Below are 72,089 nucleotides of genomic sequence, written 5' to 3' on the forward strand. Positions count from 1 at the left end.
TATTACTCATCCCACAAGTCTCGTTTTAAATATGGCTTTTTCCAAATAATCTTTTTTGGACTTGCAAGTCTAGGTTAAGAACTTCTCTTATGTGCTCCCAGGACACATTTTACTAATTATACTATATGGTAAATGTCTGCTTGTTTCTGTAACGGTATGTTAGAGTGGGAACTAAATACTAGGTGGTAAAAACTCCCATATTTCAAAGCAAGATGCTTGCAGAGAAGGGTTCTGGAAATCAGGTTAGGGATATAAGTGATTGAGGTTGAAGTAACCAAGAAATAGTTTGTTTAGAGAATTTATAAGAGAGTCTTTGAGATAACCAGTTGGAGAGGTTGATATTTTTTCTGCAAAGTTTGGGGTGACAAAGAGACTGGGATTTGTCCCATGTCTAAAAAGACTAAATGGATGTGGCTGAAGCTGCCTGTCTAGTGGCAAAGTTAAGATGAAGCTGCACACAGTGAAAACAAACTATGTTTTCACTGACAACAGGGCAGAATTATGTACCAGGGACGTGATGTGGGCAACCGGGGAGGAGACAGTCTGAGGATAATTTTTAAAGAGATTACATCCAAGAAGGCTTCCAGCCAGAGGTAGGCTATAGCCAAAAGGCAAAGAGTGGGATGTACTATTAGTTGCAGAAATTGAAAGGGAATTGTCAGCAGGCAGCACGGAGAGAGCTTCAGTCAGATGTGGGAAGATCTTCAAGGGACCATGAAAGTACCCTGTGAAAGAAAGAATTAGTGCTGAGTATTTCACCAAACCCAGAGAGCATCATCCCAGTTTATAACGTTACCAGTCGAATAGGCCCCTTGTATCCTTCGCCACTCTGTACCCTGACTCGCCCACAGCACCATGGTCAATTTTCTCACTATGGTCCATTTTCCAGACTGATAGTTCCGAACAGTGGAGAGAAGAATCAAAGTTTTTATTATTAAGCTGGATTTCTTTTAATTATTAAACCCAAGTGTGTTCTTAGGACTAAAAGTGACCAGAAAGCTTTTTATTCTTTAAGTGAGAACAAAGAAATTATAAGATCTTCCTGAGTTTTCCAGCTAATGGGAAAAGAAAAATAAGGATTGCTCAGTGGTTTTAAGGTTTTTTTTTTCTTTATCTTTGGATTTCAGCAGTTTGATTATGGTGTGCCCAGATGTGAATTTCTTTGTATATACCCTGTTTGGGATTTTCTGATATTTTGAATTTGAGTCCATGGGTTGATGTCTTTAATCAGTTTTTAAAACTCTCTTCATAATCTTATCATATGTTGCTTCTTACTCATTCTTTTCTTTCTGGAACTCCAGTTATGCATATGCTATACCATCTGATAATGTCTCACACATTTCTTACGTTCTATTCTGTTTTATTTTCTAATTATTTTTCTTCTATGTGCCTTAGTTTGGAAGTTTTCTATTGAACTGCCTTTGAATTCACTCATCATTTTTTTTGTGTATGTGTCCAGTCTGCAATTAAGCTTATCCAATGAATTCTTAATTTTAGAGATTTTTCTGTTTTAAAATATCCATGTGATTATTTCTTTAAAGCATTCCATTTCTTTGTTGAAATTCTCTATGTTTTCATACTATTTGTTTAACTTTTCCTCTATTTTCTTTACCATACTTACTTATAATAGTTATTATAAAATAATTGTCTACTATTTCCAATATTTGGGTCATCTGTTGGTCTGTTTGTATTGGATGATCTTTTTTATTATGAACCACACATTTCAGCTTCCTATCATGTCATGTAATTTTTAAAGTTGTATAACAGATGAGCGTGAAAGAACTAAGGTAGATGTTACTTTGCAGCTAATGTGAGGAGGACTTCAATCGAATCAGGAATTGAACTAGATTGTAGCTTTAATTAATTTCAGTACAACTCTTGCTTCAAATATCTTAAAAAATATACTGTTTTGTGCTTATTTCAGATCTCTCTCTTTCTCCAGCAAGATTCTCTCACATACACCTGGAGGTCTCTTTCTACCTTCCCAAACCAGTCCCCCAGCCTCTTAGCTGCCCAGTACTCAGCAAAAAATCTTCTGGAAGAAGAAAACCAATAGTTGGAGAAAACTAGCAGGGCATTTGTAGTTTCTCCAAATTTCAATCTGTCGTATTTTCTCCATTAATATCTCTTTGCCTATAGCAAACTCAACACTACACCTGCCTGTGTTTGTGCTTGACAAATGTTCCCGGGGGGAAAGGGGCTGTTGGTCTTTCCTCACCTAGGAAAGATTTTTCATATGGAATTTAGTCCCTTTAGATTTTTTTGCACTATCAGCTCATTGATGTCTTTTTAAAAATATACTTCTTTTGCTTTCTTCTTCTTCTTTTTTTTTTTTACTTTGGTTGGTGGCTTTGTCTAGTTGTTATGGTTATGATAATAGCAAATGGTCTGCTGAAATCTTCAACATAATAAAGCAGTTTACTGAATGGTTTTAAAGTCTCATTGCAGGGAGGAAATAATATGCATCCTTTTCTCTTCGCATTTATTAGGTTCTGTTCTTTCAATGTAACTGCAACATTTGTCTTACAGTGTAAGACACTTGCGGGGACAACAACTATGTATCCTATTCCGCATTATAACTCCTATGCTTACCACAGTACCAGGCTCATAATTGATGCTCAGTCAATATCTGTTGAATGAATAAATTATCAGCATGAGCAAAGACATAGAGGCTTGAAATAAATAGTATAACATATAAGGAAATTATATAAGTTATTCTTTATGTTTTAAACTAGAACTTTAAGAGCAAGGCAGGGCATGGTGAAAGATGAGGCTAAGGATACAGATGGGGAAAAATTAAGGTAGAGTTTGTAAAGAGCTTGGATTTTATCTTAAGTATTTGTAGGCTGCTGAATGGCTTCAAGTAGAGAAATTATTCACCCAGTTGAACATGGTAACTAGATCAACTTTGAAGATGGGTTGAAGTGGAAGAAGGTTGGTGGCAAGCAGGATAATAAGGAAGCCATTTTAGTACTAAAGACAGGAAAGGATGAGAGGCTGATTTAGAGACAGAGAGGGGGAACAAGCATTCTGGGAATATGCAAGTTTCTCTGACACCCTGGGAATATGCAAGTTTCTCTGACACCCTCCCACTCTCAACTCAAATAATAACCCAGATCGCATATTGGGATGGGGAGCTTACCAGAGGAGTCAGGTCCCAAGGAGACAATATAGGAATAGAGCAGCATAGACCAATTCCTGGACACAATTACTTATAGCAATGAGTGGACCTAACCATTAGTAGATTCTGGTAAGTCTGAAAAGAGAATCAATCCCATAGTTACTGAGAGACTCTGGCCAGGTGATCCCCATGCATCCTGAGAGACATATGGAACCTACTTGAAATTTCCAGCCCTGGGAAAATCCCTCTGGCCCTCCTTCAGCTACCCTCCTGGTGAGGAAGCACCTCTGTACCTCTCACTTCATGAGTGTCCACCATTGTCCAAGATACTTCCAGGGACCTGACATAGGTGCTATGGGGACTCACACTAGTGGACACTGGTAGGAAAAGAAAGGTCAAATGTCATGTAAAGGGTCTCAGGAGCTTGAAAGAGGAACCCATGCCAAATAAACAGAGCAGCTTGTTTACAAAGGAGATTTAATAAAAAAGCAGAGGTGAATTTAACAATGATTTTTAGGAGAATTCTCAAGCAGATACAAGAAGGTACTGCAAAAGACCAACTGGAGAGAAAAAAAAAATTAATTCTGTACTTTAAAATCCAACAGGTGACCTGAATTATAGAATAGAAACTGCTGGAAAGTTAAATAATGATCTAGAAGATCAAGTGAAGGGACATACTCATGATGAAAAGCATAAATAAAGGTAAAAGAAAAATTGCAAGTTAAACAAAAAGGGTTATCAGAGACCTAAATGGTAAAAATAGGAGTTTCAAAGAAGATAAAAGAAGAAATGATAAAAATTATTTCCTTAGCAAAACTAAAGTGGGGACAAATTCAGGAAACATTCAGGAGATGAATACAATAATGTCCTTTAATATCATTTGATTATGTTTTCAGAGACAACTACAATCTCTCTGATTAATTTTTGTATTTCGCAACAGTTTATTTAAAAGATCTAACACTTCAAATAATTTTATTTTAGGAACAAGTCTGAGATAATACTAATTAATTAAAAACTTGTCGAACAGAGTTGCTTCCTAGACAATATTACAACTACTGTAAATATTTCCAGCATTGTGCACAGGAGAGATAAGCAGCTATGAACAAGTGTACTTCCTTCATACACAACCAAGACATTTTTTTTTCTCCTCTACCTCTCATCCAGTTTTCCCTGATGTCTGATAATTTACTGTTAGAAATGCACTCCTTTCTGGGTAAGGCAGTATATTTTCAGAAAACTGCCAACATAAAACTTTAATTCACTTGTCCATTGACATGAGTCAATGTTAATTTGTTATAGTTTGTTAGTTAATTTGTTAGCTCGAGAGAATGTGATGAGAACAGGTTGCTTGCAAAGAGTAGTGGGAATGCTGGGCCATATTTTTAGGGAGACCAGACTTAGGTGAGAGATTTCATTGGGTCTTCAATGAACAGAAACAGCCTGGACCTAGATCAGAAACAGCAGGAACACTCAGAGGAGGAGGAGGGGTGATAAAAGGAGAACTGGTAAATACAAAAGACCAAGTACACCAGCTTCATAAAGTTGCTCGAGCTGACCCATCTCAAGGGTAAGATATTTTTATATACTTATTACTTATCACAGTAATACTCATTTTAAAAATTACTGTTAGCATGAAGGGATGCATATATATTTTATAATACTCATTCTTATAAGTTAGCTGGTTTAAGATTTAACAAGTATATCACACAGGGTCCTGGCAGGAAATGGGTGCCAAACCCAAGGGATTTGATTGAAGAGACTTAATTTGAAGAGTCGTGGTTAGGGTTAAAAGCCCAGGAACCAGCAAAAGTAGGATACCTTTCCTTCTCTGTAATAGGCTGATTAATGACATCCCTTAAATGTCCACATCCTAAACCCTGGAACCTGTAAATATGTTACCTTATTTGGCAAAAGGGACTTTATGCATGTGATAAAACTCAGGATTTTGAGATGCGGAGATGATTCTGGATTGTCTGTGTGGGCCCAATGCACTCATAAGGGTCCTTATAGGAGGCAGACAATAGAGTTGGAATCAGAGAGAAGAGGTAAGGACAGAAACAGAGGTAGAGATTGGAGTGATGAGTTTTAAAGATGGAGGAAGCAGCCACAAAGCCTATTTTATCAGTGGAGTATTAAATATCTCATGTAATTTATTAAATACTGTACTGAAAGTGGAAAACAGAATGGTTGTACGGGTACTCGAAGTAGGTTTCCACTGAATGTGTATTGCTTTCACCCCATCCTAAAGTTGAAAAATTGTAAATCAAACCATCATAAGTTGGGGACCATCTGTACTTGAGAAAGTCATGTCACTAGCCTCTGTATCATCTGGCCAGGTGAGAAGCCATCCTGGAGGCTTAAGGGGGGTAACAGACAGAAATGGTTGCTAAAGAGAGGGATCCCCAGCAATGGCCCATTGCTCGGTGTTTCTTGACTCTAACATCTCTTCTTTCCCCTTGGCCTATTTGCTTTTTCCTGACGATGGAGCTTTCTTCCTTGCTTCATGATCCCCAGATTTTCATGGCTCCAAGACTCTATTTGACTGAATAATTATCATATCCACTAGAACTGTGCTGCACTGTGCACAGCTTTGCCAAAAGATGTCTCCATCTAATAGATTAGAGGTTGTCCAAGTGTGGTCCTTAAATCCTTGGGGTCCTGGAGACCCATTCAGTGGATCCTCAAGACTGAAGTTATCTTTATAGTAATACTAAGGTCATAATTTGCTTTTTCTACAGTGTAGACATTTGCACTAATGGGTAAAATGCCAGAACCATGGCACAAATCAAGTATAGTTGACCCCCTAACTTATTTATGCTCATTGTGTTCTTCACTGCCACACACTTCATAGTTTTAAAAAAGTAAGCCAGTTTCACTTAAGAATGTCTTTGATGGAGCAGTAAAAATTGTTTTTACTAAATCTCGACACAAATACACATTTAAAAAATATTATGTGAGGCAAAATAGAAAGTATGCTAGTTCTTATACATCTCTGCTACATAGCTAAGTGTGGTGGTTGTCATGAGAAAAACACTCGTGCAATTGAGTTGTAAGCTGAAAGACAGATAAATTAAGCTTTTCAGACTTGAGTATTTGGTAGATATTCTCCAGAAAGTGAACAGAGTGAGCCTGTCAATTTAAGCAAAACAACTGACTGTGTTTGTTGCCAATGATACAACTCAAGCTTTCAAAGAAAAACTAGAATTTTGGAAAACTTCTGCCACTCTGAACTTAGCTTCCCAATATTAAAGACATTTCTGAAGAAATCAGTGGTGATATTTAGTGAGTGCAGGTTTTTTGACACTGTGTAATGAAATGTGTTAACATTTGGAAGCTCCGTGGAACTAAGTGAAGGAATACTTTCCAAATGACTGATGCTTGATGTTACAATATCATCCCTGGGTAGGAGATCCATTCACATAGCATGATAGAGCAAGGATATTATTGTAACAGAGTAGGAAAACAAAGAAAAACAAAACAAAACAAAACAAAAAACCAAAAAACTTCACTAATAATTTTACATTCTATAGTGCAACTAATTTATTAAGAAATAACCACTTCTGAGTTTGGGTGTATAGAAAAGAAGAATTCCACAATTATCTGAAAAGGCAATTAAAATATTCCTCTCTTTTCTAACTACATGTTTGTGTGAGGCTACATTGTCATTAGTATACTTCAGGAAAAGTAACATGGCACAACATATTGAGTACAGAAGCAGATAGGAGAATATAATTATCTTCTATTAAAGGGATTTGCAAAACATAAACAATGCAACCTTTGTCACTCATATTTTTAGTTTTCAAAATATAGTTTTTTAAAAATAAAAAATGTTACACATTACCTCAAATGAGTAAACAATTTCTGTTTGAATTTCTAATATGGTAAATACTGATGGATGTAACCCACAAAGCTTTTTGGGGTCTCCAATTTTTTAAGAGAGTAAAGAGGTTCTAAGAATAAAAAGTTTGAGAACTGCTACTGTAGAAAATTACATAAAATCTGAAAGTCACTCAAGTAAAGTGTTCTTAAGTTCTCTAGCTTGTGTTAAAATCCCACAAAATTAGCATTAAAAATACATATAATATTCCTCCTTATTATCTAGTCATATTATACCCTTAAGTTTGCTGTAATTGGATACTTCAAAAAGTTTATGGAAAAATGGAATTAAAAGATAATACAAATCTTTCCACAAACTTTTTGAAGACCCTCATATGTTTTCCTAATTAAGTTAGGCTACAAAAATATTCAGAGAGTTACATTATTTAAGGACCATGGCACTCTCCTCTTTAACACTTTGTCTTCTCTTCAATTCAGCCCAATGTTACAGGAATGCCAAAAATATTTCTATATTTTATTCTTTAACTTGGTCATTCATGTTACAAACATCCATGAAGCAGTGTGTTAAGGCAGGAGGAATACAAAGCCTTCAAAGATCTTACAGTTTAGTGGATAAGATAGAGAAAAGAATTAGAGATTATAAAATGAAGCCTCAGACCTATGGTAAACATACACACATAGTGTAATGAATCATAGAGAAGTAGCGCCCAACCTAGGAAGGGGTATCAAAAAAAGCTTCATATGGATTTCAAACTGCATATTTGAAGATAAGCCAGTAATCAGGAGAAAAATTCAGGGAAGAACCACCCTGGCAGAAGAGACTGAACGACCAAACGTATAGAGGTAAGAAAGGAAAGGATGCAAATAGTTCTGTGTTGCTGGGTCAAAAAGTGTGTGGCTGGAGAGGAAAAAGGGGCAATAAAGGAAGTAGGAGCTAGAAAATGACATAAGCCATGTTAAGGAGCTTGAGAGTAAATCAGTGAGCCAGTGGTGTTTAAGGGTGTCCATGACGCCCTAGTAAGTTCTGCAAGCTGCAGGTCTATAGAAATGCTTTGTAGGGCCAGTGTGATGTCCCAAAATGGAATTTGAATGCTTTTGTCCACTTTGTGACAGTCTTCAACATTTTCCATGGTCTGTCCCTTGTCTCTCCTCTTCCTGCTTTTTCATTCCTGGCTTTTATTTTATTGACACTTCAGCCACTTTGTGGTATTGTCCATTTGTGTCCTACAGGTCTTTCTCATTTAGTTTTTACCAAATCTTGTTTCTTGAATGCTTGACTTGTTGTATTAGTCTGTTTCTGTTGCTTATAGAATACCTGAAACTGGGTGATTTATAAGGAAATGGAATGTATTTCTTACAGTTTTGGAGGATGAGAAGTCCAATGTCCAGGGAACACATCTGGTGAGAGCCTTCTTCTTTGGGGACTCTGTACAGGAACTTAGAGCTATGGTAAACATATGCACATAGTGTAATAAAGAATCACATGGCCAGAATGGGCTGAGCAAGAGAGCTAACCTTCTCACTCACTCTACTTAGAAAGCCATCAGAACCATGCCCATGATAATTCATTACTTCATAAGTGGATTAATCCATTTGCAAGGGAACAGTCCTCAGGATCCAATTACCTCTCAAGGCCCCACCTTTCAAATACCACAATCGGATTTCCCACCCACTTAACACTGTTACAGTGGAGATCATGTTCCTAATACATGGACTTCTGGGGGACACATTTGATGCATAACATATGTGAAGAAGAAAAAAAATTAAAAATGTTTGGAAAACTGAATAACAAATCACTTTTCTAGAGATTTACAATATATATTCGTACATTAATGCCACTGATAAAAACTGCATTAAATAAAAAACAACCAGTTTTGTTTAACATAGTATTTTCCAAGCTCTTCTGACCATAGGACCATCCCCCTTTATAATGAATGTCCAGTAAGAGTGGAAATCCTGATTTGTGTGTACAGAACTGTCTAGGGGGCAAGCAAAACGATTCCAGACATTTTCAAAGTGTGTTTTAGGAATCTCTAAGAGTCTCTGAGATCTTTTCAGGAGTTCTGCAAACTCAAAAGTATTTCATAATAATACTAAGGCATTATTTCCTTTTTCATTCTCATTCTCTCAAGAGTATACAGTGAAGTTTTCTAGAGGCTGCATGATGTGCAACATTGTAACAGAGTAAATACAGAAGCAGATATGAGGATCTATTAAGCCAGATAGTACAGAGATTTGAAAAAATATAAGAGTGCAAATCTTCTTACTTTTTTTTCCTGGAAATCTGGTTACTTTTTAATGAAATTATATTAACGTGATAGAGTATGGAAGTGTTGTCCCTCCAAAACTCATGTGGAAATTTGATCCCCAATGTGGCAGTGTTGGGAGTTGTTTGGGTCATGAGGGAGGATCCCATATGAATGGATTCATGCTCTTCCTGGGGGAGGGGGCCTGAGTGAGATCTTGCTCTATTAGTTCCCCTGAGAACTGGTTGTTTAAAAGACCCTGACACCTGTCTCCCTGCCCACCCCCTGCTCTCTCTGCTTCTACCATCTTGCAGTGGGAAACCCCTGAGTCACTGTCACCACCACCAGCTGAACTTTGGACTTCCCAGCCTCAGAAAATGTAAGCTATAAATTTAATTTTCTTTATAAATCCCCCAGTTTTAGGTATTCTGTTACAACAACATAAAAAGGACTAATACAACATGCTGATATGCCAAATTTTCTTTAGTTCAGATTTCTAATATGGCAAATATTTATAACTACAAGTCACATAAACAAAAGCTCTTTGGGGCCCTCAATAACTTTTAAGAATTTAAAGGGGTTCTGAGACCAAAACGTTTGAAAATTGCTGATCTAGCAGAATTACTGATAGTGAACAACTATTATTTTAGCGTGCCTAGTTGTGTAGCATCAATTTCTTATCTGTCTCATGCCAATGTTCCTTTGAGGACTATTTTTCCTCTCCTTTCAGCCAGCCCATGAATTAATTCACACTGGGCTGAATTAATTCCCTGGCTCATGAGAAAGGCCTTTGATTCAGGCGTGTGTATGCAGCCATGTCTGAATCTAGACCTAACCCTGCATTTTTCAACTACATAAACCAATAAATTTCATTTGATTTCGAAAGAATCCTCTCTTACTACACCAAGGTACAAAGAAATGTAGTTTGAGTAATGTTGATCTAATTCCTCATGTTATTTATAGTTGAGTATTGACACAAACTTTAAAACTTCAGTTATGTTCTGGGTCTTAGCTTCTCTTAATACCTATTTGTTTACTAGGGCTTTGACTTAATTATTTCATGATTTTGATAATAAATTAACTGATTGATTTATATATTAATATAATAATACATATATGAATGAATTCATGGTAAATAAGACAGATTTACAATTGGAAAGACATGTTAAACAAATAATTATAATGACACAACCAACCTCTGCTTGTGATAACTGCCTCCCCCCCATTACTTTCTCCCTGGGTAGTTGTTACTCTGGGATTAATTTTAATCACTATTGTTTGCCTAAGAGCCTTCTCTGATTCTCCAGAATAGGTTTAGGCTTGACTCTTATAAGGTCCTCACTGTACTTGCACTTTGCCTTTGAAGTACTTGTCACAATTTGGTTAATTATTTGTGTGATGATGTGTTTAATTTTTTTCCCCACTAGAATCTAAGCACATGTTTTATCTTGATCACCATGTTCCTAGGATCCAGCTCAGTGTTGTATATAGTGGATTCTCACTAATAATCTGTAGAATGAATGAACGACTGCGTGAGTATTGTGATAGGAGAAGTTATGTGTGCTATGGGAAGGTAAAACATAGGGAGCTACCCTGTGTTAGGTGAGTAGGGAATGACTTCTGTAGAAGTGACATTTGAGCTGAGAAAGAAAGGACAAGTAAAGAGTCATCCAGGTGTGGGGAGATGGAGAGAAGTATACTCCAGTTCAAGGTAGTATTTTAAGCTTATGTAGAAAAAGAATCTTGAGCCAACTTGCAAAGAAACATTTGAGGTTTTTAATCTCAAAAGTTTAGATTTTATACCAACAACACATAGAAGCCATTAAAGAACTGTGACTATTGAAATGATATATATTTTTGCTTTTGAAAGGAATTCCTGATCAGTGTGTACAAAACTGTTCAGGGAGCAGGTAAGATTGAAGGCTGTGGGATCAGTTAAAAGACATTATTAATTCACATGAGAAATAATGTGGCTTGGACTGGGAGAGTGGCAGAGGCTTTGACAGTTCCTTTACTCATTTTTTATTTAACAAGTATCTATTGGGCACCTTCTGTACAAAGCAACATTTTAGGAAATGCTGAATGTTATAGAGGTGAATAATACAGAAAGAGTTCTTGAACATATTGGGTTTACATATTAATTGAGGAATAGAATGTTGATAAATGAATAAATAAATAGGCAAGAAAGATATGTTATTTTCAAAAAAAGTAGCAAGTAGACTGACAGTGGAGTTTCCAATACAGCCGATGAAAGCCACAGTACGATGGGATGACACCTTTAGAGTACAGGAATGTCATGAGGAACCCTGTAGGAATATGTATACAGTCCTATATATGAAGCTCCTGGGCTAAGCAAACTTGAACATGATTCAGAGATTTGAGGGATCTTCTTGTAACCTGAGGATCAAGATAAAGAAATAAGGAATAAAAGACATGCATAAAACATGTTGTATAAAAACTTATTAAAAATAATGGAAGGAATTACAGTAAAGTTATTGTGGGTTTAAATGTTATAATCCATTTAAAATAATAAAGATTTATAAGAAGGATGAAATATAGAATTGTTTCCTGAATAAAGAAGAAGAAAAAGAAAACAAACCTACTTCCCAAAGTTAACAAACAAAAAGTAGGGAGAGGCCAAGGACTGCATGGAGTGGAGGATCAATGTTAACTGTATGTTGGAATTTGAAAATTGCCCCCACCCCCACCAAACTGGGTATACACACATATAAATGCTAAAGGCATTTTTGAATTGGAAAAGATCATTTTATTTGTATGGGTAATTTTAAAATCCAACCTGGTCACTCTTCTTCAACACATACTGAGGTCTAAGTGTTTGATTTAGAACACATGCTTTAATAACTCAGAGATGTGACAATTGTGGCAAATCTTGCTTATAGAAGTGCCCATTAATGAACTAGGCAGAAGAGGACACAAAGCGAAAACGTATTAATAAAAAAGTAGAAACATCCTGAGTTTTATGGGTGTTTAAATTGGTCATCTCCTTCCCTCTGAAGATACATCAGAATTCATGAGTGATGTTAATATTTTTATTTTCTCACCAAGGGACACAATTCGGAATAGAGGATTTGAAAAAGCCCTGGAAATCAATCTTTCTTTCTTTTCTTCCTTCCTTCCTTTCTTTTCTTTCACTCTTTTTTTCTCTGTGTCTTTGTTAGAATTGGTGTCTCTAGGCTCTCTGCTGCCACGTTCAAAACTTGCCTTGCTCAAAGCCACTTTGAAGATGCAGAAACAGGGATTTGGGAAGGGGGTTCTGAATTTTCTAAGTCTTCCAAAATACTTCAGGAAGCTATATTGGGAAACATAATAGAGCCCAAACTCTTAAGATCCCAGAAGATGTTCCTTGCTGAATTTTCTTGGGGGGGCGGTGGGGCGGTGGAGAACGAATAGTATGCACCTTCAGATATCACCAAATTCAACTTTCTAAATCCTAGGGGGGAAACTGAGGCACAGGAGATGAACTGCCCCGAGGAAGGTCCCTGACGCAAGCTCTATCATCTACCAAAGGACTCATGTGCGTCTTCCCCAGCCCATCTCTTGCACCTCCAGAAAGGCCGCTGAGGACGGGCAAGCAGAGCCTGAACCCCCTGGAACAACCCAAAGCTCTTCTCCGAGGGCCCTGGTGGGGAGGAGGCTCTTCTGCGACAGTGAGCGAGAGGGGGAGGGCGAGAGGAAGGAAGGGAGCCAGCGGTGGGAGTGGAGGAGGCAGCCGGCCCGGGGCTGATTGGCTCCCGAGGCCAGCCCTCTCGGAGCGGTTTATAAGAGCCGGGGCTGAGCGGTGGCCCGGCTCCGAGCGAGCGCCCCACGTCGAGGCCCCGCCTGGCCCCGCGCCGGCCCCGCCGCTGCCTTTCGGAGTTGGCCGCGGGCGGACGAGGGAGGGAGGGAGCGGGACAGGGAGGACAGCGCCCGGGCGAGCGGGCGAGCGCCATGCGCCGCGCCAGCCGAGACTACACCAAGTACCTGCGCGGCTCGGAGGAGATGGGCAGCGGCGGCTCCGGCGCCCCGCACGAGGGCCCCCTGCACGCCCCGCCGCCGCCCGCGCCGCACCAGCCCCCCGCCGCCTCCCGCTCCATGTTCGTGGCCCTCCTGGGGCTGGGGCTGGGCCAGGTGGTCTGCAGCGTCGCCCTGTTCCTCTACTTCAGAGCGCAGGTGAGTGTCCGCCTCCCCAGGGCGCGCGGTCGGGCGCACCCATCTCGTTCGTCCCGCACTTGTGGGAAACCGAGGCTGGCCTCTAGGCTCGGGTCCCCAGATCTGGCATATTCAGCAGGACAGAGGGACTCTAAGAGAGGGAGCGTCGGGCTCGGGGACAGCCTGGCGCGGGCTGCCGGTGCGCACACGCCCCTGCACCGCCGCGCGCCGAGGCTAGGCTCGTCCGGCCAGGTGATGGGTTTGAATTTCCCTCCGTTTGGAAACAGCCTTGGCCGCTCACCTTTTCTGGAAGGGATGGCACACTCTCTCCCCTTCCCATTTCTCACTTAGAGCTAAGAACAACTTAGTGCATGCAGGAAAACGACGGAGCGCCTTCCCTTGGGCAGCGACCCTTTCCCTTCCCGCCCACCACCTGTGGATTTCGGATCCTGGGCAGGCTGCTTTGCAGGTCGGCTCGGGCCACAGTGCCGGAGGGGCGCGCAGGGCGGAAGGTCGCCGTGCACCGCGTGGTGATGCCCAGGTCGTCCGAAGAGCAGAATGACTGCGCAAGACCAGAAAGGCCCGGTCTCCGGACAGGGACAGTGCTGTCGCTGCGCCGTCCTGTGGGGCGCCACGTGCCTTCCAGTGAGGTGGGCGGAGGAAGGAAGCTAGGTGTGTGATGGCACAGCTTCACTGCCATTAACCAGCCTCTGAAAAGAGGAAGAGGTTCTGCACGACGGCTCAGAACTGCAGGGAGATAGTAGAAAGGAAGGGGTAAACTTGTAATATTATGCTTTCTGGTGGTTTATGCTCTGTGTTTTCTTGGAAATTGCAGTGCAGTTGGTTGGATTCATTCAAATTTTCTTGTCTGGTGCTGTGAACTCTTTCTCAGAGGAAGTGGAGGGCTGACTGTGCATTTTTTTTTTTTTTTATGGGAAAAGAAAGTTGGGTTTGGACTTCATTGGTTTTCAGATTCAAAGGTGATTACTAAACCAAACTGGATGCATCAAAACATGGCATTGCTTTGATTGTATGGGTTTTTGGTATGTGTCTGTTCCTTTTAATCATAGGCTTTTAAATAATCATTATCCACTAGTTTGCATTTTATAGAACTAGCGTGATTACTAAAACAGAAGTAGAAGTGCTGTGAGCAATTTTCAGAACATTTGTATTTGTATATTAACAAATAATCTTTTTTTGGTAAGAGAATTTTTTTTTTCGAAAAACAATTTTTTTGAGTGGTTTACTTGCAACATAGATTGCGAAAATCTATATGAAATGACTAAATATTTTTCTTTCATTGGTGTATGCTGCAGTCAGAATAAATGGTGTAGTCATTTTCCGCTCATCATTTTGTTAACACCCCCATATGATGCTTGTGTATTGAGTGCCTGCATTCTGCACAGCACTATTAAATGTTATGGAATACAAGTTAAGAATCATTTATTATTCAGTTCACAATATCCACTTACTGTGTGCATGGTTCCAGGTAATTAACAAAAGACCATTAAAGTTTTAATCAAAGGAGAGCAGCATTCATAAAAGGGACTGAAGATGGGGTAGTCTCCATTTTTTATCTTTTCTAACACTTCAGGAATATGGCATTTTCATAGCAGTAATAGTGAAGTGAACGTTGAGAGTTGAAAGAGCAGTAGGGAAGGAAGGATTCTAGGGACCATAAGCAGTTTAGCTTGGCAGGGACCATGGAAATTGGCATGGCCTTGTAGGAGAGTGACCTGCTGGGCTCTTGGTACAGTCGTTCAGCTTTCCCTAGGAATTCTCAATGGACAGGCAGGCAAGCAGGCTGAGAGGTCTGGCCTTCTGATGATCACCTATCATCACTTAGCACTCCTGATGTCACCTGGATAATAGTGAAACACTCAAAATCTTTTCTCAAAATAAACATAAAAGTTAGTAAGCTTAGCTAGAAAAATTTCACTTGGAGAATTTAATGTTATCATATTTTGGGGTAGTTTTCCTAAATGTTGTGAAGATTGGGTTTCTCTAAGACTTATGCAAAACATTTTAGCCATTACTCTAAACCCAATTTTGTACTGCATTTTTAAAAGGGGATCTCCTTTAGTAAAGAAGTAATATTAGGAGCAATGTGTTCCTATGAATACACCACTAGATCTGGTTGTGTTGTACTGAGTATTGTATCTACATTTTATTCCTAAAGGAATCCTACTCATGGAGAGATATATTCTGAAATAGTTACAAATAAGATGCTAGGATGTCTGGAATTTGTTTCAAAATAATTGGTGGGGAAGGTGGCAGTTAGGGAAGTGGTTGCTTATAGATGAAACAAGACTGGTCATGTATTGGTAATAGTTGAAGCCGGCTGATGGGTACACGAGGGTTCACCCCACAATTCTTTCCACTTTTATATGTGTTGGAGCCCTTCTTTCAAAGTTCTGGCTAAGCGAGTACACCCAATTTGACCTGTCACTGATTTAATATTTGACTTGTCACTCATGTCAGCTCCTTTGGATTAGAACTTGGTACCAAATAAAAGATAGTAGTTTTTGATTTCTACCAAAGTTGTGGATCAACCACTTGGGGTTTCTGAATGCATTTGAATGAGAATGAAATAATCTAGTATCAGGTAACATGTTTGCAATTTATAGTTAAAAAAATGATAAAAGGATCCAGTTTTATTGTTTGTGTTTAAAGGTGGGGAAAGGAAGCCATGCAAATCCTCAAGAAAAAGCAGCTGAATTTAGTTTTAAATGGATTTAGGAGAATGCCCAAAGAGTGTAAAAATTACAATGACTATTTTAAAAAAGTTCCCTTCTCAACTCATGTTCGAATAGTTAAAAATGAATTAGCCTCCTGAATGTTTGCAGATTGGCTGTGCCTAGATTTAAAAAATGTATAGATACTAGATCCAGTGGAGACTGGCTTTTCCTCTACCAACGCTGCCAAAGAGAAAATAGCATGTGGCATGTGCTGTGTATTTACCACATAGTAGTCATACTTTGGTTTACAAAGAAAAAAAAACTTTCAAAAAGTTGCTTTCAAAATTTGTGTGTGGTGTGTGCGTGTGTGTTTGACATCAGAATAACCATATTCAAAGTCTAGAGTGCAGCTATAAGATAAGCTTTTCAGAAAACACAAGTTCTTTTGCCCTTTCAGCCCCTTCCCTCAGTCCCCAAATATGCACATACCAACTTCCCTGGTTGTTTTGTCCCCAGGACAGCAGCTACTACTGAAAAGCTGATGTAGAGGTGTGCAGGCTGCTGGTTTGAAGAAACAGATAAAGAAGTAGCACAAATGTCAAGCATCCTGCCTCATTTAACCCTACAAATGATGAAGTTTGAAGGATGTTTAAAAATAAAACAAAACTGAGTTCATTTCATAGGCACTACATCATCTGATAAATGCATTTTAAAAGTTCACTTAAAATCTGATATTCAAGATTTATTTAATGTTTTTAAACATGTCTAGGTACAATGAATTCATTTGTAACTCGGTTTACTGTGATTTTTCAGTGAATTTCTGTGTTCCCCAGTGGAGTGTAAGGTTCAGGAAGATAAGGACTGCCTGTTTTGCTCACTACCTTATTTGCAGCATCTAGGCCAGTACCTGGCATGTTTAATTTACTGAAAAGGCTTTTACAAATATGGTCATTTCTAATTTTCATATGTAAATTATCTAATTAGTAGCTAAAATATATATTTTTAATCATGCAAATCCTCTATCCAGACTGCCTTGTGCCAGGAAATAGGTTGTTGGGTAGAGATGTGTTTGTTCAGTCACTTGATCAGCATTTGTTGAGTCTCCAGCACCAATCTCATTCCCTGCTCTGCATGTCGTTCAGTGTAGAGGCCACAGCAGCGGAGACCGTCATTTACCAGTGTACCCCCAAACCTCTGCTCCTCCCTTTTCTTCTGGTCTCCATTTTCAGGAGAGGGAGCTGCAAGGACATTGGAATGAGAAAGACATTTGGTTGCAGGTTAAATATAAATTGCTAATATGTGATCCTTAAGTAAACAAAATAAATTAGTATATAAAAATTAATTATGCCATGCATTCATGGTTTCTTTTGGGGAGAGCAATTAATGAGGTTTTATATATACACTTTAGCTCTAATGTTGCTTTCCAAAACAGTGGGTTCTCAATTGCACATTTGAAATACTTGGGGAGAGATTCAACAATTATACCCTACTCTGAGGGATGTTGATGAAATTGGCCTGTGGGGAGGAGGGGTGTTGTGTGTGGGCGGTTAGGTTCTGGGCATGGGAATTTTTTAACAGAAAGGGCAAAATCTTTGCATTATATGTATTTGCTGCAAATTATTAATCTGCATTTAATAATTATTAAATTATTAAACTGTTGTAGAATTTTTGTACTAATTGGTGTTACTTGTGAAAAAAAAATTAAAATTGATATCCAGGGAAATTTGGAGTCTTTTTAATAGCAGAAAATCTATATGATATATTTGACATTTTGAAGCATTACTTCTCAAACTTTCATGTGTATAAGAATTACCTGTGATCTAGTTAAAATGCAGATTCCCAGGCAGTGTGCCAGGGTAGAGCCTGAGAGCATTTCTAACAAGCTCCCAGTGAACCCAGGACACTGCTGGTGCTTAGACTACACTTTGAGCATTGAGAATATAGGGGACTGCTGCTTCTGTTAGAAGGCTCTTAGCTTGTCAGCAGGACTGGAGCATAACCAATTCGAGGGTCCCCAGGCAATTCCTCAGTAATGCCACATTGTTCCTTGAGCTCAGCAGTTTTCCAGTGGTGAGCCAGCTGAGTGAGGCTTGATTCTTCTTCCCTGAGGTCTGAACCCAGCGACCCTTCATATCAGTTGCCCAGGCGTTTCTGGTTTTGTGGGATACTTATTGGCATAAGTGAGTTTTTAAAAAAAAAATTGCATGATTGAAAGATTTCTTTATATAAAAACTCACATATTCTGCCTCATACTAATTATTCTAAAGAAAATGTGAAAAATAAATACGGATTGCAAATAGTTTTGCTTTATGATGGTACCTCTTCCGTAATTATAGATAATCCTTATATTTGCCAGATTGAAATAATAAAATTTATATCGGGGGTGCACATTTGTTAAAAGGCTATCATTTCAATTCTGAGAATTTCAGGTATAGATAGGGTACTTTCCAGTTTATTTCTGATGGTTGGTTAATAAACCTACACATCTTCCTGGTTCCTTTTAAAAGGATAATTAAACCAGGGAAAGAGAGACTTAGTATTAATTCCGACTGAGCTTTCGTTATCGCAAACTTGTGCAGTTTTTCCTTTTTAAAATCTAGTTTGTACCTACTAATAAGCAAATGCATATGAAGTAACTTGAATTTTTGAAGAAAAAAGGACAAGTTAAACTATTATTATTAAAACAATCGATAGCTACTTGTTGCTGCCCTTTACTTGGCAGTTGAAACCACTACAAAGGCTTGTCAGAGCCCTGGGAGGAGCGGCAGACAATCTAGAGCGCCTGTTCTAACCAGGCGGTCTGCTCGTAATCAATGCGGATATTTGGGGTGAGATAATTCCTTACATTACAAGAACTTTAGCATCCCCCCAGGACACGTCCATTTGACCTGCGCTTGCAGCCCTCCCCACCTTAATGTGATACCAAATATCACCCACACACATTCCCAAACACCCCCTGACAGATGTACACTCTAGACTGAGAAACACTGATGAAATGTGCAACAGAAAGAGAAATTGTGCTTGTGGCTTCAGGTTTTGTTTGGAGCTAGGAAATGAATTTCTCTCTCCTTTCTTCAGCTGATTGAAAAATACATTGATTAAGCAAGAAGGCCAGGCAAACATGGGGGTTAAAGATGATGTTAATTTCGCCTGATTTATGTAGGTTTCATGCTTTGAATGTCCAAGTGGGCTTCATAATCCTAGCTAGCATGTTGCATATGACTTAAAGAGAAAGAGCTTTCCCTACCTGCACTGACCACATGGGATTTCCTTGATGCCCCCCTGCCGTGAGGACTCTTCATGTTGTCAGAGAGTTTTAAGAATTTCCTCTTGAATCACAGGTGTACACTTCTGCTGTTGAAAACCCACCACAGAACTGTGCCTTGTATTGTGGTTGATACTCAGCTACTCATCAAAATAAATTAGAAGTCAATGTTTTCACCAGCTTGAGGGTCACTGTATTAACTATTAATCACTGGGGACATAAAGACTCCTGAAAAAATGAATTTTTTGTTAAGCCACACTTTATTAAATAGCAGAATGATGAATGAGAACCACTCTAGTGTCTTTACTTTCTTTCTCCCCCGTAGATGGATCCTAATAGAATATCAGAAGATGGTACGCACTGCATTTACAGAATTTTGAGACTCCATGAAAATGCAGATTTGCAAGACACAACTCTGGAGAGTCAAGACACAAAATTAATACCTGACTCGTGTAGGAGAATTAAACAGGCCTTTCAAGGAGCTGTGCAAAAGGTAAGCCCACTCTGAGGTTGATAAGTCAAGGGCCCTACTGACTCTACCAATACCGAAAATTAAAACTGGCTAAGTACTGTTGACCTCTGTCCTTTTTATTTTAATAACTTGTAAAAAATGCTGAAGTGACTGTTTTAAAAAGATTAGCAGAATGCTCTTGAAATTGGTAGTGGTTGATTAAGTGACTAGAAGAGGACAAAGGTGGCTTGTGGTTAGTCGATGGGTCAGTTTGCTAGCCTGAATTCTCTGACCTAGAAACCATTCCCTCAGTTCACAGCACTTTCTGGTGGCTCTTTCCTTTCTGTCTAGTTTTGTAAAGGTAAGAACCCAAGTCCTCATCTGTTGATCAAGGGCTCTGATGAGGAGCGATTGTAACCAACTGGTCCTTTGTTGCCATCTGTGGTGAGGAGGTGAGCAAGCAGAACAGGAAATGGTATGGTGGGCAAGGTGGAAATTTTGTGTCCATTTTCTCATTTTCTGGGACAGCTGAGTGCCAAGAGAGGAGATGGAGACAGAGAAGACCAGTGACTTCTCTTACAGTGACAGCTCCGATTGAGAAACACTGTAATAACCTGTTTTATTTTCCTGGACAAAGGCACTTGAGAATTCTGCAGGCTCAGAATTATTTTACTTACTGACTCTACCAAAAACTAAGTAGAACCTGAATAGTGACTTGGTGCACAACACCTGTGTGCAGTCATGCTGCTCCTGCATAAACATATCCCAGCCCCTGGGGGTCTCTGGTCATCCCAGATCAAACCCTGAAGTTCTCGAAGCCCTTAAATGCAAATTTAATTGTAATTTAGGTTACTTTAAAAAAATCCACCTGTAATAATAGCATATTTTTTACAAAAGAGGATGTGTCAGAGGTAGAGGTAAAGCAATGAAGCTGTTTTGTAAAACCAACTGGTAAATGTAAATAGCTGTAATACCTTTAAGGTTGAGATGTGCTGTATTTTATCAGTTCTAAGACACCACCAATTTTCTTCTTCCTTTATTATTTCATTCATCACTAAAAAAAAGTTTGTTAAACAATTAAACATGATTATCATAGATTGTAGTTGCATCTTAATTTCAGAGATACTGAAATTAAAAAAAAAATGCACAACAGAATCAATGAAATATGTATTACTGTAATATCTATAAGAAAGCCCATTGCTTATGAAAATTACCTTTTCATTATAATCAGTGTGTAGGTGCTTAGCTTTCTGTAGTAGATGTATATTTCAAAATGTGTGTTTAAATTCATCTTTTTATCTTATAATTTTTCAACTATAGCAACAGCAATTCTACTAATCTATTCATTTTTATTGATCTATTTTCTATGTTATTTTCATTAGTCTGCTTTTTGTCCCATTTATGAAGCTTTTTTCTCAAATACTGAGTACTTTATCTGTAAGCAACTATCTACATGTACTAGGGGTGATCTGTTAGTTCAAAACTGAATCCCATATTAAGGTAATTCCGGTTAGGTAAATGATTGTGTTCTAATTTTCTGTCTAGATAGGCTCATATTGTATCCCCTCAAAATGAATAGCTAGACTTTGAATTTCATGGTGTCCTGGTTCTTAAAAATTATCCTCTGAGTTTGTTATGAAAGAATAAGTATGGAAGATCAGACACGATAATTTTTAAAATAAATAATATTAAAAACCGATGCTGTTAATGTTTATTTATGGAAATGCAAGAATGGTTCAATCCTAACAATTGAAAGGACAAAAATATATTATCACCTCATAGATCCTGAGAGGTGATTGACAAAATTTCGCATCTACTTCTGATGTTTAATATCCACTAGAAAATAGAACTGGATGGATTCTTGATATTATTACAAATATCTCAAACTAAAAGTTAGGTGATGATGAAAAATAGGAGCATTTCTCTTAAAGTTAGGAGCAAAACAAAGATGTCTTCTGTCCCCACATTATTTAACATTGTTCTAGAGGTGCTAGGTAATGTAATTACACAAGAGAATGAAATAAGAAAAATACATAGAGAAACGGAGAAGGCAGAATTTGCATATGATATGATCGTATCCTTAGGAAAATTCAACACAAACTGAAAGGCTGCAAGCAAAATAAAATAAATCAGTTTGTAAAAATGAATAAGTAATAATCACCAGCTGCCCCCATTTCCAACAATAGTTAGAAAACATGAATGAAATATTTCATTAAATTTTTTTTAAATGCCCTAAAAGTAAACTCAACAAGAAATGTACAAGGCTTATAGGAATAAAACTAGAACACTCTACAGAGATATTTAAAATAGGTTTGGGTAATGTAAAGACATAACTATGTAAAGTCGTAATTATTGCAATATAGCTTGGGCAAAGGATAGCAGAGAAATTCATGAAAGAGAACAAACAGCTTATGGTAGACATTATTGTGTGTGTCTGTGTTTGAATGTATGTGTGTATGTAATTTAATGTAACCTAAAAGTATTTTAAATGTGAGTAAAGTTTGAATTATTAAAAAATGGTATTAAAACAATTTGTTTACTATTTTTAAAAAGTTATAGCTTTTCTTCATGTCTTAAGAGTAATAAATCCCAGAGGGAGAGAGTAGGGTGCCTGGTGGCCAATGGCTGCTCACTGGTGGTCAAGTCCTTCAGAACTCTCTGTTGCTTCAGTGAACTTTTCCGTCACCATCTGTCTCATCAGATCTTACCTCCTCATCGTCTCATTTCCTTTGAGATGTCGAAGTCACTGCTTGGATAGTATGAAAAATCAGTTTGTACTTAAAGGTACTGATGAGCAATAATGGCAGAATTTTCACTATTTTAGGAATAATCAACTGCTCTTAGTAAAGGCACACAGTGTTAATTATACTAATAGATTATTATGACTCATGGGATGAGTAGAACTTTATTTCATTATCTTCATTTTTTTGTGTGTGTGCTATAGGATCGCACAGGTAATAATATCATACACGGTAATCATTTTTAAAGAAGAAAGAACTGTCAAAATATACCAATGTGCGTTTGGAAGTAGAAGATGCATTTCTTCCCCCTAGACAAGCTCTTTAGGAAGGAGACGAGCATTATCCATACCTTATCATTAGAATCAACCAGCATCCTTGAAGTGCAGATACTGTGCTAGGCACTTTGCCATACCTTTTCCTGTCCCCAAGGATTTAGTCTTCTCTTACCCTAGCCAAATAATGATTTGCCAAATGTGTTATCCTTTGATGAGGATTATTGGTTAATGTGACATTCAATACATCTTGCCAAGATAATCAGATTTCTCATTTCTCTTGCCAATGCTGAAAATAGGATGGATGCATTAGGCATTCATCAGTAGCCTTGTATCTTAGCTTTCGTTCTAATATAGATATTGAGTGAACCCATAGAACAAAATTACATGTGTGGCTGCAGTCATTATTGAGAGATAAACCAGTGGTAACGAATACCAGACATAAGCACAATATCACATTATATGTGTGCAAAAACTGGTGTTTACCCAGCCCATCTTTGGTCAGACATGTAATGCTGTTTTTTTCCCATTTTTTGTTTGTGGCTAGGTTTTCTTGGCTTTTTCCCCCGCTTTAGCACAGAACTCTGAAGGCCTCTTCGTGATCCAACCCTACCAACCACAATTTATAAAGTCTGTCATAACAGTCTATGACAATAAAGAAAACACTAGTACAAATATGGTGTCTAATTTATAAAGCGATTCTTGTTTCCAGCTTTGGCAGCCTCCCTGGCCTTTGCAACCAGGGGTGGGGGGTGGGGGATATAGGGGGACTAGGAGGGAGGGAGTAGTGAGATCAGGCCCCAGTGAGGACTACCTGGCACGACCCACAGACTTCCTGGCCAGTCTCAGTGGAAGCCATCTGTTTATGCACTAACTATACAATCTGAGTGCTCAGGGCTGTGACTCTACTTGACTTTAGTATGTCAGATTGTTGATTTCAAGCTGGGTACCTTTTGGCAAAAAAACTTGCTGAAAGTTACTTGCAAAGGTATTTGACGGCTGGCCCGTGGCTCATTTGGGACAGTGCGGCGCTGGTAGCACCGAGGCCATGGGTTCAGATCCTATATAGGGATGGCCGGTGCGCTCACCGGCTGAGTGTGGTGCAGACAACACCTTGTCGAGGGTTGCGATCCCCTTACCAGTCAGGAAAAAAAAAAAAAAAGGTATTTGAAAGAATGATATGCAGGAGAGAGTTCAGTATACAAATTATACAGTCACCTTGTTCTGCAAAGTGGGATGTGTAATACATTCAAGATGATCCCATAAGATATGCGAAGGAAGCATGGGGACTTTCCTGTATATTTCTTTTTAATATTAGCTTTTAAAAGCTGTGTTTTTGTGAATATTTTGTAATGTACATAACATACAGGAGAGTTTTTCTTTAATATTTAAATAAATAAGTACATTTGAGAGCATTACCATTTTTCTCTGATAGGGCTGCACAATCAGAAATGTTTAGGGATCACAGAAGGAAGCTGTGAGCCTCAGAGGACAAGGACCATAACCGTTCCATACTCGCTTGGGTATTTCCCACCTAATTCATTCTCAGGAATGAAAGACTAAAAGAACAAATAAATGATTGATGACTAATTGAACTCTCTAAACTAATATTTTTGAATAAAAATGGAACATCAACCAACTCATAAAGCTATTTAGAATGTTATAAATCTGGTTCTCCTTTCTCTGATGTCTTACTTGTGCTCTGATGCGTAGTTATAAGTATCACAGCCTGCGCCCCTCCTTATATGGCCTCGATGCAATAATGAAACAGGCTCATTTTTGTTAGCAGGATCTCCAGCTGGACTTCTCACTTTAGTCACATTTTCCTCAGGTCTATTTGCTGCTCTATATCCTGTTCCCCTTGTAGAGGCAGGCTTATAATGTAAACAGAAAACACCACTCTGCTCCTTATATGAGTAGAGTTTTGAAAACTCCAATTTCACTCCAGACTATGAAGAGCCAACGATGAGATGGCTAACAGTAAGGTACCATGTTGGCCTATCCTTGACTAACCACTTCCTGGAAGGTAAGCTTCAGAGCCTCTAGAGACTGGCGAGACAGTGAGGAGTAAGACCAGAGAGCCATAGCTAGTGAGCAATTCACTTACCTGTAATTTATTCCCTGAATATCAGTCCAAATTGGGCCTCATCTCTTTGAGCATTCATAACGTAAATGCACAATATCTCCTGAAATTAAGCACACATATCCAAAAATTTGCAATACTTGGATCCTCAGTGAAATAGTCACTGTTATTTGGTGTAGACTAAGCTGGGTAACAAAGAGACCCATGTGTTCAGTGAACTAAAGTAGTTTTTTTTTTTTTGTTATGTAATAATCCAAAGGTGAGCCGTCCAGGGCTTACAGGGAAGCATCTCCATCCTCCACATGTACGTTCCATCTCTGCGTGCAAGTTGGCTCTTCCATTTGTTGTCATTCTTAGATAGGGAGAGCGTGAAGGAAAAAGTGAGGACAGCATCTGGGAATTGAGGCATCACTTCTAGTAGCATCGTCTTGGGTGGAAGTTACTCAAAGGACTGTGTCTTGCTGCAAAGGATGCTGGACAATGTAGTCTCTAGCTGACTGGTCATTTGCCCACAAAGGTTGAGGAGGGGGTTGCCATTAACTAATAGGGTAAAGAAGAGTATGGGGACAGTAAGCAGTCTCTGACATACACTAAACCCTGTTTAGGTAGGAAAGTGGACTCACTATATGAGCAAGAATTAACTCTGAGAATAAGAATACACAAGTCTATAAGAAGTCTTATTTCTAAACTTTCTTATTTTTAATAAGAAAATATTTTATTTTCTAAAGGTGAAAGTACTTTAGGATTATTTAGATTGCAAGAGAGAGAAAAATTTTAAAGTCAATTTAACAGCATTCATCTTTTTGAGGAACTTGCAAAGGTCTATTTAGACATATGCATCTGTGATTTTTGATTAAGCCTTGATTGTCACTTGCACAGTTTTTGCTAGATTTTGTGGATTCAAGAACATTTATTTAAAACCAGAAAGTTCATCAGATTAAGAGACTGTGTTTCCTCCATATGTAAAGCTGATGCCTTGGAATTCCAATCTCAATTATTACAAGAAGGCTGTTCTCATTTTTAACTAAAGTAAGTAAGAAATTAGTTAAAATTTAAATAGATTATAACTGCTTGTGAAACTATAATCATTGGAGTTATTATATAGCCATTATTTCTCATTTGCTTTTAAGTTAATAAAGAGGGGATTAAATCCCATTCATGATCTTTGCCTTTGCATATGAGAATATGTGTCCCAAGAAAGTTTCTCCATAAACCCACAAGAAAATTTGGGTTTTGGGGCACTGATCAAGATGTTCCCAAATCAAGATGTTAGTCATATAGTGGTTTTCCAATAGGATTTCATCTCAGTTTGCCATAACAGTTTTGGGAACTGCAGTTCAACGCCAATCATATTTAGTGTTTATAAAAGCTGTCTTTATGGGAAAGCTGAAGTTAGACCCACAGAGTTTTGCTATAAAACCAAGGCCATCTACTCCCTTTTGCCAAGCAATAGGCTATTGGCTGTGTCCTCAATCTCAGGGGAGACCCAGGGAAGAAGGCAGGAGGTAGGAGGGTTTGCAAGAGGGAAATAATCGGTGAGTGATGTCAGAGGTGGACTTGACTTTGTGCTACAAGTACCCCAGGATGGAAGAAAAGATGCTGTGTTGACATCTCTAAAGAAACAGAACAGGAAGGAATGCCTGAAGGAGGAGCATTCATTATGTGGCCTGGGATTGTGGGCTAAGATTCCAGACCTTGGTTGGAGAGCCTGATGGTAAGGGGGAGCCTGGAATGCTCTTCCAGGAGTGTGTGTCCTAGCAGAGGTTTGGCCTGTGTGATTGGAGAGAATGGTGTTTCTTAAACCTGCTGGATCTTAAGACTCACTTGAGACCTTTGTTTAAAAAAAGGAAGGCTCTCAGATTTGTCATGGAGATCTTGATTTGGTAGTTCAGGGGTGGACCCTGTGATTTCTTCAAAGCTTCCTAAGAAGAGGTGAGAGCCACCATGGATAGGGAAGCCATATCTGAATGAAGCGACTGTATTTGAGAAGTAGGGTCAAGCATGTGTGGTGTGGACGAGGTGGATTTTAGATGCTCTGGAGAGCTGCATGCATTAGCTTGAACTTTTTGAAGTTCAGGGTCTGGGAGAGTTTCATTCTCACTTAGCTTACTCATCACTGGAGCTGCCCCAGTCCTCAGTCTTTGCCCTTGGAGAACACGAGTTGGTGGTGGTGGTGGTGGTGGTGGTGGTGGTAGTAAAAATAATAATTATAGTTATAAACCCTAAGACTCATACTCACCAGAAAGTTTGAGTGAGCTCAGTGCTCTTCTCGGTGCTCATAGCTGCTTCTCATCCCATCCACCCTTTCATGGTGAGTGACAATACTGTCATCTCCATCACCCCAAACCAGAAGACAGAAGATGGTCTTATACTTTGACTAACTCCTCACTCATCCTTATCCTGCAAATTCTACCTCCTTACAAAACCTTCAAAAATGCTTCCTTCCACTATTCACTATGGTGGTCAAGTCAACACAGGCCATTAACATTTCTTGCCAGGATTATTGCAACTATCCACCTGTCCATGGTCTCAATCCTGTACTCCATCCTCTCCATAGCTGAGTAACTTCTAAAATGCAAATCTGACATGTCACTTAGTTTCCTGCTTAAAATATCCTCAGTGGATCCCTGTAGTCATCAGGATAAAGTCTGAGTTGCCAGACATGTCACACCAAATCCTCTGAGTTCCGGAAACCCTCATCCCAACCCCGGCCTCTCCAGGCTCATGACCTCGAATGCTCCATCTCATTACCTCATTTGTCCTCCACATTACAGTGCCTGAACTTCCCTAATCTACCTGTAACCTTTCACCTCACTGCCTCTCTGCCGTGATTATAAGCACAGTGAGGGCAAAGAGGATATCTGTCCTGTGAAGTCTCCTGACCCCTGACCCCTAGCAGCCATCAATAAATTATGAGCCTTTGTGTATGGTTCTTAATATGCCTTTTCAGGCCTTTCTTTGTGCAGTTGGTTTTCTTTCTTTTTTCTTTTTTTAAAAAATGTTTTGTTTTGTTTTTATTGGTTATGAATATTCAGGGGCACCTGAATAAGGGGCACTTGTGCCTAAGATGTGATGGCCAGATCCATACTGGCAGCATGCCCATTACCCCCAATTGTGATTATAAATCCCACTCAGGCATACATCCTGAAGGAGGCCCCTCACTGATGCCCACCCGCCTGTGGGGTTCGGAACCCTTCCTGGGCACACCCAGGGCTTCTTGTAGCAGCACTAACCACATGGGCCTGAGGTTGGCCTGGCTCACTCAAATGTGACAGGGACTGGGTGATGCTTTGTTTCTATCCCCAGGGGCAGGCATATAGTAGGTGCTCAATGAAAGTTTAAAAAACAAGTATAATGAATAAGAGAGTGATCTGTGCCCGTGCCTGCTCTTGGTGTCATCAGGTGGCTGGTTTAATATTGCCTGAAGCTGACCACATTATAAATTCATGAGATTCTTAAAGGGTTGAAGGCTGCTCCCAGCATGGTGTTTTCCTGCTGCTTTCAGAGGGAGCTGCTTCCTTCTTTGGAGAATAGACACATCAGGGACCTTGAGGCTGGGGACTCTTCCTCTCTGGTAGCCTCAGCACTTCCCTGCCTGGCCTCACTCATCCATAGCAGCTGAGCTGGTACCTCTGTCCCCCTGTGATCTCATTCTGAGCAGTCAGATGAACTTTTGGGAGAGTCTGTGAGACTAAAGTAGAAAGCGCTGCCAATGCCAGGTGGCATTCTTATTTTTCAAGTGGCAGAGGGAAGCAGAGACGTGGTAAACAGCACAGTTATCCCAACATGCCACACAGCAGTTACTCTGCCAAGCCCTTGGAGTAAACTTTTTTAACGAGTAGCGTAGTGTAAGACATTTTAAAATTGGGGTCTTTATGAAGACTAATATTGCTGTCATAAGGCTACTTTATGAAAACCCAAGGGGACCTTTAACTGTAGCAGAAGATTCCTCATTTAAACCATGAAGGTTAAACAATAAAAACTCATTTTCTGTTCCCAGCATACCCATCGCACTGCCAGGAAAAGCGTCACTCTCTTTAGGAAAACAAGGTCACACTATTCTTCAGCCCTTGGGTGGGTAGAGTACGTTAGCTGTTTGCAAAGACGTGTCTTTTCCAACCAGCAGACTTCTTTTGGAAGAAATGACAGGCCAGTGACTGTATTTGGGGTGGGGTGGGGGAGGCCAGCCCACATCTCGGTAAAGTTCTTCACTGGGAGTTTTCATAGATGGTCATGAAATGGTGGTGGGTGGTTCCATTAGGAAGTGAAGAGATCGGGGGTCAAAAGTGGGGTCGTGGTCATGGGGGTGTGGAATCTGTGTTGAAAAGACTTTGGCTTTGGGAGAATTTTTTTAGTCCGTAGTTTTATATTAAAAAATGAAGAATTGTAGGGATTGAAATGTAAAGCTGCAAATTTAAGTCAGAGATGGCTTCCACCTTCAGGATTAGTAGGTGTCTATACCCCATCTGCCTTCTCCCCTCCGTCTATTTGCTGGAAAGCTGGACCCCTTGCCCACCTCTTGCCCCTGCCCCCCACCATTTGGGGTGGTGAGGAGCTAGCTACCTCCCTTCCGCTGTGCTCCTGTCCTCTCCCTGTGAGCTTTAGGGGAGGAGGCAAAGAGAGAGGTTGAGACAACAATTCTAAATCCTATCTCTTTGGTTGCTGCACATGCCTGGGCACTACTCTTTCTGTGCCTTGCAGACCAAGAATGCCATGGAAAGAGAAGCTTTGCAATTGCAGGTAAGCTATTGCTAAAATGCTAAGGCATCCTTCTGAGGGGTCAGTGTGCGCAAAAGTCTGCACGAACAGGAGGGCAGGATTCTTGCAGGTAGAGCTATCAGTAGTTCCATGTGGCTGGACCTTATGGCATCCCAAAGTGTCTTTAGAGGTGGTGGGGTTTGGGGGTACAGAGGAGGAATAGCAAGGGAGCCTGGAGTGGCAACCAGGCTAACTGAAAAGCTGCTGTTTTTTCTACACTCTCACAATGCTTCTCATACTAAAATTTTTTTTGGTTTCTCCCCCACATTAAGTAGTTCTCTAACAATCCAGGCACAGACGGGGTGTCCTACAATTCCCTTCTGACAGTAACTACTCAGAGTTAGTGCAGACCCCACAGCTTGAGGGCTCAGTGCCACAGGACTGCTCCCACGTCAGATGCCAGTCGCACGTCCCAGGTTGCTACCTGTACTTCTGATGGACCAGCTACAAATTGGGGGTTTCCACGACCCCCTCCTCAGGTTTGATAATTTGCTTGAATGGCTCACAGAACTCAGGAAAGTGCTTTACTTACTGTTTCAGTTTATTGTATAGGATACAACTTAGGAACAGACAAATGGAAGACATGCTTAGGGCAAGATGTGGGAGGAGGTGTTTGTGGAGCTCTAGTGCCTCGTAGGGCACGCCACCTCCTAGCACCTGGAGGCACACTCACCAGCTCTGAGCCTCTCCAAACCCCGGGGTTTAGGGTTTCTATGAAAGCTTCATGACATGGACATGTCTGATTAAATCATTGACCATTGGTGATTGAACCCAATCTCCAGACCTTTCTCCTCCCGGGGAGGTGGGGGGTGGGGCTAAAAACTCCATTCCTCTAATCACAGGGCTGGTTCCTCTGGAAACCAGTCCCTATTCTCCAAGAGTCACCTCATTAGTATAAACTCAGGTATGGCAGGGAGGGGCTCATTATTCATAACAAAGGACTCTTTTGTCACTCCTATCATTCAGGAAATTCCAGGGGTTTTAGGAGCTCTGTGCTAGGAGCCTGGGGGGAAGACTGATTATATATTTCATATTGTATCACAGTATCACACAGGCCTGGTGGTGCAGGGCCTTAGAAGTCCTGGTGAGGAACGTGGACTTGCTCCTCAAGCCTGAAGGCAGCCTCTGGAGGATTCCGAGAAGAGAAGGGTCATGCTCCTGTGTGTAATTTAGGATGCTCCCGCTAGCAGCAATGGATCAGTTCAAGGAAGGCAGGAGATGGGGAGAGGAGGTAGGAAGCTATTATTGTAATCCTGATGAGAAATAAAGGAAGGTAGTGGTAGCTGGGCTGGAGAGGAGGGATGGATTTCTGAGCTATTTGCAAGGTGAAAGTCTGCGGGACTTCTTTGCTAGAATAGGAAACTGGCTATTCGTTTTCAGAAACAACCAATGTGTGGCATTCATGTGCTAACTTGGCTGATGAATGCACTATTCTTGTAACTAGGTTGGAGAAGAATTACATGAAGGGTATCATTAAGATGTTAAAATGAATGCATTACATATGTTAACAAGTGTATGAACCCTGTATTATATCTGGCAAACGGGGTGTTAAATCCTTGTTCAACCAGCCAGATGCCTCTGCAGCTGCTGCTGGTATTGCAGAGGGAGGCAGCCACCTGAGACCCCAGCTCCGAGCTGGTGCCAGTGGTTTCCGAAGCATCTGGCTTTACAAATTCCTTCTTTTGTGCTCTGATTGACAGTTACCACATGGATCACACTATTCACATCAGAATGCACAGGTGGGATTTCAGTTTGATGAGCCCAGACCCCAGTCACTTGACCTTTTCAGGGAATCTTTGCAGCTGGGAACTTCCTCAGTTGGAGCTTAAATCTATACTATTTTGTAAGATGAAAAACACTGCAGTCAAACTTAAAACCAATTTAATAACATTTGCTCCTGGATTGGAATGTTATTAAACTCTTGTTTGGGGCCCTTATTCATCTGGGTTTGCAAGGGTGGTCTTAGGATTTGCTGTAAATGTTTAAATTACTTGGAGCAAAATTCCCATAACTATTCAAAGGAGTGGAAAGTACTCGTAAGTGTTTATATTTATTCTTATTCTGTATAATCTCTCCTAAGTGACCCTGACTTATCAAGATCAAGTGAGCTCTGGGATATCCCCCTCCTCCCTATGTTTGGCAAAAGATCCTAAAACATTTTAAAAGATGTTCAAGTATCTGAAGGGAGCCAGGTCCCAACAGACTGGAGACAAGGTCGGCACTCACTATCTTTTCCTTATCATGCTCCTGGGAATCGTACTTCTTGGATCTAGCGTTCAGGAGAGGTTGAAGAGAGGCAGTACTAGATACCACAGTTACACAATCACATCGATCTTTTGTGGAGTTTGTTTCCTGAAGGAGAAATTGTGAAATCCCAACATTTTTCTATGGGTTAAATAAAAGCTGAGATTTAAAAAATCATGTCAGTTTTGTTCTGTCGGTTCAAATGTACACTGACAACAAAGATGAAAAGTTAATGAAGTCTAAATAGAAATATACCACAATGAGAAGATTTTTAAAATGTTGCAAAATTTCCTCATCTCTGTCGTTTTTAGTCATTAGGGTTTCTAATCTGCAAAGCCTGATTGCTCTGGGTCCTGGGCTTGTCAATGTCGGGAAGTGTCCACTAGGTGGCAGTATGTCAGAGGGTTTATTTTATCCTTGAATCGGCAGATTTCTTTGGTTGCCTAACAGTGTTCAGTTTCCCTTTTTTGTCCTATTTCAAAGGGTGAAATGAAGCTATCATAATTTAGGCTCAAATTTTGCTTATCTAAAAATGCATAAATTTGCTGAAAAGCCTACTTGTTGCAGTGAGACCATAAATAAGTTTATTTGTTCATGTGAATTTTAATAGCTTTTGTAGGTAGTGATCGTAGTTGTCACGGTTAGTTTATAGAAATCCAGAGGCAATTCTTTTTGCCCTTTGCATGCGACAGATAATAAATACGCTGTATTCTGAGAAGGGGGATCACAGATCTTGCTGGGGAGCAGGACACTTGGTTCTCTTTAGGATGGTTTGACAGTGGCTCTTAGCCAAGAGAACTCAGGGAGAGTCCTGTGCACAGCTTTCCCAGTCTGGAAGCTTTCTGGCTTCTGCTCAAGGCTGTTTGCTGAGAGGTGTGTCAAAGCTACCTGCAGTTCTTTATGCAAATCTGTGGGCATTCTGACAGTGCAGGTAATATATGATTGCATTGGATGTTTATCCAGAGAGTTAACTAACTGGTTTTTATTAATTTACAGCGATCTTAAAATAAGATAAAACACGTAAACAATTTTTTAAAAGATATCTTTCATCTGAGTAATTTGTTCAGAAAAAAGGAGCTCGGATGTTCTTTGTAGTGTTGTCCCAAAATTAGATTATCAGAACTTTCTGAATTCAAAGAAACCAGAAGCAATGTCTGAATGATAAGATTTGGGAATAAAGAACTCTACAAATTTTAAAACACTCTAATTAATCCAACAGATGTAGAGGACTCATGTGGGTGAAAATAAATGTAAATGTGAAGCTTAGAAAATAAATGGAATTATCAGTTGGGGTGAGTTTGGGCATTCCTTCAGAAGGGTTTCCTATAATCCTGAAAATGAAAAATATTCGGAGGCATTCAGGGAAGATTCATCCTTGGGATGTACATAGCAAAGTATTTGATCTCTGAGAAAATAACAAAACGGAGTGGCTCCTGCTTTGTAGAGTGGACCTGATAGAGTCATATTTGGAGACACAATGCCCTTGTCCATAGGACCTTAGTTTGTGAGATTTACCAGACAAGCCCTGAACATAGCTTGGCCAGTTCTGAGCCAGCTATTTTCTGAAACCCCTGGGTCTATATTTCCTGGTTTATTGAGTCTATTTCCTGGTGTTTAGGCTCCTTGTTTGTCAGATCCCCAGATACCCAGTAACCAGGTACCCAATCAAGATGTGCCTCCTTTGCAGAGTTTCTACTTCAGGGAGGGAACCGCACTCTAGGGATTACCAGACAGGCCATTGATAGTTTTCTCCCAGCTGAAAGCACATTTGATAACAAATGTCTTGTAAAGGGGTGGGGGTACATAGCTCGAGAAGGCAGAGGTTCAAGTTCCAGCTTTGTTAGATGAATCCTTGTTCTCTCTCTGCCTCCATTTCTCAGCCTGAAAAATGAGGTTGGTAATAGTTACCTGCCTCTGATTCTAATAAAACTCATATACATTAATACAGAGGAAACACTTTGTCGGCTACAAATGTAAGCAGTTATTTAATTTTCAATATGTAGAGTATATATGCAAGCTGTGAGGATATAATAAACCTTTGACTAAATAAAGGTGTCTCTAAACTTTTCATGAGACCACTTATTAGTAATATTGTTTCTCAATGCCTGCTACATATTAGAATCACCTAGGAGCATCTTTTAAAAAACACCAAGTCATTATCAGATGCATTGGGTTAGATGCTGGGGTTGGGGCCAGGACATGGGTATCTTCAAAGCTTCCTGGGTGACTCTTAAAGTGCAGCCAGGTTCCCCACTGAAATGCATTAGGTTCTGCCCACAGAAGTTCACTTACAGTCCCAAGGCTGCAAGACACCATCAAAGTGTAGTCTTAGAAGAATATTAACGGTTACAATTAATATCTACACACACAAATAACAGTGATCCTTGAGCTTAAAAAGCTGTGGTGGAAATACAGATAGGGGGAATACATTTTTTGTAACCTGAGGTGGTAGACACATCATACAGTCCCCCTTTTTATATTAAAACTTCCCTATAGAGCTCCTGAGAGGACTTGCAATTCTTGGACTCCCAACAGATATAACATGAGAGCAGCATTATCTCATGGGTCTCTAGCTAGAGTTTTAATTCATCCTGGTCACCAAGCTTTTTATTTATTTATTTATTTATTTATTTCTTAAAGCACACATTGAAAGTGCTTCTGAGAGGTGTGGCAGCTCTGACCTAGAACTACTGATTAAATGGGCAAGAAAAGCTCATTTCCAGGTGGGAGAGAACAAACTTTTCCTGCCTATTTAGTCAGTGGCTTGAGTCTGTTGCTTCTTTGGCCTGGTTCTTGAGCTTTGGGAAAATTTCCAATTTGCACATCTGTGAATCTTTCAGGATGTGAAAGGGATGTCATTCTCCAGTGAGGCCCCAGGCTGGCAGCACCAGCTCACCTGGTACAAATGCAAATTCCTGGGCCCCACCCCAGATCTACTGCATCAGAAACTCTGGGGCTAGGTCCAACAGTCTGTGTTTTAATACACCCTCCAGGAGGGTGTGATGCACAGTCTGAGAACCACTGAGCTAGGACAAAGGCACTTTCCTTGTTTTTCTCGATAATAAGTGTGCGTGTGTTGAAAATCACCAAACAGGCATTTGTAGGTCTACGCTACACGTAGCTCTGCTTCCTTCTCCTCTTCTCTCTCTCTCCTCTGATGGCAGAGCAGATCACAGCTAGATGAAAGGGGTGGGGGGTAGCTTTAAATCTCTGAATTACTCTGTCACCAAGGTTCTTACTTCAATCTTTAAGAGCCAGTAATCAGGTAAAGTTACACTGTATATTTAAAGATATACACAATGTATAAAGATATACATAAATGTATAGATACAGTGTGTACATAAAAGTGGATAAAGACAGACACAGTGTATAAAGATACATCATATACAAGGGTACTTCAAAAAGTTTATGGAAAAATAGAATTAAAAGATAATACAAATCTTTCCATGAACTTTTTGAAGTACCCTTGTATATATAAACGCATGAAGTTATACACATGTATAAAGATACACTGTGTAAATGCAGGGGAGACAAAACCAAGAAATTCCAGAAATTAGGGCACCAGTGAGAACAATGAGAAGCTGAAGGTCTTGAGGAGACTTGTGAGGCGGGAGGTTGGCAGGGGTAAGGGCCACTGCATCCATCAATCAAAAGAGGCCACTGTTGCCCTAGAATACCCTGCAAACAGCGCTTCCAGAGCTGAGCAGTGCAGCACCCTGGGTCTAGGCAAGGGCAGGAGGTGACTCTGGATGAGCCCCTAAGGTTTCTCTCTAAAAAATCAGCCATACTGTGATTTCAGCCACACTGTGACTTCTTTAGGACTTTAGAGTAGGTAACTGAAAGGAGCCTGCCCATGGCTCACTTGGGAGAGTGTGGTGCTGACGACACCAAGTCAAGGGTTAAGATCCCCTGACTGGTCATCTTTAAAAACAAAGAAACAAACAAAAAAGAATAGGTCACTAAAGACGGCCATGCTGTCTTTAATGACTCCAAGGGTCATTAAAAATAGAATAGCTTCTCTTCTCTCACAGGGGTCCTGAAGGCAGAAAGAAGAGTAAATGTTAGCTCCAGAACCTTCCAGCTGATCACAGTTGAAGTTGTATTATTGCCTCTATCGTCCATCCATCCATCCATCTACTTACCTCCTTACCTATCTACCTACCTGTCTACCTACCTGGTCTGATCTATTTCAAAGTCCTCCTTTCCAGTCACTCAAAGAACTTAAGTTACATGACCTATCTTTTAAACATGATGGGAGGAATGGTTAGCATAAGTGGTTATCCTGGTAACAGAGAAATCAGGAATCTCTCCAGAGTGTTTCTAGTATCTAAATATCGGAATTATGGGGGCGCTCAGGTAAGTGGCTACATGCATTATCTCATTTAATCTTCACAACCATCTTATGATAAAGGTGCTTTTAATATCCTCAGTTTATGCAGGAATTTGAACCAGGGTGAAAGCCTGAGTTTTCATCCATTCCATCTTACTATGTCCCGAGAAGTGACATTTAATGTGAGTTAATGTCTGGATTCTGGTGGGCATGTGGTTACCTATGGGATCCTTTATTCTCAGGGTTCAAACTGAGATATGCAATTACCTACGCTGTTTGTACTCATGTTCTTTCTTTTTCTGGCTCGTGCTTCTAAACCCCTATTTGCAGCAATATTTTAAGTTAATTATTGGTACTCTAAAAGCTCTTAGACTTCCATATAGTACTTTAAATACACTGTGATTGTAAAATAAAAAATTAACTTAGGGTTGAGCTTCAATGTTATAATAGGAATTCACTAAAGAAATAGACATAAAAAGAGCCTCCCTGAAGATTTAAGAGGGTCATATATTTGTGTAATTGTTATTTTCCTAGTTAACTTTATCTCCATTTGTGTACCTAGTACAAATTTTTAATTACGTTCTGCTATTCCATGTTTTATAATTTACATTGTCTTTTATTTCCTCTTACTGTCCAAAGTAGTTTGTTTGATGGGGTGTGTACTTTGTAAACACATCGACATCCAATTCTTTGGCATGATCTTTCGTTGATCACTACCTAGAACTTATTCAGTCCTGAGTTCTTACTGCTTTACAGAAAGAGTGAGTGTATAAGAGTCTTCTTCCTTTTATTTCAGGAATTACAACATATTGTTGGAACACAGCCCATCAGAGCGGAGAAAGGTAAATGGATGTGTATGAATATTTGAAATCCCAAAGGATCACTACTTTTTGGGCTAATGTGGTTTCTCTCATCTCCAGCTACGGTGGAAGGTTCATGGTTAGATCTGGCCAAGAGGGGCAAGCCTGAAACTCAGCCTTTTGCTCATCTCACTATCAATGCCACCAACATTCCATCAGGTAAGTTCCATTTGCAGCCAGGCTTAAAAATATTTCGAGTCATTTATCTGCCCATTTAAATACTCAACCTCATTATTAGCCTGCTACTAAATTTTCGAGAGCCCTTACTTCTAAACCAAAAGAAAGATCATTAGTCTTCAGCTGATGACCCACATCCTGGGAACAGTGATTCTTAAACATACCAGAATGGACATCATCACTGTATTCATTTTTGGGTATTTATTTTAAATGACTGCCAGTAGAGGGTGCATAACTGGGAAGGACAATCCTGTATTATGCTCATCTGTATTTGCCCAAGCTGAATGGATGCATCCCCACTGCTGACCTCTGAGGTGGATTAACTCATCCAGTAGCTATGCACTCAGCTGTCTCCTGCAGAGTTCCAGGTAGGAGCTCGAGAGAGTGATCTTTAAGAGACAGTAGCCCTCTAGAAGATGAGGCATCTTCTCCCTTCTCCAGGGACATCCTTTCCCTTCTCCAGGCTTATCATTTTCTCTGGGTAAGGGTTCAGCTCAATGGGTGGAAACCTGATTCTCTTTTGGAAATGAGAAAACCCAGAGCTCTGTGCCTTCAGCCACCTTAATGTGTCAGCTGTTCCATCATATAACCTCTACTGGTTACTTCACCTCGGGCTAGGTAAGGATCAGAAAGAGTACAAAGAACATTATGATTGAGTGTAAATTGAACATTTTATTATTATGCCACTTATTGAACACCTACTGTGTATTTTGTTCTGTGTTCATTATCTCTAGTCCTTATACTGCAAGGTAGTGATTATCATTCAGATTTTGCAGACAGGGAAACTAAATGACATATAGTTTGTCATTTGCTCAAGGTCACAATGGTGGCAAGATTAGAAGTTGAATTCCACTCTAGCTGATTCCCACGTTCATGCTTTTCATGCTACACATGGTCATATAAACAGGCCACAAGGTACGTGTGGTCAGTTGGCTTTGTCAGAGGAAAATAAATTCAAAGCTCTTATGTTGCTTTTTTCTTTTAAGAACTAGATTAGTAACAGGGGCTCTAAAATCTTACTGCCTGGGTTCGAGGCCCCACTATACTACTTACTGGCTCTGTGACCTTCTGCAAATTATTTGAATCACGTGTTCCTCAGCTTCATCAACTGGGGATGGTGACAGTGTCTACCTCGTGGGGTGGTCGCAAAGATGAAATGAGATAGTGTCCTGACATTCTTATATGGAAGGTAGTGTATGAGGAGCACTCAGTGAATGTGATTTGTTATTATTATTAGAGTTTGATTAAATAATTGTGCATATTCCCCTTTGTTCTGCAAATGATTTAAGGCAAGTTCTTCTTAGAGTTAAAAAAAAAAGGCTCAAGTTTTAATAAGTGATTTTGAAACCATTATCATAGCATGGGCCATGGAAAGATTTTTCCTGACTGAAGATATAGAAAGTGAGAAACCAACTCTCTGGCTTTTAGAGGATTTTCTAAACTATATATCCTGTCCCAGATACTTGCTTCATAAACAAATTTTCTCTCTTTGTGTCTCTGCGTGCTTTATGGTAGAGTTATACTAATTTTCTTTCAGTGAAAAACTATTTTGCATGTTAGTAAGACAATCAAATTAGTACCGATGCATCTGTATTAATTTCTTTGAGTGGGAAACTATTTTGCATGTTAGCAAAGGCAATCAAATTAATACCAATGCAGCTGTGTGTGCTATGAATGTACCCTGCATTTATCTTTTCAGTTCTCTTTCAATGGCATATGATAAATATTGCATTAGACTGCGTGCGAAAGTCTGTTTGGCAATAGCAAGCATGTTTTAGCTATAAAGCTCTCTCTGCAGGCACCTAGCACCAAATCATTGCCCAAAAAACAAGGCAAAACTCCTGGTTATTTTCCGACTGTTATTGAGTTTGTGCCTGAGTGAGATGAGTTAGTGTATGCTTCTGTTTAAGAAAATAGAATTTGCTGCTCTGGCTAGGCCAACAGCCCCTGGAGTCCATTTATCTCCCAGTTTGGGCCAGTACTGGATACCTCAGAGGAAGTTGGCTTTAATTTTGTGTGTTCACTTTGGGGCTCTGTTTTATACTTATTTACACATAAGAAATTAGAATTTGCCTTATATGGACTGTTACCTTGTGCATTTCCCAAGCTTCTTGAATAAAATGCATTGTGAAATGTTTTTGGAGGCCAGAATATGGGGCTTTCTTTAGGGGGATGCTCAGGCTAAATACTTGCAGAAGCCTCTTCTCCAACGTCTAACAACAGGGACCACAGTGCAGGGCTGGGAGGCTTCTGGGGAGGCTGGGGTAAGCGGCCATCAGCATGCCGTGTGAGCCCTGCAACCTGATGGCAGCACATTTTCCTTGCCTTTTCTCCTACCAGTGTCCATTTGTGAGTTCTCTACTCGCACTGCCTGGCTTTCCTCCTTTTCTCCCATATGTGCTACGTGCCGTGCACACCCCATTCCGTGCTCAATACTCATGCTTTTCTCAGGCCATCCGAGTTTGAGACAGGCCCTCCTGTCCTTTGGCTCCTCTGTCCTCTCTCGGAGCTAAGCTCTCCTGATTGCCATTCCTGCAGCTTTCACTTGGCAATTGCTTATAATGAAATGTTAACCACATGCTATGCAACATGCAGACATGAAAATGTTATATTTTATATGCCCATTTCTTATTTTCTCAACTATTAGTGGTAAGTTTAGTCATGAGGGTACACTTCTTGATATAATTCTTAATTGTGGGCAGGGTGAATGTCCATAGAAAGCGTCACACAGGTATTGCATGACGGATGAACAGAATGAATCAGTGAGTGCATGAATAAATGACTGGATAAAATAGAGAGATGTCTAGTAGGACATAAGGACGTTTCTTCCACTTGACTTACCTAACAGTGGGGGTGGCATTTGGTCAAGGCTCCCATCTACTCGCTCCCTCTGTCATATTCCTTCCTTGCCTCCCCAGGACATGTCTTGCTTTAACACTAGCTGATCCATCCTCTTGAGGGGAATGAACTTCACTTTAGTCATTCTGCTTCTCTCTGTTAAGAGATAACTATAAGACAAATAATGAACTGAATAAAGGATTAAGCACAGGAGTGGAGTAAGAAGGAAGGCAGTATAAGATAACTTGAAATAAATAACACCTTGAACTTTGTTAGTTTCATCAGTGGATTAGGTGGCTATTTACCAGCCTGGAGGAATTACTTCACTAGTGTTCACGAGGATGTGATGAAGCGAGTCTTGTAGTCTCACGTTGACTCGCTTGGGACCATAGGGTGGTATTTACATTTGGAATGCTTTAATCTGGGATGACCTGAAATAAGGCCTCCAAGGAAAAAGAAGGCAGTTTGCTGTGGCGAGCCCTGGAGGCAGCAGTGCCTGTTATGGCTCTGCTGTGCATAGGTTGTGGAGGTCAGGAAATATTCTGTCCCCAGACAGAGTGATTAGAACCATTAGATTCTTGGTCTCCTAACGATGGATTCCCCACCATAGCTTGGTCCCTGCTGCATTGATTTTTTCTAAAACTTGCTCTACTGCCTGGTTGGTTCTTGGAACAGCCTGGTTGTGAGGTCCCCAGACCACATTCCAGGCTGCCCAGTGGTCCTCTTGAAACAGTAGCACATTTTCCGTCTGTGGCTCTCTAGAGAAAGATGCAAATGTACCCAGTACATGGTTCCCCAGGACTCAGGCCAATGTGGGAAGGTAGCTTGTGAGGGTTTCTTACTCTAAGAGGATCTCCTGAGGATCTACCGTACCTAGAGAGTTGTCAGCTCTGATGGGTCTGAGTGGATTTTAAATCACGTACCTCTCTTCTCCACAGGTTCCCATAAAGTGAGTCTGTCCTCTTGGTACCATGACCGGGGTTGGGCCAAGATCTCCAACATGACTTTGAGCAATGGAAAACTAATAGTTAACCAAGATGGCTTTTATTACCTGTATGCCAACATTTGCTTTCGACATCATGAAACGTCGGGAGATCTAGCTACGGAGTATCTTCAGCTGATGGTGTATGTCACTAAAACCAGCAACAAAATCCTGAACTCTCATACCCTGATGAAAGGAGGAAGCACCAAATACTGGTCAGGGAATTCTGAATTCCATTTTTATTCCATAAACGTGGGAGGATTTTTTAAACTGCGATCTGGTGAGGAAATAAGCATCGAGGTTTCCAACCCTTCCCTATTGGACCCAGATCAAGATGCAACGTACTTTGGGGCTTTTAAAGTTCGAGATATAGATTGAGTCTCATTCTGTGGAGCTTTATGATGTATTTCCTAGATGTTTGGAAACGTTTGTAAACAAGTCGAGAAGGTTGTATATAGGTGTGTGAGACTACTAAGAGGCATGGCCCACAGCAATACAAGATTCATTGTCCATGCCCTTGACCCTGTAGAGAGGTTACATATTTACAGCCAGTGGGAGGTGTTGGACTCATGGTGTGTTACACAATGGTTTTAAAATTTTGTAATGAATTCCTAGAATTAAACCAGATTGGAGCAATTATGATTGCCCTTATGAAAATGTGCATTTGGGCTATGGGAGGAGTTACGTCTCTGGATCTAGCCCATGGTTATGTGCCACTGTGCAGCTCAAGTGGAGAGGGCGTCATCTAATTGCAAACCAATGATCATCTGAAGGGTTGAGTTCTTTTGAATTGTTACATCATGCTGGAACCTGCAAACAGATACTTTTTCTAATGAGAAGAGAAAATATATGTATTTTTATATAATACTAAAGTTATATTTCAGATGTAATGTTTTCTGTGCAAAGTATTGTAAATTATATTTGTGCTATAGTATTTGATTCAAAATATTTAAAAAATGTCTTGCTGTTGACATATTTAATGTTTAAAATGTACAGACATATTTAACTGGTGCACTTTGTAAAATCCCCTGGGGAAAACTTGCAGCTAAAAGAAAAAAAAAATATTGTTTCCTAATTTCAAGTGTAGTTTATTTCTTCATTCTTTTTAACTTAATAATTTTTTAAGATTTGTCAAACCTGTGCAAAAAATTTCAAATGGATGCCTTAAATAATAAGCAGGATGTTGGTCATCAGGTGCCTTTCAAATTTAGAAGCTAATTGACTTTAGAAAGCTGACATTGCCAAAAGGGATACATACGGGCTACTGATACCTGTCAGGAGTATTTATATAATTACTGAACAGGTATTTTTTTCTATAAGTGCTGCAAATTGTAAATTTTGTGTTTTTTTAAATAGAAAAATTATTAGTGATTCATCAGCAAAAAAAAAAAATCCAATTTTTAACTTAGTGGAAGTTATTTTATACTGTACAATAAAAACATTGCCTTTGAATGTTAATTTTTTTGGTACAAAAATAAATTTATATGAAAACCTGCCTTGTGATTTTGTACTTCTCTTTTATGTCTGTCTTGCTCTGTGATCTTGTTCTCTCCATTATGGTAATGCGGCTTCTATCTCTTTCCAACGGTTACCGAGAGAAATGCAGATTTAATGAAAAATTAGGAGCAGATTCAGTTAAATTAATGAACCTTGGAATTTGAAAAATAATGTGGAAAGGGTTTGTATGCAAGAATGCAGCCAGATAGAAAACAGAGGCTTCTTTACTCAAAAAAGAAAAGTTTAGGTGATGTTTATATTGTGTGAAAAAATATGGTGCTTTGTCCAAGTTCATAATGTCCTAAAGAACAAGTGTTTGACCTGAAGGAACATCTGAGCATTTTATACCTTACCACAGTACAGAAGGATTCACAATGGCCCGGACTCTTGTCCTCACGGAAATTTATGTGGGAGAGCTGTCTAACCTAGGCTAGCTACTCATATGAGAGAGAGAGAACCAAACAGGTAGCCTGAAGGCACGGTAAGCCATAATTTAAGGCACTTGCCATTTGTGGATAAATATTTCTTGATGGTTGTGACAGGATAGAAAGAGAGAAGAAATAGCAGATGTTATGAAGAAGAAATTGTAAATTTTAAACAGCAGAGCTATGATGGTGGGACTCAGTCATTGGTCAAAATATAGCTATTATTTTAAACTATCAGTAAGTCTGAGGTCGACAGGTGAAAAATATGACCTTAGCATTGCATATCCCAATTGCCGAGCCTGGTTTAAGGAAAAATTAATTTTGATAAGCAATCAGATTTTCTCCACTCTCCACTGACACAAAATCTTGCTATATAAAGAGCCTTATTAGCCACCCTGGCTCTAATAAGATGATTTTATCATCTCCAGTGGTGAATAACATTCAATCATTTGTTGGTTTGTTCTGCATTATTTGTTGAGCACCAACTATGTGCTAGTCACTGTGCCAGGCACTGTGGATGCTATGGCACTCTCCCTGCCCTTGAGGCATTTCTATTTTAGTGGGGAGCCAGCCTCGTAAGGTAGTGGTCAGCTCCCAGGTATGGGCATGTGGGACACGGTGTAGGAACAGAGAGAAGGCTGATCTTGGTAATCACAGAAGGTCTGAAAATGATATCAGGCTGGATAAAAAGCAGTGTAAAAAGTTCCAAAACTGGATTACAGAATATTCATTACCATTTTTTACTAAGAGTAACTAACTTGCCATCTCTCCAAGATGAGCTAAAACCCAATATCTAGGCATGGAACGAACCCAGGATCTATTGAGGCAATACGTGGTGGCACCAGCCACGCAGGGGAACTAGCATGGCAGTGGTCTGCAGTGCCAGGGAGAGCTTCTAGAAGACCTGGATAACTCAGCTGGACTGTGATGTGAAGTTTATGTACATCAGCACCCTGCTAGGTCAGGAAGTTTTAGAGCTTTGCTGGAATGAGTCTATGACCTAATGAAATGTTGGTGTAGACTGGCCCATGCCTCGAAGTAGGCAACTCTGGCAAGTTGGACATGCCGGGAGATATGAAGACGATTTTTCTCTTTCTAGTCATGCTCAAGGCTCGCCAGGCTCTGAGCAGTAGGGTGTAAAATGCAGGATACAATTCCCTACTTTTCCCGCTCACGTGCTACTTTAAAAAAAAAATTTTTTTTAAAGATGACCGGTAAGGGGATCTTAACCCTTGATTTGGTGTTGTCAGCACCAGGCTCTCCCAAGTGAGCCAACTGGCCATCCCTATGTGGGATCCGAACCCGTGGCCTTGGTGTTATCAGCACCACACTCTCCCAAGTGAGCCACAGGCCGGCCCCACATGCTACTTTTCACATCTGCTTTTTCTTCTCACTCTTCTTTCTTTCCACTCCTTCTCTTCTGTAAGTGTTTTAACCCTCCCCGCCCCCCCACCCCTGCTTTTTTTCCTTTTCTTCCCTAATGTCTGGCTCTTGCCTCTGTGGACCGTTTAGTCTCTGGTGGCCCTTGGGGAATGCGGAGGCTGCTGCTTCAGGTTGAGATGGAACCAGATCACGTCAACAGCGGCAGCTCAGTAAGTATGTTGAGGTGGGACAAAAACATGTCAGGAAACCAACACAGACTGCATACGATGCCAAATTGAATTGTTTGCTCATTTTAACCACTCCGTTTCAAGCTTCTTCCTAACACATGCCAAATCTGAAGGAAGGGAAGCATGCCGAACTTGAAGTCATCTGTCTTCTTGCATCAACTTTTACAACCACATCAGACTCAGGCACCTTTATCTTTCCAAAACACCATGTGTGCAACAATGCTTGTTCAGTGTGCATGCTTTTCCTCTTCCTGCCTGTTTCTTTTTGTTTTATTCGTCTCCATTAGGCCATTCTAGAGAAATAGCCAGAGAAAAATGACTTATTTCCCCAGTGCCTTTGGTGGGAGCCTGAGCATCTCTGCCTCATCCTTTCTCTGTGTGTAATTATTGGTTCGGCTTGAGGTAGTGCATCAAGTTACCCTCGCACAGTTGGGGCACAACGTTGACTCCACTTTCACTCCTACTTTTAGCTTGTGGAGTCATGTGGGGCACACCGAGCATGTGCTTGCTTCTCTTTTGGTTTCATTAATCGATTCTCCAGCTTCCTTGCTATGAAATTGAAATATGTTTCCCAGTAGCTGCATTTATAAATGCTAATTAGTTATTGATTCACATTATTATGATTTAGCCTTGTGTCACTTTTTACAATAAAAAATGTGTACACAGTGAGTGTTAGATCTTAGCTATAAAACAGAAATCTATCTTGTTGATTAATAACACTTTTATGATACTTCTACTCTCCTATTCTTATAATTTAAAATTCTATTTCCTAATCATCTACCCACCCCTTCCCTCTCCTTTGTTGACTGAATTTCTTTGCAGAGGCTTGTTATTATTACACCTTGACCAGTGCTCTGGATACTTGTGGCAAACTGTTGACAGATACCTCAGTCACCCTTATGAGGGTCCTATAATTTTGGAAAGTGGTTTGGGCACAAACCACTTTCTCCCCTTTCCTAGTGATTCTGCAGAAGCTTCATCTCCTCAATCACCAATCTCAGGTTGGTGGAATGAAAGTTCCTCATGAGATTTGAACATCTTTGGAAGAAAGATTGCAGAGCTAGGCATTGGCTGGACCCAGGGTTGGAATCTGATCTCCACTGCCTGGTAACCTTGGGCAGGCGGCCACCATTTGGATTTCAGTTTTCTGCCTTGTGAAGCAGGAGTCACCCTGTCTGTGCTGAAGAGTTGTGAGAATTGGCACATGGGAGGGGCTCAACAGTAAACTGTCCTCCCATACCATTTGCCACATCCTTAGTCCCCAGGCTCAAGCACACAGTTTATCCTCTTTTTCTCCAGCCGCTGTGCAGGGCTCACATTAAGAAAAGTACTGTGCTCTGTGCTGGGCGTGATAACAGGATAGACACTGTGATAATTTTGTAGGGCTGCCTAGATAACAAATTACACAAACAACAGGGAGGCTTAAAACAACAGAAATATATTTTCTCACAGTTCTGGAGCCGAGAAGTCCAAAATCAAGGTGTCAGCAGGGCCATGCCCCCTCTGAAGACTGTAGGGAAGACTTCTTCTTTGCCTTTTCCAACTTTTAGTGGCTGCTGACAACGCTGGGTGTTTCTGGGCTTGCAGCTGCAGCTCCAGTCTCTGCCTCTGTCTGCACATAGCTTCTTGCCTGTCTCTTCACATGGGCCTTCTTCCCTGTGTTTCTTCTTCCCACTCTCTGAGTGTCCAAATCCCTCTCTACCTACAAGGACACCACTCATTGGATTTAGGGCTGCTCTAATGCAGTATGACCTCATCTTACCTTCATTACAGCTGCAAAGACCTTATTTCCAAACAAGGGCATACGCATAGTTTCCAGATGGACATGAACTTTGGAGGAGATACTATTCAACCTTGTACAGATATCAAGAAACTTAGAGTCCAGAAGTGAAATAAATATCTAAAAACCAAATCATAATCAAACTAGAAAGAAATAAATGCCAAGACAGAAGCACAGGCAATGTACTGTTAAACTCACCTAGTTTGGTGAGGGTTTATTTTCATTGAAATATGAATGGAACTATGTTTAAATGACATTCAAATAACTAGGATGTGCTTGCGTTGGCTGTGTGTTTTCATTAGATTATTTTGGGATTAGGACAAGGCACTTATGCACCCTCTTATACCCTCCATCCCTAGAAAGTCTTCCTCACTGCCCCCCCAACCCACCTGCCCCGCACCAGGACATCCTGACTCTGCTGGTGACTACTACCAGGATTCATGCCACCTCCTCCCTTCTAGTGGTGAATGTAATTTTGCTCAAGAGTTAGGTGTTAGAAGTAACTAATTTGAAAGAGTTTATCTCTCTAACAAACATGAAACAAGAGGAAGAAAATATTATACTCCTGAAGTTCCAAAGTGCAGAGGAAGGCCCACCAACTTGATGGAGCTTTTCACTGGCAATTTGCAGGACTGACATTTGCCTGCATGCCAGGGGGCTGCAGGGTGGTCATGTGGGTGATTGCAGGAGGGGCAGGTGGGCTGAGAGGACAAACCATACTTGTGACTCTGAAATTGTCAGTAAAGTTGACAGCATTCTAATGAGTCTGTTATTATTGCACTTCTGGTGGGAGCCAGTGGAAAGGCAGAGTTTGCCCAAACATTGCGATATGGTGCAGAGCAGCCTACAGAAGCAGGAGCAGAGGCCTGATCTCATGATCTTTAACTTAATTACATCTACAATGATTCTTTTGAGTAAGGTCACATTCAAAGGTTCTATGGTTTAGGACATGGATATATCTTTTGGGGGTCACCATTCAGCCACATATACCCTCCAAGGGACTGTGTCCAAATCCCAATTGTTAACAGGGCCAGTCACCCCGATAACCTCTCTTTTGGGGCTATGGCTTCTAGGGAGGGGCAGGGAAGCCTACTGGGAAGAGGCTGAGACTGGGGAAACAATTAATAAGTAAACTATAGAATGAGGCAAATCCCTAGATCTGTGAATTTCTAAAAGTGTGAAGGCACGGAGACAAATCCCAGAGGGGATAGACAAACGTGAGCATGTTGCTGTGTTAGGGAGGTGGGATTATGGATGTTTTCTTCTTTCCAAAATTTCCCTGACTGTTGGTACACTGCCATTGAATTCAATACTAAAGAGCATTAAAACTGATCTTTTCAACAGAGAAATGAGATTGCAGCTTTTGGCACTAAATGGAGCTGGGCTCAGACCTGTGGACCTGCATGCTTTTGAAATAGAATACCCTAGGGGCTTGGGGAAAGCACATCAGCTCCAGGAGCAAGGAGCTGGCTTTTGAGAATGGGAAGAAGTGATTGCACCCCAGCTGCTGCCTTTCACCATTTACAGCCTTTGACTTAGATTGGGTTCAGAATTAGGGGAGAAGAAACCCTGCAGGAACCAGGCTTAGCACCTCACATTCCATCATTCCCTCCTTACACTTCTCTCCATTCTTCCTGATTCTAGAAGACAAGATGAAGGAGGGTAGTTTGAAAGGTGAATGCTTCACTGAATTCCTTAAACAAGCTCAAGAGGCACAGAGTTAATTTTTTTAAGATGACTCGACAATGTGTCCACCATGTTTTCTGCCACCAACAAGGGAGTAATGTTGGCAGAGATAAATTAGTCAAAATGTTCCCTTGGAGCGTAAGCTACTTGGGTAAAGATGGTATCCTTATGGCATAGCTGTTTATTTTATTTATTTATTTATTTATTTTTGTAGCAAGACTATTTATTTTTATTTTTTTTTATTTAATTTTTTTTAGGTTTTTATTTATTTTTTTATTTTTATTTTTAAAAAATTTTTTAAATTTTATTTTGTGGATATACATTGCAGCTGATTATTGCTCCCCATCACCAAAACCTCCCTCCCTTCTCCCTCCCCCCCTCCCCCCCAACAATGTCCTTTCTGTTTGCTTGTCGTATCAACTTAAAATAATTGTGGTTGTTATATCTTCTTCCCCCCCCCCCGGTTTGTGTGTGTGTGTGTGTGTGTGTGTGTGTGTGTGTGAATTTATATATTAATTTTTAGCTCCCTCCAATAAGTGAGAACATGTGGTATTTCTCTTTCTGTGCCTGACTTGTTTCACTTAATATAATTCTCTCAAGGTCCATCCATGTTGTTGCAAATGGCAGTATTTCATTCGTTTTTATAGCTGAGTAGTATTCCATTGTGTAGATGTACCACATTTTCCGTATCCACTCATCTGATGATGGGCATTTGGGCTGGTTCCAACTCTTGGCTATTGTAAAGAGTGCTGCGATGAACATTGGGGAACAGGTATACCTTCGACTTGATGATTTCCATTCCTCTGGGTATATTCCCAACAGTGGGATGGCTGGGTCGTATGGTAGATCTATTTGCAATTGTTTAAGGAACCTCCATACCATTTTCCATAGAGGCTGCACCATTTTGCAGTCCCACCAACAATGTATGAGAGTTCCTTTTTCTCCGCAGCCTCGCCAGCATTTATCGTTCATAGTCTTTTGGATTTTAGCCATCCTAACTGGGGTTAGATGGTATCTCAATGTGGTTTTGATTTGCATTTCCCGGATGCTGAGTGATGTTGAGCATTTTTTCATATGTCTGTTGGCCATTTGGATATCTTCCTTAGAGAAATGCCTACTTAGCTCTTTTGCCCATTTTTTAATTGGGTTGCTTGTTTTCTTCTTGTAAAGTTGTTTGAGTTCCTTATATATTCTGGATATTAATCCTTTGTCAGATGTATATTTTGCAAATATTTTCTCCCACTCTGTTGGTTGTCTTTTAACTCTTTTAATTGTTTCTTTTGCTGTGCAGAAGCTTTTTAGTTTGATATAATCCCATTTGTTTATTTTTCCTTTGGTTGCCCATGCTTTTGGGGTCATATTCAAGAAGTCTGTGCCCAGTCCTATTTCCTGAAGTGTTTCTCCTATGTTTTCTTTAAGAAGTTTTATTGTCTCAGGGTGTATATTTAAATCCTTAATCCATTTTGAGTTGATTTTAGTATACGGTAAGAGGTATGGATCTAGTTTCATTCTCCTGCATATCAATATCCAGTTATCCTAGCACCACTTGCTGAAGAGGCAGTCCTTTCCCCAGTGAAAAGGCTTGGTGCCTTTGTCAAAGATCAGATGGCAGTAAGTGTGTGGGTTGATTTCTGGATTCTCTATTCTATTCCATTGGTCAGTGTGTCTGTTTTTATGCCAGTACCATACTGTTTTGGTTATTATAGCTTTGTAGTATAGCTTAAAGTCAGGTAGTGTTATGCCTCCAGCTTTATTTTTTTTGCTGAGCATTGCTTTGCCTATTCATGGTCTTTTATTGTTCCATATAAATGTCTGAATAGTTTTTTCCATTTCTGAGAAAAATGTCTTTGGAATTTTGATGGGGATTGTGTTGAATTTGTATATCACTTTGGGTAGTATGGACATTTTCACTATGTTGATTCTTCCAATCCAAGAGCATGGAATATCTTTCCATCTTCTTGTATCCTCTCTAATTTCTCTCAGCAGTGGTTTGTAGTTCTCATTATAGAGATTTTTCACATCCTTGGTTAACTCAATTCCTAAGTATTTTATTTTTTTGGTGGCTATTGTAAATGGGCAGGCTTTCTTGATTTCTCCTTCTGCATGTTCACTATTGGAGAAAAGAAATGCTACTGATTTTTGTGTGTTGATTTTGTATCCTGCTACTGTGCTGAAATCATTGATCAATTCCAACAGTTTTTTTGTAGAGGTTTTAGGCTGTTCGATATATAGGATCATGTCATCTGCAAACAGGGACAGTTTGACTTCATCTTTTCCAATCTGGATGCCCTTTATTTCCTTCTCTTCTCTGATTGCTCTGGCTAGTACTTCCAACACTATGTTGAATAGGAGTGGTGAGAGTGGTCATCCTTGTCTAGTTCCTGTTCTTAAAGGAAAAGCTTTCAGCTTTTCCCCATTCAGGATGATATTGGCAGTGGGTTTGTCATATATGGCTTTAATTATGTTGAGATACTTTCCCTCTATACCTAACTTATAGAGGGTCTTTGTCATGAATGAGTGCTGAACTTTATCAAATGCTTTTTCAGCATCTATAGAGATGATCATATGGTCCTTGTGTTTGAGTTTATTAATATGGTGTATCACATTTAGTGATTTGCGTATGTTGAACCAACCTTGCATCCCTGGGATGAATCCCACTTGATCGTGATGAATAATTTTTCGTATGTGTTGCTGTATTCTGTTTGCTACTATTTTAGTGAGGATTTTTGCATCTAAATTCATCAAGGATATCGGCCTGTAGTTTTCTTTTTTGGTTATATCTTTACCTGGTTTTGGTATCAGGATGATGTTTGCTTCATAGAATGAGTTTGGGAGATTTGCATCCGTTTCAATCTTTTGGAATAGTTTGTAAAGAATCGGTGTCAATTCCTCTTTGAATGTTTGGTAAAATTCTGCTGTGAATCCATCTGGTCCTGGGCTTTTCTTTGTTGGGAGCCTTCTGATAACAGCTTCAATCTCCTTTATTGTTATTGGTCTGTTCAAGTTTTCTACGTCTTCACGGTTCAGTTTTGGGAGCTTGTGTGTGTCCAGAAATTTATCCATTTCCTCCAGATTTTCAAATTTGTTGGCGTATAGTTGTTTATAGTAGTCTCGAATGATTCCTTGTATTTCAGATGAATCAGTTGTAATATCACCTTTTTCATTTCTAATTTTTGTTATTTGAGTCTTCTCTCTTCTTTTTTTTATTAGCCATGCTAATGGTTTGTCTATTTCATTTATCTTTTCAAAAAACCATCTTTTTGATTCGTTGATCTTTTGAATTGTTTTTTGGTTTTCAATTTCATTCAGTTCTGCTCTGATCTTAATGATTTCTTTCCGTCTGCTAACTTTAGGTTTGGATTGTTCTTGTTTTTCTAGTTCTTTAAGGTGAAGTGTTAGGTTGTTCACTTGCCATCTTTCTATTCTTCTGAAGTGAGCATTTAATGCAATAAATTTTCCCCTCAATACTGCTTTTGCAGTATCCCACAGGTTTTGGTATGATGTATCATTGTTTTCATTAGTTTCAATAAACTTTTTGATTTCCTGCTTGATTTCTTCTTGGACCCATATGTCATTAAGTAGAATGCTGTTTAATTTCCATGTGTTTGTATAGTTTCCAGAGTTTTGTTTGTTATTAATTTCTAGTTTTAATCCATTGTGGTCTGAGAAGATACATGGGATAATTCCAATTTTTTTGAATTTATTGAGACTTGATTTGTGACCTAATATGTGATCTATCCTGGAGAATGATCCATGTGCTGCTGAGAAGAATGAATATTCTGAGGTTGTTGGGTGGAATGTTCTGTAGATATCTGCCAATTCCAATTGGTCTAGAGTCTTGTTTAGATCTTGTGTTTCTCTACTGATTCTTTGCCTAGCTGATTTGTCTAATATTGACAGTGGAGTGTTCAGGTCCCCTGCTATTATGGTATTAGTGTCTATTTCCTTCTTTAGGTCTAATAGAGTTTGTTTTATAAATCTGGCTGCTCCAACATTGGGTGCGTACATATTTATGATTGTTATGTCTTCTTGATGGATCAGTCCTTTTATCATTAAGTAGTGTCCCTCATTGTCTCTTTTTATGGTTTGTAGTTTAAAGTCTATTTTGTCAGATATAAGAATAGCTACTCCAGCTCGTTTTTCTTTTCTGTTTGCATGGTAAATCTTTTTCCATCCTTTCACTCTTAGTCTGTGTGAATCTTTATGGGTGAGGTGGGTCTCTTGTAGGCAGCATATAGTTGGGTCCTGCTTTTTGATCCAGTCAGCCAGTCTGTGTCTTTTAATTGGGGAATTTAAGCCTTTAACATTAAGAGTTGTTATTGAAAGGTGTTGATTTATTCCTAGCATTTTATTGGTTGTTTGGTTGTCTTAGGTGTCTTTTGTTCCTTGCTTTCTGATTTACTGTTTGGTTTCTTTGTTTGTTGGTTCCTTAGGTTGTAGATAGTGTTTTTGTTAGCTTGTTTTCTCTTCATGAATGCCATTTTTATTGTACTAGCGGGTTTAGATTTTTCTTGGGTTTTTATGGCAGTGGTAGTTATTTTTCAGGAACCAAACCCAGTACTCCCTTGAGGATTTCTTGTAAGGGTGGTCGTGTGGTAGTGAAGTCCTGCAGTTTTTGTTTGTCTGAGAAATATACTATTTGCCCCTCATTTTGGAAGGATAGCCTTGCAGGGTAGAGTATTCTTGGCTGGCAATCTTTGTCTTTTAGTATTTTGAAAATATCATCCCATTTCTTTCTAGCTGTTAGGGTTTGTGATGAAAAGTCTGATGTTAACCTGATTGGGGCTCCCTTATAGGTGATTTGACGCTTCTCTCTTGCAGCCTTTAATATTCTCTCTTTGTCTCTGAGTTTTGCCAATTTGACTATGACATATCTTGGAGAAGGCCTTTTTGGGTTGAATATGTTTGGAGATCGTTGAGCTTCCTGGATCTGAAAATCTGTGATTTTTCCTATACCTCGGAAGTTTTCTGCCACTATTTTGTTGAATATGTTTTCAATGGAATCTCCATTTTCCTCCCCTTCTGGAATACCCATGACTCGGATATTTGAGCGCTTGAGGTTATCTGATATCTCTCTCAGATTTTCTTCCATGTCCTTGATTCTTTTTTCTTTCTTTTTGTCTGCTTGTGTTATTTCAAACAGCCCATCTTCAAGTTCAGAGGTTCTCTCTTCAACTTCGACAAGCCTGCTGGTTAAACTCTCCGTTGTGTTTTTTATTTCGCTGAATAACTTCTTCAGTTCAGCAAGTTCTGCTACATTGTTTTTCAGGACATTGATTTCCTTGTACATTTCCTCTTTCAGATCCTGTATACTTTTCCTCATTTCATCATGATGTCTAGCTGAGTTTTCTTGTATCTCATTCAGTTTCCTTAGAATTATCACTCGAAATTCCTTGTCAGTTATTTCAAGGGCTTCTTGTTCTATAGGATCTAGAGTATGAGATTTATTAACTTTTGGTGGTGTACTTTCTTGATTTTTTGTATTTATGGTGTCTTTTTTTTGGTGTTTATTCATTGTGGCAGTGGGTTTCACAGTCCACCGGTTTGAGACTAATGACTAACTAGGATGTTGCTGTGGTTGCCAATTTGGTATGGCTCCCGCCGTGACTGCTCAGTTGGCCTCTAGTGTCTTGTGTGTGTGGTTGCCTCGGGTCTTGGGCTTCTCCGGGGATCCACCTTTCTGGTCAGCTTGGACTCTGCTGGGCTGGTGGATCACGTACCACAGGGTGTGTGATCTCTGTTGAGCTTTCACTTCCTGTACAGGACTTCTCCCCGTTCCGTGTGCTCTGGCCCAGGCTGTTAGATCGTGCAGTGGCGACCCCACCGGGTGTGTGGTTTCTGTCGAGTCTCCGCCTCCCTGGCCGCATGTCTCCCCCCCTCTGTGCACACTGTGCTGGGCTTGGGTGTGTCTTCTGCACCCCTCGTCTATCAGCTGGGCCTTCAAGACCCTGCTCAGCACCGTCTCGCCCAGGAAGTCTACCAGGTTTCTGCTAGGCACAGATGACCGGTCTCTCTGGGTGCCTTTGTAGCACTGTGTAGATCTTTCTTGGGTCTTGTTCACCTTTGTATCCCCCCGGTATAAACCGAGTCTAGTGCCCGCCTGCAGCCTGCTCTCCGGCAGGTTCAAGCGGACCTGGGAACTCTCCTACCACACTATTCCCAACCAGAAATTCGTTAGGCTTTTTTCCAAACTGGTGGTCACAGAGATGGTATCTGCCTCCCAGTAACAGGAAGTTTACCGGGGCCAGAGTCCAGGGTGTGGTGGAGTGACAGTCGGCCCGCCCATACTTCCTTGCCCTCCCAACACTGGTCGGGACGCCCCACGCCCCCAGCCCCGCCAGAGAACCGCAGAGGGAGTGGGAGAGGAGGCCAGCCCGCAGGCTCCGGAAAGCCCCGTGCCAGGCCAAGCAAATGGGCTCAGTGATGGCCGAGCAGGGCGGAGCTGCCCACACCTGGGAAAATGGAGGCAGCACCGGGGCGGTGAGTGGCCTGGTGGTGCAGGCGGGAGCCGCGTGGGCATCCACCCCCCGAACAGAGCTGTGCCAGGGATCACTCACAGTGCTGTGCCAGGTCGGGTGTTCGCTCTCTGTCTCTGGTTTGTCGCCTTCCGTGTTCTCGGCGCTGCCGCCTCGGGCTGTTCAGTCGCGGCGCGACTCGGGTGCTCCCAGGAGTCTTCTTTAATGCCGGCCTGAAACCTCGAATCCTGAATAGGGCAGCTGGCCGCCTTCAGTGTGACCCCGGCCTCCAGGATCCTGGCTGCATCCACAGCAGCCCTGGCGCCGTGTTCCCTGTTTCAAGACTCGCTTTTGCGGCTAAGAATCAGTTCTTTTCCTGCTCCACACTTCAAAGCTGTTGCCTGTAAATGAGGCAGCCTCTCCTGCCGGGGGCAAAGTGGCGTTGAGCCCCCACGACCGGCCAGCAGCTGTAGTCCTCCCTTAAGAGATGGTGAGAGGAAGGTCCACAAGTTTCCCGGCTGCCTGAGGCCCAGTGGCTGCCTTTTACACCTCAGCTACTCCGCGCCAGCCGCCACAGCCGCCGCCATCTTGAAACTCATGGCATAGCTGTTTAATAAGGGCTGTGTGTGTGTGTGTGTGTGTGTGTGTGTGTGTGTGTGTGTGTGTTAATAAATTGTTGAAAGGGACTTAATAGGGTTTGTGAAAAAGGTTTCCTTTTAAAATAGAAACTTTGGTGTTTCAAACCTAGGAATTTCTATGTAAGCCTGAGATATTGGTCCTTAGAAGCCCAACCCTGCAAGCTACAATGTCTATAATTATTATTTTTTCTTTGTTTTGTTTTGTTTTCTTATAGCCTTTAAATTGTTAAAAACAAGCAATGTTTATGACATAATCTTGTTTTTACAGGAGACTTAGGGAGAATTTTGTGGTTATTGGTGTCCCTGGAAGGAATGAATCATTCAATGTCCTGTTTTTACCAGAAGGCAGGTCCTGAACCACATGGGGCAGGCCAACTTGGTCTACTTTAAGTGAATATTTAAAAAAATATTTTAAAGTTGTATTTAGGAGAGAGGAGAGTGATGTGTATCAGAGTAGAGAAGGGGTATGCTGATGGCAGCAGTAAGCCTTCTTCTGGCTGTTTGGAACAGTTCAGATCTGGCCCAAACTTGCATGTCCTACTCAGTGAAAGGATGCCTGAAGTTCATCAGAATCCTTCTAGAGAGTTGAGCAGCTGTCCTTAGTGCGAAGGAAATGGTGTGGGAGACCAGAACACATCTCACCAAAATATGGACTGTTGAGCTGAATGCAAGTAAGAAGCTGACACAAGAAAGCTCTCTGCTCTCTCTCTGTAGAGCTAGGGCTGGGTCTCACAGACCCCTCGAGCCCATTTACAATCCCTTCACAGGCAGGTCTATGAGCTAGGTAACAGGAAAAAGGTCCTTGGAGTCGTGGGTGAAGAAATAATAGGCTTTACTTCTAGACACAAGCTCTGCTGACCAGTAGTTCAGAGCCGCTGCTTCACACACACTGAAGAGCACACAAAAATAGCAACAAGCAAAAGGATGCACAGGTGCATATGTGCACTAACTCTACTCTCATACAACTTGTTTGCAAAGAATGTGCTGCACCACACCCAGCTGGACCTGAGGCAAGGGGGCCTGACTAAACTACTCTATTCTCCTCACACCCTCTATTTGCCTAAAAGCAGGACATAGATTTACAAAGACAAAAGGCATCTTGACCTCCCCACCCTTGCTCTGTTACAAGGAGAATAAAGGTTAATCACTGAAGAAAGCTTTAGACCCTTATTGGCCTGTAGATGATACCAGAGGAATCTACAGTAACAAACTTCACTAACTAGCCTTTAACTTCCATTTGTTTGCCTTTCCCCCAAGATGCCGTCTATAGAGACTCTAAGTCCTTTTCTTTTGTCTTGTCACTTCTCTAAAAATTTACTGTTCTTTGTCAAAGATGCTATATAAGCTGGAATTTAAAGCCACTTCTTTGAGAACTACTCATTCTCTAGGTGTCTCCCATGTATATAGGAAATGTACATGTTGGTAACTAAAAAAAATATGCTCTGACCAGGTCAGCTAAATTGTAGTGCCTTGGGAAATAGGGGATGACTCAATAGTCATGTCCCATGTCCTGGAAAACATTATCATAAAACCATCTTAACTTAGAAGCAGACGGACTGCTACTAGAAGTCATAAGATAATCTAGAACGTTTCTAAGAACCTCTACCCTAGGTCCCTGCATATAAGATATAACCTAGTAACAATCCCAAATCTATACATCATGTATGACCAATAGAAAAACTGATGTAATAATAAGGCAGGGCTGTATTCTCTTCTCTCTCCCTTGATTCACCCATAAAAGGCTAAGCTCTGCTGGTCTACTTTTGAGAGCATTTTTCAGAGTCACCTGACCTATGAATTTCCCCAGTTGTGATCATCATGTTGGCTCAATAAATCCTATGCTTTATATGTTTGGCCCCAGTTTCTTTTAGGTCAACAATGTAAATAAACTTCTCTTTGTTTTTCTCTTTTTAGTCTATTTTTTTATAAAAGGAGTTCATTACAACTGAGAATATATGGAGGTTATTTTTTCCCCCTACACTTCCCTTTAGGAGCCTGACCCCTATGGGTGGCCCCAGGGTCCCAAAATGAATTTCTACCCAATATATAGAGAAATAAACATATTCTCTCCATCTCTATCTTCTTATATTTCAAGTGCCCCAGGCACCAGCCCCTTCAGCCCACCCAAGCTCTGTAAAATGTAGCACTGTAGTCATGACTTTCCACAAAAAACAGTTTCCATTTTCATCACTGACAAGGACTTTTGGACTACTTTACATTGAACTGACTAAAATTACCAATAGTCTACCGTACTAGCCCATTTTTGTGTTGCTATCACAGAATACTGGAAACTGGATAATTTATAAAGAAGCAATATTTATTGCTTATAGTTTCAGAGGCTGGGAAATCCAAAGTCCAGGGAACACGTCTGGTGAGGGCTTTGTTTGTGGGTGGTGACTTTCCACAGCAACGCAGGTTGTCACATGGTGAATGGCTTGAGCAAGAGAGAGAACTAACTTTCTCACTCACTCTCCTTACAAAGCTGTCGGAACCATGCCCTTTGCTTCATGAATGGATCAATCCATTCACAAGGGCATAGTCCTCACAATCCAATCACCTCTTCAAGATCCCACCTTTCAATTACCATAATAGGATTTCCCACCCTCTTAACACTTACAGTTGGGATTAAGCTTCAATGAGTTTTAGGGGGACATTTAATCCACAGCATCTACTAATGCCTTTTCATGCATTTTTCTTTGCCTGGACTAATGATTAAGAAATATCTGGTTTTGTTTCTTCTATTTTTGGAGATCCATGCCAGCATGTGTCCTGCAGTTAAAAATTGTGGATTGGGCAGTAGCAAGACATGCTAGTTTTCTCTTTAGGTTAGCCAAAAACTATTATGTACTGAGCATTATGCTAGGACTGTTCTCATTCATAATCTCTTTTTAACCTTCACTAAAATTCTATGCAATGACTGTCATTACCCCATTTTACAGACTCATAAATGTTATGTGACATTTGGAGTGTGTGTGTGTGTGTGTGTGTGTGTGTGTGTGTGTGTGTGTGTGTGTGTGTGTGTGTTTGGGATTTAAATGTAAGACTACAGGGCTTTCTTCTGCACTCCCACTGTCACAGACAATATGGCACAATATGGCAGGTAGTTCCTTCTACCTGAAATGTCCTCCCACTTCTCACCTGGCCAGATTCTTACCATCCTTCAAATCCTTGTGTTAGCCCCACCTCCCCTATGAGTCCATTGGTGATCTTTTTCTTCTGTGAACTCTTATTTTTCTTTGTGTTTTAACCACATGATCTAAGACTCAATTATCTCTCATCTGCCTCCACCTTCTAATTGTTTCCTGAGCCCTAGTCTTGCCTTCTGATAGGAGTGTGAGCTGCTTTAGTGCAGAGAGAGTCTGTTCTCTGGGCTTTTCTTGCATTCCCAAAGGTGCTGAGTGCATGCAGGGGCCAGAGAAGAACACGATACAGGCTTCTTAAAGACGTGATTGATGAATTCACCTGTGTCCTCTGTTAATCATGTTAATCACAGCCCAGCTTTCATTGTGAGGCACTTAAGGGCTCTTTGAATTCTCACCCTAATTTCTTGCTGGAGCTATATAGAATTGAGTGAGTGATGGGGTGAGGATGAAGCCAAAGGGGTCAATTTTTGCACTGTGAGCTTTCTCACATGTAGTGCCTGCCTTTACACATAATCCCATGGCAGGGAAGTATGGCAGAGTGGAAAGATGGGTGAGTTTGATGTTGGGAGATCAGAGATCTACTTCTCCCTCTTCAATACTTGTTTCATAACTTTAAATGACACACATAACCTTTCTGTAACTATTTCTTTATTCATAAACTTCAAATAATAATAGCTACATCATCTACTGGTAGGTAGAGTTGTTGAGAGTTCAAGTAAAACAATAAATGTACAAACATCTTATAAGGAATAAAATATAACAGGAATTGAATGGTACGCTTATTCTTCAGGACAGTCAGACCAGTTACACAATTGGACCTGACCAACACCTAGTAACTTTCCTGAGCTGTTTCCCACTCCAGGTCATTCATACCTCTTTGAACCAGCAATCATTTCTGGGGAAGACTTGAAGGGTCAGGAGGGTTTAATTCTACTTTAGTTTGACCTTTCAAATGGCTTTTTTCCTGTTGAGCATTGGTTTCACATTCTAGAGAACGTGCATCTCTCTTCCAACCTTTCCCTTTTCTAAAGTAGAAGAGAAAGGGGAAGGTGGGAAGGGAGTGCACTAGCATCACAGTCACCATGGATAACTTTCTCCCTCCTGCAGGCAAAGTAAAAGTGTCCTTCAAGTAAACATGAATTAGGGTCTCAGGATCAAATCCATCTTATGCTCCCTTTCCACTGAGCATGTCTGTACTTTCTTTTCTGACTGCTGGAGCTGATTAGTCTGTGGCGAGCCTCATGGTGAAAATGAGGGGAGTCCAAGAAGACGGTGGCCTATGTAATTCTTCTTTCTCATTTTTAAAATGTAAATCTGTAGAGACCACACCATCTACTGGCTCTTTCTCTTAACCTATAATCCTCACAGCCTAGCATGTCTAACATTTGGTAAGAATTCAATAAAACATAAACCAATATTGTTTTAAACGAGAAGACTTCAAGAGGGTCTCCTAGAGATTTGTCATTATGGTAGAAAGAAAATTCTCCAATGAAAGGAATGGTTCATAAGGAATGGCCTTTAAGGTGGCAAGGATTGGTTAGGGAAGAAAGATTTTGGGGAGTGTGAGTATGTGTGTGTCCGTGTGCATTTGTGATGTGTAATCTACGATGCTTTTTATCTGTGTGTAACAGACAACCTCAACTCAAAGTGGCTTAAACAATGAGAAAATTAGGAAATTTGTCTTCTCACATAACAAGAAACCTGGTGGTAGATCAGGCTACCAGTGTAGTATGTCAGGGTTCCATATCTGCTTATTATTCTCTTTGAATAAAGTTTTGAATAATAACATATTTTTATTTATTCTCTTTGCTCATGTGTTGGCTTCACCCTCAAAATGGTTATAGCAGTTCCAGCCATTAAAACCAGAAACAACAATGTCCAGAAGAAGAAAGGAACTATCCCTTCATATCACTCTCCAAGGAGCAGGGAAACCTTTCCTTAAAGCATCCCAGGTAATATCTCCTTACTTCTGACTGGCCAGGGATTGGGTCAAGGGTTCATTTAAAAATCCTGTGTAGTGCCAGGAATCAAAGTTCTCTAAGCTTGCTCAAAGCACAGGACAAGATGCCACTTTTTAAATTCCTCATTCCTAACAAACAGTCCCAATGCCTGGTGACGAATTTGGATTTTGAAGGCAACATGTCCCACATTTGAATGTTTGTGAACCCTTTTACCAAGTCACTTGTAGGGCTGAGAGCTTTGAGCAAGGACTGGATTTTAAAGTTTCTCCAGCCGACCCAGGTGTAGAGATTACCTTACAGACCTTCAGAGGTTGTGTCCTTCTTTCTGGGGCTGTTGCTGAGAAGTGGCTGTCCAGCCAGGGGCTACATTTCCTAATACCGATGTCATGGAGCCACATGACAAGGTCTCACCAGTAGAATGTGAGCAAAAGCCAAACATCACCTCCAAGCCAAGGTGCTTAATAAGAAGTACTCGTTCCTTTATGTGCAGACTGGAATCAGAAGACTTTAATAGTCTAAGGAATAGAACACCGACAAGATGGAGAAAGACAGGATCTCTGAATCGTTATGTGGAAGAAAACCATCTGCTTGTCAGGAACACCTGTCATGTGAGTGAGAAATAAACTTCTATTGTGTTAGGCCTCTGATATTTTGGATTTATAGGTTACTGTGGCTAGCAGAACACTACTAATATGCCATATTTCAAAGCAAAAGCACCCAGGAGTTAAGGCCTTCTTCAAGTTCCCATCATAAAGATCCCAAATCCTTAATGTTATTTTTCTGTCCTGGGTTCTACATGTCCCCAAATCAGTGTCTTCTTCTTCTAGTCTTTCTATGTGAAACACCCACCTATCAGGAAACTCCAACCTCTTATCCTAGCAACATGCTCACAAGCACCACATCTCCCCAACTTCAGCAGATACCAGCCGGCCAGTTTTAAGTCTCTGTATCTACAAGTCCTTCAACTAGTCTGAGGTTTTGGGTGGAAACAGGAGTATGGGTAGAAAGCTCCTTGTAATTCAGTCCCCCAGAGAGGTCCACAGTACGGGACTCCAAGTCCAGTCCCTTTCAAGATCTCTCCTCTGGGAGTTGCAAACAGCCCTCTTTAGTCTATTCCTTTTTTCCGTGAGTAACTGCTAAATAAGAGACATACACACGTGTGTATCCCAAAGACAAGCATAAGTTAATAGGCTCATATAACATAAATTCGTTATGAAGGAGAGAAACACATTACCAGCTATCCAGACAATTTGCAAGAGTCTTTCTCCTTGTAGAGTTAGAAAGGTACCAATTTCCAGACAGTTGACATATGTCCTATTTTGCAGAGCAGAATGAACTCCTTTTCTTCATGCCCTCCTTCTTTCAAATAGTATCATTTGGAGTCTGCTGGGAACAATAAACAGGCCCATCGCTGATTTATATGAAACTTAACGGTGGTTTCCGAAGCTAATAAAAGAGCCTATGGAAGCTTTGACAAGTAGAAGACTGATTAAATCCTCAATGGGGACTAGCTATCTCTCCAGCATGGTTGGGTGATGTGGGAATTGGGGTGGGTGGGGGCTCTAACTGGTCTTATTCTTCCCGCAAGAGTTGCTTGTCTTAAATTGGGACAGATGAACTCTTCTAAGAGCTAGAACCTTTTTTACTCTTTATGTGCATAGGCAGAACACACGTGACCCACTGCAATCTAAGATCCCTTTGACAGTTGTCCCAGGCTCCTTTCTTCTCCTCCATACTATATGATGAATTGATACCAGAACAAGGGACTATGATGGAAGGATAAATGTTGTTGGTGATGCTCAAAAAACTTCCAACTCCCATGACAGAAATGGTCTTCCTGGTTCAGATAGCTGCTTACTGTCAGTGCTTGATCTAGATATCAGAGATTAACAGTCACATCTCAAGAGTGCCACAGCTTTATCAGGTTGGAAACTCATAACTCTTAGAGTGTTTGAGAGTTCCACTGAAGAAAAGGAGGAGAGGCCTTTGCAGGACATTCTTGGGCACCATCCTGAGGCAAGAGTCTTCATGGAAATTTAGTCTTCCATTTATTCAGCATCAATTAATGTCAGACAGGCAGTGGAAACAAAAGGACAAATGACAGAGTTCCTGGCTTCTAGGAACATTGAGGAGATGACTGTAAATTTCCACGTAGGATAAAAAGTGCTACAATGGAAATATGCCCTTGAGGCTTTGGAAACACAAAGAAGGGACATGGTGTCCATCCCAGGAAGTTCAGAGAGGGTTTCTAGGAGATGACAGCTGAGACAAGTCTTAAAGTTTGGGTAGGAGGTAAGCAAGTGAAGGATTGAAGAAAGACTGGAGAGTGGAACTTAATTGGGAAGGGTGAGAAGTGAGTTGAAAGACTACGAAGCCATTAGGCAGTGGAAGAAAAGAAAGGGGACCCAATAAAAGTAGAGCAGAGAAGGAGGGGTAGAGATGACACGAGGTATGAGAACCAACAGTGGGCTTCACAGTGTTTTCCTGGTCCTCCCTGTCCACTAGAGAGTAGTTCTCCACCCTGTTTAACAGTCAAGAGAGGAATCAACAGAAATATGAGGGGACTTGGAAAAGCTCATGGACTTCAGAATATTTTTGGAATCAAAATAAACTCATATAAACTTCTTATGACATGTCTGAATAGGATGTAGTTTGAAGCACTAACAAGGATAAGATATCAGTTTGAAAAGAGCCGCTATCAGAGCAACGTGAATTCTGCTAAAATTGAAGCAAGAACAAACATCAAATTTATAGTGAAGGTTGGGTAGAAGAATGGTGAAATTATTGGTGCTTTACAAAAAGCTATAGGAACAATGCCCCAAAGAAATTGGCAGTTTACAAATGGATAATTCATTTTAGGAAGAGACGAAAGGACGTTGAAGATGAAGTCTGCAGTGGCAGACCATCCACAGCAGTTTATGAGAAAAAAATTAATCTTATCCATGCCCAGGGCCAACAATTAACAGCAGAAACAGTAGCCAACACCATAGACATCTCAACTGGCTCAGCTTACACAATTCTGAATGAAAAATTAAAACTGAGCACACTTTCTGTTCAATGGGTGCCAAAACTGCTGCACCCAGATCAGCTGCAGACAAGAGCAGATCATTCAATGGAAAGTTTAAACAGGTGGGATCAAGATTCTGAAGCATTTCTTTGAAGAATTGTAACAGGAGATAAAACATGGCTTTACCAGTATGATCCTGAAGACAGAGCACACTCAAAGCCATGGCTACCAAGAGGCAGAAATGGTCCAATCAAAGCAAAAGCAACTGGTCAAGAGCAAAGGTCATGGGAACAGTTTTTTGGGATGCTCAGGGCATTTTGTTTGTTGACTTTTTGGAGGGTCAAGAACGATAACACTGGCTGATTATGAGATTGTTTTCAGAAAGATAGCCAAAGCTTTAGCAGAAAAACACCCAGGAAAGCTTCACCCGGGAGTCCTCCACCACGACAACCCTCCTGCTCATTCTTCTCATCAAAAGAGGGCAATTTTACGAGACTTTTGATGGGAAATCATTAGGCATTCATCTTACCATCCTGATTTGGCTCCTTCTGACTTTTCTTTGTTTCCTAATCTTAAAAAATCCTTAAAAAGACACGCATTTTTCTTTAGTTAATAACATAAAAAGACTGCATTGATATGGCGACATTCCCACGATGCTTATTTCCTTAGGGATGGACTAAATGGCTGGTATCACTGCTTACAAAAATGTCTTGTGTTTTGAATTTGGAGTTGTGTGTTGCTGCAGCACAACTGAGTCTGCTCTTAAAGATACAGAAGGGCTACCTCTTCCCTTGGACTTGAAAAGTTGCCACCCTTTATGGCTATTCGGCATAATCAGCACAACTGGCCCAGCTTGGCCAGTACCTTTGAGGGGCTCCCAGCGGTGAAAATAGTAAGTTTTGCAATCGCCACAAACCAGCCTCTAGTCAGAAGTCAAATGAGAGCAGAGGGAGCTATATGCTTAGCTTATGGAGAACCATGTTGATAAAGACTTTTATGCCATTTCTGTGTTTACAGAACTCAAATTGGAAGATTTCTCTACAGCCAAACCCCATTGAGCACTAATCCACTCACAGCTGTGCGACCTGCACCTGAACCTTCCCCCCATGCTTACTTGGCCTACAAGTGATGCTTTGCGGGCTGAATTTCCAGCATGTGTACATTTTTCTGAAACCAGAAATTCCTCTGAAATGTTCTGCTCTAGCCAATACACTGAGTATCTGGGATAAAAACTTTCCATTCCTTTAACACTAGCTCTTCTTGGCCTGATAGAGCCTATTCAAAACTTGTTTTTCTAAACTTTCCTGGCTGCTCAAAACATGAGATTGATAGCCATTTGGGGTTTTAGATGACCTAACAACTGCTTTGGATCAACTGTACAACTGGTCCCAATGACTGCAGAAATTGGTCATTAAGATGACTGAGAAACATGTTTCAGCTGAACAACAGTCAATTTTATGTCAGCAAGTTGATGTGGCCAAGCCCTAGCCTGCTCTTCCTACCCAATTCCTGCCTCTGCAAGGCTCCCAATCCTCCATAGCATTTGGCAGGGCAATTTTCGAAAGCATGGTTGCAGTTCTGTCACTCATTTGTCCCAAAGCTTCACATCATTTCTCAATGTCAACAGAGTAAGTGCAAAACATCTACTGGCATCAACTTCTTTTTGCAAGCTTTTCTCCTGAGATCCCTGTCCCCTGGCCTCTACGCGCTATGCCCCAATCACCCTGAAATACCACCTGCAGCCTCATGAACTATGCATGCACTTCCGCACCTCTGCTCTGGGCAACCCTCCCCTCCTCTGTCTCATTATCTGCTCCTCATCCCTGAGGTGCACTCAGACATCACCTACAACATGAAGCTTTCTATACTCTCACGGCCATTAGGCAGTCAGTCCCTCCTCTGAGCCTCTGTGGCACTTTGGCTTAGAGCCCGAAGGTTGTATTGTAACTATTTATTTCCCTATTTGTTCCCTCACTAGTTCAGGGACTGTGTCTTATTTATATTCATGTGCATAGTGCCTAGCACAGTACCAGTAACTAGGGGCTGTCCAAGGAATATTTAATAAGAGAAGGAAGAAAGAAGAGAGACAGGGAAGGAAGGAAGGAAAGAAGGGTGGGAGGGAGAGGAAGGGAGGAAGAAAGGTCATCACTTCGGGTGGGGGCTGCACAGGTGGTGGGGGAGGGGAACAGACTGTGGATGATGTGCCAAGCCCACTGAGCATATCAGAATTCAGCTGTAAAACACAAATTAAAGGATAAAATTACTAAGAACTTTGAGCTGGCAATGGCAGGGCCTTAAACCCCAAGTGCAGGGACATTCTAGGTGCAGGGCCCCGTGCAACTGCACTGGTCTCAGGCCTGTGCCCTGCTCTGGCATGTCACAGAGTTGGGTGCCCAAGGCCCAGGTAGGCTTAGTGGAGGAGGTGGTGTTGGCTCAGCCCCTGCTGTCTTTTATTTTTTATTTTTATTTTTTTTTATTTTTATTTTTTTTTTTAATTTTATTTTGTCGATATACATTGTAGCTGATTAATGCTCCCCATCACCAAAACCTCCCTCCCTTCTCCCTCCCCCACTCCCCCCCAACAATGTCCTTTCTGTTTGCTTGTTGTATCAACTTCAAATAATTGTGGTTGTTATATCTTCTTCCCCCCCCCCCCCCCGGTTTGTGTGTGTATGTGTGTATGTGTGTGTGTGAATTTATATATTAATTTTTAGCTCCCACCAATAAGTGAGAACATGTGGTATTTCTCTTTCTGTGCCTGACTTGTTTCACTTAATAAAATTCTCTCGAGGTCCATCCATGTTGTTGCAAATGGCAGTATTTCATTCGTTTTTATAGCTGAGTAGTATTCCATTGTGTAGATGTACCACATTTTCCGTATCCACTCATCTGATGATGGGCATTTGGGCTGGTTCCAACTCTTGGCTATTGTAAAGAGTGCTGCGATGAACATTGGGAAACAGGTATACCTTCGACTTGATGATTTCCATTCCTCTGGGTATATTCCCAACAGTGGGATGGCTGGGTCGTATGGTAGATCTATTTGCAATTGTTTAAGGAACCTCCATACCCTTTTCCATAGAGGCTGCACCATTTTGCAGTCCCACCAACAATGTATGAGAGTTCCTTTTTCTCCGCAGCCTCGCCAGCATTTATCGTTCATAGTCTTTTGGATTTTAGCCATCCTAACTGGGGTTAGATGGTATCTCAATGTGGTTTTGATTTGCATTTCCCGGATGCTGAGTGATGTTGAGCATTTTTTCATATGTCTGTTGGCCATTTGGATATCTTCCTTAGAGAGATGCCTACTTAGCTCTTTTGCCCATTTTTTAATTGGGTTGCTTGTTTTCTTCTTGTACAGTTGTTTGAGTTCCTTATATATTCTGGATATTAATCCTTTGTCAGATGTATATTTTGCAAATATTTTCTCCCACTCTGTTGGTTGTCTTTTAACTCTTTTAATTGTTTCTTTTGCTGTGCAGAAGCTTTTTAGTTTGATATAATCCCATTTGTTTATTTTTCCTTTGGTTGCCCGTGCTTTTGGGGTCGTATTCATGAAGTCTGTGCCCAGTCCTATTTCCTGAAGTGTTTCCCCTATGTTTTCTTTAAGAAGTTTTATTGTTTCAGGGTGTATATTTAAATCCTTAATCCATTTTGAGTTGATTTTAGTATACGGTGAGAGGTATGGATCTAGTTTCATTCTCCTGCATATCGATATCCAGTTATCCCAGCACCACTTGCTGAAGAGGCAGTCCCTTCCCCAGTGAATAGGCTTGGTGCCTTTGTCAAAGATCAGATGGCAGTAAGTGTGAGGGTTGATTTCTGGATTCTCTATTCTATTCCATTGGTCAGTGTGTCTGTTTTTATGCCAGTACCATACTGTTTTGGTTATTATAGCTTTGTAGTATAGCTTAAAGTCAGGTAGTGTTATGCCTCCAGCTTTATTTTTTTTGCTGAGCATTGCTTTGGCTATTCGTGGTCTTTTATTGTTCCATATAAATGTCTGAATAGTTTTTTCCATTTCTGAGAAAAATGTCTTTGGAATTTTGATGGGGATTGCATTGAATTTGTATATCACTTTGGGTAGTATGGACATTTTCACTATGTTGATTCTTCCAATCCAAGAGCATGGAATATCTTTCCATCTTCTTGTATCCTCTCTAATTTCTCTCAGCAGTGGTTTGTAGTTCTCATTATAGAGATTTTTCACCTCCTTGGTTAACTCAATTCCTAAGTATTTTATTTTTTTGGTGGCTATTGTAAATGGGCAGGCTTTCTTGATTTCTCGTTCTGCATGTTCACTATTGGAGAAAAGAAATGCTACTGATTTTTGTGTGTTGATTTTGTATCCTGCTACTGTGCTGAAATCATTGATCAATTCCAACAGTTTTTTTGTAGAGGTTTTAGGCTGTTCGATATATAGGATCATGTCATCTGCAAACAGGGACAGTTTGACTTCATCTTTTCCAATCTGGATGCCCTTTATTTCCTTCTCTTCTCTGATTGCTCTGGCTAGTACTTCCAACACTATGTTGAATAGGAGTGGTGAGAGTGGGCATCCTTGTCTAGTGCCTGTTCTTAAAGGAAAAGCTTTCAGCTTTTCCCCATTCAAGATGATATTGGCAGTGGGTTTGTCATATATGGCTTTAATTATGTTGAGATACTTTCCCTCTATACCTAACTTATAGAGGGTCTTTGTCATGAATGAGTGCTGAACTTTATCAAATGCTTTTTCAGCATCTATAGAGATGATCATATGGTCCTTGTGTTTGAGTTTATTAATATGGTGTATCACATTTATTGATTTGCGTATGTTGAACCAACCTTGCATCCCTGGGATGAATCCCACTTGATCGTGATGAATAATTTTTCGTATGTGTTGCTGTATTCTGTTTGCTAGTATTTTAGTGAGGATTTTTGCATCTATATTCATCAAGGATATTGGCCTGTAGTTTTCTTTTTTGGTTATATCTTTACCTGGTTTTGGTATCAGGATGATGTTTGCTTCATAGAATGAGTTTGGGAGATTTGCGTCCGTTTCAATCTTTTGGAATAGTTTGTAAAGAATCGGTGTCAATTCCTCTTTGAATGTTTGGTAAAATTCTGCTGTGAATCCATCTGGTCCTGGGCTTTTCTTTGTTGGGAGCCTTCTGATAACAGCTTCAATCTCCTTTATTGTTATTGGTCTGTTCAAATTTTCTACGTCTTCACGGTTCAGTTTTGGGAGCTTGTGTGTGTCCAGAAATTTATCCATTTCCTCCAGATTTTCTTTTTTTTTTTTTCTTTTATTTTCTTTTATTATTATTTTTTTTTTAAATTTTATTTTGTCGATATACATTGTAGCTGATTAATGCTCCCCATCACCAAAACCTCCCTCCCTCCCCCCTCCCCCCCTCCCCCCCAACAATGTCCTTTCTGTTTGTTTGTTGTATCAACTTCAAATAATTGTGGTTGTTATATCTTCTTCCTCCACGCCCCCCGGTTTGTGTGTGTATGTGTGTATGTGTGTGTGTGAATTTATATATTAATTTTTAGCTCCCTCCAATAAGTGAGAACATGTGGTATTTCTCTTTCTGTGCCTGACTTGTTTCACTTAATATAATTCTCTCAAGGTCCATCCATGTTGTTGCAAATGGCAGTATTTCATTCGTTTTTATAGCTGAGTAGTATTCCATTGTGTAGATGTACCACATTTTCCGTATCCACTCATCTGATGATGGGCATTTGGGCTGGTTCCAACTCTTGGCTATTGTAAAGAGTGCTGCGATGAACATTGGGGAACAGGTATACCTTCGACTTGATGATTTCCATTCCTCTGGGTATATTCCCAACAGTGGGATGGCTGGGTCGTATGGTAGATCTATTTGCAATTGTTTAAGGAACCTCCATACCATTTTCCATAGAGGCTGCACCATTTTGCAGTCCCACCAACAATGTATGAGAGTTCCTTTTTCTCCGCAGCCTCGCCAGCATTTATCGTTCATAGTCTTTTGGATTTTAGCCATCCTAACTGGGGTTAGATGGTATCTCAATGTGGTTTTGATTTGCATTTCCCGGATGCTGAGTGATGTTGAGCATTTTTTCATATGTCTGTTGGCCATTTGGATATCTTCCTTAGAGAAATGCCTACTTAGCTCTTTTGCCCATTTTTTAATTGGGTTGCTTGTTTTCTTCTTGTAAAGTTGTTTGAGTTCCTTATATATTCTGGATATTAATCCTTTGTCAGATGTATATTTTGCAAATATTTTCTCCCACTCTGTTGGTTGTCTTTTAACTCTTTTAATTGTTTCTTTTGCTGTGCAGAAGCTTTTTAGTTTGATATAATCCCATTTGTTTATTTTTCCTTTGGTTGCCCGTGCTTTTGGGGTCGTATTCATGAAGTCTGTGCCCAGTCCTATTTCCTGAAGTGTTTCCCCTATGTTTTCTTTAAGAAGTTTTATTGTCTCAGGGTGTATATTTAAATCCTTAATCCATTTTGAGTTGATTTTAGTATACGGTGAGAGGTATGGATCTAGTTTCATTCTCCTGCATATCGATATCCAGTTATCCCAGCACCACTTGCTGAAGAGGCAGTCCCTTCCCCAGTGAATAGGTTTGGTGCCTTTGTCAAAGATCAGATGGCAGTAAGTGTGTGGGTTGATTTCTGGATTCTCTATTCTATTCCATTGGTCAGTGTGTCTGTTTTTATGCCAGTACCATACTGTTTTGGTTATTATAGCTTTGTAGTATAGCTTAAAGTCAGGTAGTGTTATGCCTCCAGCTTTATTTTTTTTGCTGAGCATTGCTTTGGCTATTCGTGGTCTTTTATTGTTCCATATAAATGTCTGAATAGTTTTTTCCATTTCTGAGAAAAATGTCTTTGGAATTTTGATGGGGATTGCATTGAATTTGTATATCACTTTGGGTAGTATGGACATTTTCACTATGTTGATTCTTCCAATCCAAGAGCATGGGATATCTTTCCATCTTCTTGTATCCTCTCTAATTTCTCTCAGCAGTGGTTTGTAGTTCTCATTATAGAGATTTTTCACCTCCTTGGTTAACTCAATTCCTAAGTATTTTATTTTTTTGGTGGCTATTGTAAATGGGCAGGCTTTCTTGATTTCTCCTTCTGCATGTTCACTATTGGAGAAAAGAAATGCTACTGATTTTTGTGTGTTGATTTTGTATCCTGCTACTGTGCTGAAATCATTTATCAATTCCAACAGTTTTTTTGTAGAGGTTTTAGGCTGTTCGATATATAGGATCATGTCATCTGCAAACAGGGACAGTTTGACTTCATCTTTTCCAATCTGGATGCCCTTTATTTCCTTCTCTTCTCTGATTGCTCTGGCTAGTACTTCCAACACTATGTTGAATAGGAGTGGTGAGAGTGGGCATCCTTGTCTAGTGCCTGTTCTTAAAGGAAAAGCTTTCAGCTTTTCCCCATTCAGGATGATATTGGCAGTGGGTTTGTCATATATGGCTTTAATTATGTTGAGATACTTTCCCTCTATACCTAACTTATTGAGGGTCTTTGTCATGAATGAGTGCTGAACTTTATCAAATGCTTTTTCAGCATCTATAGAGATGATCATATGGTCCTTGTGTTTGAGTTTATTAATATGGTGTATCACATTTATTGATTTGCGTATGTTGAACCAACCTTGCATCCCTGGGATGAATCCCACTTGATCGTGATGAATAATTTTTCGTATGTGTTGCTGTATTCTGTTTGCTAGTATTTTAGTGAGGATTTTTGCATCTATATTCATCAAGGATATCGGCCTGTAGTTTTCTTTTTTGGTTATATCTTTACCTGGTTTTGGTATCAGGATGATGTTTGCTTCATAGAATGAGTTTGGGAGATTTGCGTCCGTTTCAATCTTTTGGAATAGTTTGTAAAGAATCGGTGTCAATTCCTCTTTGAATGTTTGGTAAAATTCTGCTGTGAATCCATCTGGTCCTGGGCTTTTCTTTGTTGGGAGCCTTCTGATAACAGCTTCAATCTCCTTTATTGTTATTGGTCTGTTCAGATTTTCTACGTCTTCACGGTTCAGTTTTGGGAGCTTGTGTGTGTCCAGAAATTTATCCATTTCCTCCAGATTTTCAAATTTGTTGGCGTACAGTTGTTTATAGTAGTCTCGAATGATTCCTTGTATTTCAGATGAATCAGTTGTAATATCGCCTTTTTCATTTCTAATTTTTGTTATTTGAGTCTTCTCTCTTCTTTTTTTTGTTAGCCATGCTAATGGTTTGTCAATTTTATTTATCTTTTCAAAAAACCAACTTTTTGATTCGTTGATCTTTTGAATTGTTTTTTGGTTTTCAATTTCATTCAGTTCTGCTCTGATCTTAATGCTTTCTTTCCGTCTGCTAACTTTAGGATTGGATTGTTCTTGTTTTTCTAGTTCTTTAAGGTGAAGTGTTAGGTTGTTCACTTGCCATCTTTCCATTCTTCTGAAGTGAGCATTTAATGCAATAAATTTTCCCCTCAATACTGCTTTTGCAGTATCCCACAGGTTTTGGTATGATGTATCATTGTTTTCATTAGTTTCAATAAACTTTTTGATTTCCTGCTTGATTTCTTCTTGGACCCATATGTCATTAAGTAGAATGCTGTTTAATTTCCATGTGTTTGTATAGTTTCCAGAGTTTTGTTTGTTATTAATTTCTAGTTTTAATCCATTGTGGTCTGAGAAGATACATGGGATAATTCCAATTTTTTTGAATTTATTGAGACTTGATTTGTGACCTAATATGTGATCTATCTTGGAGAATGATCCATGTGCTGATGAGAAGAATGAATATTCTGAGGTTGTTGGGTGGAATGTTCTGTAGATATCTGCCAATTCCAATTGGTCTAGAGTCTTGTT

General features: G+C 40.4%; 1 protein-coding gene across 1 annotated transcript; it reads left to right on the forward strand.

The window, feature by feature from the left end:
* Positions 1–13,152: 13,152 nt before the first annotated feature.
* Positions 13,153–41,410, forward strand: TNFSF11 (TNF superfamily member 11). The gene is made up of 5 exons (XM_063101512.1): positions 13,153–13,374; positions 19,622–19,789; positions 36,972–37,017; positions 37,096–37,194; positions 40,989–41,410. Exons 1-5 carry the CDS (start codon positions 13,153–13,155, stop codon positions 41,408–41,410), a joined length of 957 nt encoding a protein of 318 aa, XP_062957582.1.
* Positions 41,411–72,089: the final 30,679 nt, after the last annotated feature.

This window comes from Cynocephalus volans, chromosome 7, assembly GCF_027409185.1.
Source record: "Cynocephalus volans isolate mCynVol1 chromosome 7, mCynVol1.pri, whole genome shotgun sequence".
Taxonomy (NCBI): Eukaryota; Metazoa; Chordata; class Mammalia; order Dermoptera; family Cynocephalidae; genus Cynocephalus; species Cynocephalus volans.

What these genes read in the sequence shown, in the direction of transcription:
- TNFSF11 (XM_063101512.1), top strand. Translation starts at nt 13,153, where the DNA reads ATGCGCCGCGCCAGCCGAGACTACACCAAGTACCTGCGCGGCTCGGAG. An exon ending in TTCAAGGAGCTGTGCAAAAG is followed by an intron (nt 19,790 to 36,971) that starts GTAAGCCCACTC and finishes CTTTTATTTCAG; the next exon opens with GAATTACAACATATTGTTGG. An exon ending in TGCCACCAACATTCCATCAG is followed by an intron (nt 37,195 to 40,988) that starts GTAAGTTCCATT and finishes TCTTCTCCACAG; the next exon opens with GTTCCCATAAAGTGAGTCTG.